This window comes from Cebus imitator, unplaced genomic scaffold (assembly GCF_001604975.1).
Source record: "Cebus imitator isolate Cc_AM_T3 unplaced genomic scaffold, Cebus_imitator-1.0 Scaffold557, whole genome shotgun sequence".
Taxonomy (NCBI): domain Eukaryota; kingdom Metazoa; phylum Chordata; class Mammalia; order Primates; family Cebidae; genus Cebus; species Cebus imitator.
The window spans coordinates 721,319-793,407 of NW_016107872.1; positions in this window are offsets into that span (position 1 = coordinate 721,319).

Consider the following 72,089-nt stretch of genomic DNA (forward strand, 5'->3'; position numbering starts at 1 on the left):
TAAGCACATTAATTTTGTTATTCATTTAGTTCATTTGCTAATATTTTTGAACAGTATTCCAATACAATGAAAAAAAAAAGCCAAATACATATGCATTAGAGTGAAATAGTAAATAGTCTGTTCAGTACTGTGAATTGAATATAACTATGGCAGAATGCTCTCTCTGTGAAGTTTTTAAGGTCTAAATCTGGATTTTTGCCTACTCATTGCTAAAAAAAGAAATGATAAGATTTTAAATGAAATAGGATTAACCACAGAATGAATGTGTAGCAGAAGAAGAGATTGGAACTAAACTACAGGACAATTAAAAGTGTCTAGTTGGAAAGGGTAGCAGTAAAGAGTGTCGTGTGTGTGTGTGTGTGTGTGTGTGTGTGTGTGTGTGTATGCACATGTGTGCACTTGAAGTCCCAAAGGGAAGGAGAGAGTAAAATCAATGTTTAAAAGGAGGAGGAAAGTATTTCTTGAAAATGAGAAAAGCTTATGCACATAGTCATGAATCACTGTGAAGAAAAACTAGGCACAACACATAGTAAAACTTCAGAAAGTAATAATAAAAACAAAATTTTGAAAGTGACTGGCAAAAAAAGACTTTTTAATCATAAAAAGAAAAATGATAAGGACAACAACTGACAACAGAAAATAATGGAAGCTAAAAGCAATGAAATATGATTTTTAAACTGCTAAAATAAGTGCTAACCTTTGATTCTATTCTCACAGAGCTTCCTCCATAATAAAGGCAATATAAACATAATACATGGCAAACAAAAGCTGAAAGATTTGATTGGCAGAATAATTGTATTAAGAGCATTAGTTAGGAAGTTCTCCAGGAAGAAGAAATTTGTAGGCAGAAACAAAGAAGTTTAAGAACTAATACATACCCTAAGTAAGATAAGGAAAACTACTGTTTACTTTATAAAACAATAATGTGTTTTGTGGCATGTAAATTTTATGAATCACTAAAATACAAGTAAATAACACAAAAAGCAGAAGGTGACTTAGTTAAGTCTATTAAGGTCAAAAGTTTTGCCTAGATGATGATAAATAATTAATTTATATTAGAATTTAATGAGTGGAAAATACATGTTTTCAAATCCAGGGTATCCACTAAAAACTAGTAAATAATGTAAAACTATTGAAGTACTAGAAGAAAAATAATAAAATATTTACACAACTGAAAATGAAACAGGTACAATTAATAAAAAAATAGTAATATGGGTATATTTAATGTGTAGGTAGTAGTAATAGTAATGATAGTAAATTGTACTAAATACCCTAATTAAATGTAAAGGATGCATTACAGGACCAAAAGAAATTGTAAGTAACATCAAAAGCACAAAACTTAAATATAAAATTGTAGAATGGTTGATAGTAAATTGATGAAAAAACATAAATACAGAAGTTAACCAAAGAAAGCAAAAGTAGTTATACAATATCCAAAAAAAGCTGACTATAAACAAGAAGAATTAGAAGAGACAGTGTAAGCAATATCCTAGCCAATGTAAATAATTTTTTTAATTCTAAATTTTATAACCTTTATTTTTTCAAAATATATAAAAATGACATTTAAAGAGAAATAGACAAATCCTCAATTATAAACTATTTAACACAAAGTTTTCAATAGTATATAGAATAGTCAGCAAAAACAATACAGAAGATCCAAGTAAAATTAGAAAACATATTTATTCTAATGACATATATAGAGCAATATATTCACAATTATAGAATACTCATTTTTAATAATGCAAATATATAACAACCTAAAAGTGACAATTATTTAGAGAATGATTTCTGATGAGTTTAATTAAGCAACAAAATTATAATAATTATTTGTATTTTAAAAATTCCCATATATAAGGGCCTTTTAAAAATGTATTTATAAATAACTCATACCTCATGAGTAAAATAAGATGTCACAGTGAAAATTAAAAAATACTTGAAGTGGCGTATTATAAAAATATAACAGCTCTATACCTTTGGAAAGTAACCAAAGTTGTATTTACAAGATAATGTATGACTTTAAATACCTGCATAAGAAAATAATAAAGGTGAAAAATCAATGAACTAAGTAAACATTTAAGAACTAGAAAATCATTAACAAATTAAACATATACCAAATAGAAATGTGAAAACAATAAATCCCAAACAGAAATAAATGTTAGAAATCAAATACACACCATAATTAATAATAACAAATATTAATATTAAAGTGCTTAATGAGATGAATACAACCTTGACAAGATGGGTGGTAGAGAGGAAAGAGAGAGAGAGTGAAGAAGGAAAACACTATTAAAATAAAAGATAGCAAACTACAGATCCCCAGAATTTAAAAGAAAATAAAAGGGTAGTCTAAAATCTTTGTGCCAAAAAATTAATTTTTTCAATGAGCATGAATCGTGAAAAACATAACAAGAAGAAATAGATCTATATAACCAATATCTATAGAAAGATTAAATAGACAAATATTAAAGTTTACATAAAGGAATAACTCCAAACCCAGCTGACTTTACCAATAAATTATTTTAAATCATCTTAATAGAAATAAGGCTAATCATAAAAATGTTTTCAGAAGATAGAAAAAGTAAGAATGTTTCCCAATGTATTGTATGAAAGTAACTTAAAATGACCTTTTTTTTAAAAAAAAAAAAAANTTTTTTTTAAAAAAAAAAAAAAGCAAAAAATAAAAAAATAAAAAAAACCTAAATCTTTTCAAAGATACTATAAAAAAGAGAAGATACAGGCCACTCTTTCAAAAACATTCATGAAAAAAATCTAAACAGAAAGATAATAAAAATGTCAAATGCGATGTAAAAGAATAATAGAAAACATATTTGAGTTTGTTCTAGAAATGTTAGGTTGTATTAGTATTGAAAATTAATAAATGTATCCAAATTTAAGTAAAAATATGATAATCTTTATAGATGCAAAAACAAAGCTTGATAAAATTCAACCTAAATTCACAATCAAAACTTTAAGTTAGCAATGAACTGAAGGAAAACTTGCTTAATTCAGAGTATCTGCAAAATACCTAAGTAAATATTACAGTTAATACAGAAATATTAATATAATTCCCTCAAATATCAAATATGAGGCAAGGATGTCTGCTATCATTACTTCCATTTCACTTCATACTGAAAGTCTTAGCCATATCAATAAGATAAGAAATAAAACATATGTTATAAGGTTTGAGGAAAAAAATAAAACTGTCATTATATTTAGTTGACATTATTGTGTATGTACAGTATGTAAAATAATCACAAAGTACTAAAAATAATAAATGAATCTAGCCAACTCACTGGGTACAATACCACTGTGAAAATTAATTTTATTTCTATATGAATTGTCTAGCAACATTCACCAGAAAAACAAATTTTTAAAATGATAGCATTTACCATACCTCTTAAGAACATCTAGAAACAAGTTTTTTAAAAATGTATTCTACAATATGCTTCTTTTGATTATGTTTCATAATTCTATATTTATAATTATAGAATTTCATTGTAGACTCAAAGGAATCACAATCAGAATCCCAGTGTATGCTTTTTATAAAAATTGACAAGATTCTAGAATTTATATACAAATTCAAAATGGCTATGTCTAGTTAAGATAAACTTGGGAAAAAAAAAAAACATTTAGGAGAGTTATATTTATCTTGGAGTTTAGGATCTAGAGCAAAGGCTGGTAAATTATAAGGAATCTTTCTGGGGGAGTGAGAGGGAGGATCTCACTCCCTAGATCCTTTTCCTGAGTATTGGGCTCTGCTGGTGAGTTTAAAGGAAGGCATCTGAGTAAATGACAGTTTCCTAATTTAATCAGCTTTATATCTTGACTGGAGAAAGAAGTAAATAAACACCGTAATAGTGGAATGGATAACTTGAGTGGATGTAGTGCTGGAAGGTATCAGACATATCATCTATAGAGTAAAAAGATTTTTGTATTCTTCTAAGAAAGCCAGGTTAGGGAATAGGGATAAAGTTTTTGCTAAGTGGGATATTTTAGTAATTTGAAATTGATAATTTTTCTCACTGAAGATATTTTAAGATTTTCTAAGCTTATGGCAAGATTCTGTTATATAGCAATATTCAACTATAAACCACTTATTATCATTTCTGAACTCCTTCCTAGAATGAATAAGGGGATAATCATGAATTGATTTCTAGCTCTAGATTTAAAAGTGACTGGAGAAAAACAAGAAAGGAAACATTTTATCCTCCTGAGGAGGCAGTAGAAAGAGCCTGTCGAACATTCAATCAGAGCTAGGCATAAATGAGCCTTACAATAGGACATAGTACTTTAAATGACAAGATATATATTAACTGCATCATAATCTAAGTTCGAGATGCAAATTTACATACCAAAGACAAGGCCTACATAAAATGAATATACTGTAAGATATGACACACATAAAATTCTCTTTTGCTTTTTCAGGATTTTCTTGGTTTTATTTTTATGATTTCTTAACTTCCAGCTACAACTGGATGCCTACTGGCTAGTCATGTACCAAATAATTAGAAACTAGTTAATATAACTTCAAAGACACATACACTAAAGGATAGTTTTCAGGTATTTCTTTGTATTTGCCACAGGCATTCTTGAAGACACACTTACTAAGCCATCATTGACTGTTCTTTTATTATTATTATTATTATTTCTTTTTTTATTGCATTTTAGGTTTTGGGGTACATTTGAAGGACATGCAAGATTGTTGCATAGGTACACACATGGCAGTGTGATTTACTGCCTTCCTCCCCTTCACCTATATCAGGTATTTCTCTCCATGCTATCTCTCCCCAACTCCCCACCCCCCACTGTCCCTCACCTATTTCCCCCAAACAGACCCCAGTGTTTCCCCTCCCTGTGTCCATGTGTTCTCATTGTTCAACACCCACCTATGAGTGAGAACATGTGGTGTTTGATTTTCTGCTCTTGTGTCAGTTTGCTTAGAATGTTCTTTTATCTGGATGACTCTGATACTAAGCTAGCACAGGATCAAGTTCATAAATGTGTTCACCTACAGAACCATGTCTCTAAATCCACTACTAACTGGAGGTGAGGCATCAACAAAAACAAGTAGGTATGCCATGCCTGTTATCCTCTAAGTGCTGAATTTTGTTATTAGGATAGTAGATGAATCATGTAGTTTTTTTCTTACTAAAATACACATTCTAGTGGCAGACAGTAAGTTACTTCATGTAGTTTCTATTTCCTAATAATATTTGTGTAGGAATTCTGGGAGGTTTAAATAAATGTATACATTTGAGAGGAGAAATTTAAGATCCTATAAATATAATTAAACCTCAATGGTAAAATTATCTGTATAGCAGGGTATCAATCAACTTTAATTGAATCTGTTAAAAATTACATACAAAAACATTAAAGGCTTTTAACTTTATATTCAGAGATTTTAACCTTAGCTGTAGAGTTATAAATGACTGTAAGATGATTTCATTTGTTAATTTTATTTTAAAGTCTATCAGCAGGCAGGGAATATACTTGTTAACCAACATTAAAGTTCTCTACATGAAAATGATAATGGTAAAAAATGTTAATAACAATTAGCATTTATTTATTAGCTGGCAGAAACTTTTACTTTTAAGAGCTTACAAATCTTTATATACTTCTTATTGCCTAGAAAAGTAGTACTACATATATAATGTGGCATATAGTATTTTCAAAAAATGGCCACACCAATATTCCAGTGTTCACATGCTCTTCCAGAAATTTGCCACCTTTCCATCGAGAGTAAAGACACTTTTTACTCTCTTTGAAATTGGACTGACCTTTATGACTGACTTAATGAATAGAATGCAGTGGGTGTGATGTTATGACTTCTGAACTGTGAGAAAAAGTGATATCACTTCTACCTGGATTACTCTTGCCTTTGGGACACTTATCCTTAGATCTCATTCTTCATGTTTTTAGGAAGCTCAGACCACATGGAAAGGCCAGTTGTAGATCCTTTGGCTAAAGCCTCAACTGACACTTTTTGTTCACTGACAGAAGTGTGAAAATAAGAGACATCAAAGTGTTCTTGTCCCAGCCTTGCAGCCACCCAGCTGATGCTGAGTGGGCTGGAGAGGATCTATCCCTGGACAAATGGCAAATTTATGAAAAAACAAGTCCTTATTTCAAGCTATTAATTTTGAGGGTAATTTGTTACCCTGTGATCAATAGCCAAAACAAATATCTATACAAGTTCACTTCTCACAAAATGCATTTGAGCTGAGTACTTACAAGTACCATATTAGTATTCTTATTTTACATAAGGGGTAATGTTAAGTAACTTTTCAAATGTCACGTAGTTAGTGAATGCATGTAGTAAATACATTAGTAAATCTAACTTGCACAGTCTCTAATTACTAAAGATCTATTTTTTAAAAAATAATAAATATGAGCGATTTCCCTCAGCTAGGCTGTTACGATGAAACCTTCTTACCTCTCACTTACATTTCCACATGCAGGCCTTGGGAGGATTTCAACCCACGATTTTAGTCTGCACTGAAGCTTTATTGTTGGTGCAAGAAGAGATACGGACTCAAACAGCAGTAATGTAATCTATCCCTCGGCTCACACTCAGTTCTCAGTGTGTTCAGTTCTTTCTTTCCTTGATCTACTTTGCAATCTCTGATATCTTGTGTCTTCCAGGTACTGCTTTACGTCACCGGCTCTGCTATGATGACTGCTCTTCCAGTAACTCCTAAGGTGCTGCCTGCTCTGTGCCTGCCAAAGCTCTCCTGGGAATAGTGAGGTGTTGCTAGTCACGGGTACATATTCCCCAACAATAACATCAGCTCTACAACCATTGATTAATATAATGTGTATTTCTTAATCTGTCCATTTTATGTATTCTCCAATGATGTGAACACAGAAACTTCTTAACTTGTAAATGTAGCTTAATCTTTCTTCCAGCTTCTTCTACACCCTTCTTACTTAGTTAAGTCCAATTAATATGCATACACATAACTCACATTTCAAGTTATTCATGAAGGATGGCATTTTGTGGGTGAAAAAATTAGAATACATAGCCCTTCAAAAGTGAACTAAAGGACATGAAATAGAACTTATGAAATTATAAAACACTTTAAACAATATAGGATTATGATAGAAAGATCAGAACAAATGTTGATCATAATAATACACTTTATGATGATGTTAGGCAAATTAACATGTATAATTATATTTCAAAGCTCTCTATGCAGCTGTAAGCATTGAGTTTATATCAAAATATGTTAACCAATATACTAACAAATTTCCTTCAGAAATTCCTTTTTTTTTTTTGCCAATTAAACATTTTTACCTGTTTAGAAAAAGTGGGAAAGAGAAATTTTGTTCTATGTAGAAAATGGAAAGTTGGACTGACTCTTGTACAGGTATTGATCGATTTATGACCTATGCAACTTACGACCATTCTACTTTATGACCACAATCGCTAGCCATGACTGCTCCACGTCTGGCAGCGCAAATGCCCAGCTGGGCGTACGACAGTGCGGACCAGCTTCCGGCAGCACTACCATCTCCGCGTGCACCATTTCAACTGTTATCCCAGACTCAGTATAGCAATTTGTGTTTTGTGTCTTGCATATATTTCATCAAACCCCTCCCAATAAACTTCTTATACATTTCGAAGCAATGGACCCAAACATCGAATAATTTGCAAGGATTGAACGGATGGCGCACGATGTGTTTCGTCCGTATCGTGAAATTTATGAAGAAAAAAAGAAACATACAATTCAGACAAAGCTCACCATGTTTATGAAAAAACCAACTCTGGTAACCCCAACTGCTGCCTCAGATGATGACATCAACGATCCGCAGCCAAGCACCAGCGGCCAATAAAATGTTTCGTACATGTTTATATATTTTGATATGTTTTGCGATTGGGAAAATGTTTCCTATGGTATTTTTTACACCTGTATTTTGTATTTTTGTATGCACCTGTATTTTGTAATTTTGTATGTTTTGCAAATATTAAACCAGTTGTACTGGTAAATGCAGTGTTTTACTTAAACCTCACGAATGTAAAAATAGGAAACAAAATGGTGTAGAGATGATACAAATGGCATAAAATGAACAAAGAAAATTATGATATATAACAATAATGAAAGAAAATTATGATAAAATATGACTTAAAGATTTTTATAACATCATTTCACAGTACTGTACATATAGCCTACTCAACTTACAACCAAATTGTGTTACGACCAGTCTGTCGGAACCAATCGTGGTCATAAGTCGAGCACTAGCTGTACTGTTAATTTAATATAATGCCCATGTCATTGGATTTTTATTTGAATTTTCCCTAGTTTGGTAAGAGACAGAAATGACCACAATCCTTCACTCATTTCTGTTCCTAATCTCGTTTGCAACGTGACTTTATATCTTCTCAGACCATGAGGAGCAATATGGTGACCTTCACTTTAGTGCATTCCCCACCCCCCAAACAAAAGTCTGACCTAGCCCTGTAACTTGGTTTGGCCAATTTGAATGCAGTGGAAGTAATGATGTCTTCATTCCTGGCCTGGAACTCAAAGCTTGCATGCTTCTGCTCACTGTCTTGAAATGTCAACGAGTAAAACATTATTTTCTTACCTTCTGCCTCTGTGTAGTTTAACCTTAGTGATATTGCCATTTGTTCTCTCTTCATCGTCTATAAGTTGGTGCAAAAGTAATTGTAATTTTTGCCATTACTTTCAATATTTGTCTGATTAAATGTTAACTTCAAAGGATGAAAAGAATAATTCTAATTATGCTTTTTAGTGGATTGTCAGTTGATCATTTGGAAACTGGACTTTATTTTGATTTAATTGAAAATGTAACAAAAGTGACATCTTAGTTACAAATTGTGCTGACCAATGTCTAATCATGTGCAGCCTAAGACATAATGAAATAGTAGAGAGCACTGAACTATGGCCCATAATGAAATAGTAGGTAGCACTAAACAAGTAACAATGAAATATCTTTTAATCAGATTTTAAACCTTAATAATGTGGTATCAAGTCTGATTTTTCAAGGGAGGTTAGCCGACATAAATCCTGTAGGTTTTTTAAGATTTAACTTTTTTTTTCCCTGAAAAGTGAAACAGAAAAGACTCATAATTTTAGACCTAAACCTAAATTACAGCATTATAAAAGTTTCTCAAACCAGGGTTCCCTCTGTTTATTGGCTCAAATCATGCAGCTCTAATTCTTGTTTGTTTTTAGAAACAATGAGATTGCTTTTGCAACTCATGCACTGATTGGAGAAAAAGAAAAAAAATGAGGAGTCATGAAAGACAGTATACTCATTCCCTTCCCTGACCCTGACGCCTTTTAAAATATTTTTTACTTTATTTTATTTATATCTTCATTTTGAGAAAAGTTTTTGCTGTGTCATCCAGACTGGCGTGCAGTGGCACAATCTCAGCTCACTGCAACCCCCACCTCACCCATCCAAGAAGCTAGGATTACAGGTGTACGCCACCATACCCAGCTAATTTTTGTAATTTTGTAGAGACAGGGCTTGACCATGTTCCCCAGGCTGGTCTCAAACTGCTGGATGCAAGTGATTTGCCCACCTCGACCTCCTAAATTGCTGGCATTACAGGCATGAGGCACTACACCGGCCTGAACTACACCGTTCTTGTTTTTGTTTGTTTGTTTTTCCAAAAGTCCTCTATGTTATACCTTTTCTGGAGCAATTAGCAGCCACACACTTCAGCAATATGCAAGACTCAGTTTATCATCTTTGTGTAGCACAAAATTAAGAAGAAACTATTTTAAATAGGAGATGTTAATAAGTGTTTACTAGTGACTTTAGTGATGGCTCTTAATCTGGTATGAGTTTACCAAAGATGAATTGACATACCATTAGAAACAGAGGCCACAATAGCTAAACCACAGCCATCTTTTCTCAGATCCCCACCTCAGTTACCATTCTCCCAGATTTTCCCCTTTGTCTCCTTGCCTCACATTCCTTTTTTCCAAGAATACCGTTTGCAAACATGTCAACAAGTTTCAGTTTTTCAAAGCACTCATGACACTTCATAGACATACTCACATGAAGCTTTCATTTAAAGACAGAAAAATATGATGCAGCAAGAGAAAGAGAGTTTGGGCCTGAACTGCAGGTCTAAGAAAGAAACCTTACTCTCACAGAGACCTGTTCTGTCTCCAAGTTGAACTACCAAGATGTGTGTGACACATCTTGGCTTTGGAAGAGTTCAAAGTAGAAGTTCTTAGTGGCATTTTTATGTTTCTACTGTCACTTGGTCAAGACAGACTATTTAACGTGTTATGCCAGATAAAAAATATTCATATACAAATTGGAATTTGGAATTACCAGGGGAGTTCCATATTTTAAATAGCACATCATAAATCCCACTGCTCTCAGCTATTCCAGGAGTTGAAGCCAGACATTCAAGCTTTCACGTAGTTAAGGCTATGGTTGTCTTTGTCCAGACATAAATCAACTGTATCCAATAAACACTCCATTCAAGCACATGTTAAAATCTTTTTTTCTCTCCTTCCATAGGAGAAATATTTGATGTATATGTAATTTATGTCTTCTTTCCCCACTCTATTCTTTGTTCTGTGTACCTTTTTCTACATGTCAACTAACTTAACTGCTTGCTTCCATCTTTTCTTCCTTGGACACTTACCAATTGCTAGTAGATACCTAGGTTACTGAAATAAATAAAACATATTTCTATCCTTAATCAGCTCATTGTATACTGTCTGTCTTTCAGAGTTTCACCTAAGGGTAACATATGTTAACATATTTGGGAGTCAGGATGTCAGGAAGGTTTAGGATGCAGAGTTTTTCTCGGTGTTAATATGAAGATTGCTGTCATTCTAATGCTACTGGTAAGGTTTAGTCCTAAACCTCTTAGAAAAACACCCTTCACCTGAGACAGTGCAGCATCCCTATAATACTTTTATTAATAGAGACACTAAAATAGCAGTTTGACCCTGACAATACCTGGTGATGAAATTTGTCCTCTATCAAGCACATCATTACAGGGATGAAGGAGATAGTAAATTAGTGCTTATCATACTCTTAACTCCTTGCAGTCTTTTCAGACATTTCTTTAGAATGACCTGAATTTTTCCTAAAATCACTCAAGATAGCCACCCTTCAGCAAGGGTAATTGATTTATTTCTTTTCTAAATTGAAGGAAGAAGTAATTTGTTGGATGTAGCCTTGAGCAAAAGCAAATGTTGAATTGACCTCATTCTCCATCTATTTTCAGCATCCAGCAGACAAGAAGGGTAAATAAAAAATAAAAATAAAAATTAGACACACGCAGCACATACATTCCTGGTTAAGTTCATTAAAGGAAAAATTTCTGTTTTAGTAATTCTAGCTAATTATACCTTTTATCATGAGGATTTTTAATAAACATACATCAATTCATCTGACTCCTCTCCCACATTCAGTTATGCCACTTTGATGCTTCTAAATCTCCAGTTTCTCTCATACCAATTGGCTTCCTTCAATCTCACTTTATATAAGTTCATTCACTCATATTGTGTTATCTGGAATAATATTCTAACATGCTAATTTCTCTGTCAGCAATATTTTACCTCTTAATTCATATTTTTCACTTTGTCAACAGAAATGTATTTCTAAAACACAGAAATATTTAAATCTATTTCTCAAAAAAATTCTGTGGCTACTAAGTGTATAAATAAAGTCAAAGTCCCTAAAGATATCTGTCCCTACTCTATCTTTAACCCACTCAAATCACAGGCGGCTTGGAGCTACCCAATGTGACAGGCACAAAGGTGAACGTCTTGATGTTTCTGTTTACTCCGTCCCTCCAGGTGCTTTTATACTATCCCTGCTGCTCAGAGAATGCAGTGTTGTCCCTATACTACATCCATCCAGACAGGCAAAATCAGTATCTTTCCCCCAAATCCCTCACTCTTTCTTTTGTTTATGAGTTCTTTTGACATTTTAAACATTTTATCACAGAAATGTTAAAGCAGACACAAAAAAATGGAAAACACTGTAATACAGACTCACATATACCCATCTCCCAATTTCAACTAAATTCTAAGTGATGGCCAAAATTCACCTCATCATGTCCCTCACCCACTTTCCCATTTTCACTGTTGGATTATTTTAAAGAAAATGTGAATTCTTCCATAGGAATTATTTTCTAAGAGAAACTGTCAATCAACAATTTCATCGACTTGAAAAGCAGTAGAACTAGGGTAGGCAGGACAGGTTTTTGATTTGTTGTCTTCATTTACTAGTTTTTCGAATGATAAGAAAATGACATGATAGTAAAATTTTTAAATGGCTAATATAGTTGTTTTATTCTCATTTTTGAAATTATGGATTTGAACATATTTGCTGAGCTTCAATTCATTGCAGTCATCATTCTTTGTGATCCTCATATTGTCCCATCTTAGTCAGAGGCACCCTTTCAACTTGGCTTTCATTTATTTTTAGTACAACACCAGGAGTATTTGACATATCCTTTGCCTTCTGGTATTATAATACCTTGTATATTTTCTGCCCTAGCCAAATCTATAATCAGCCATTTATCTGAGAAGCTCTGCTTGCTTTCTGTGAAAAATGGAATTAAAAGTCCTTATCTGATGAAGGGTGACAATTATTGTTGGGCTGGAATATTGGTCCTTTTTAGCCATCAAGGCAGGAAAATCTTTTTTTTAAGATAACATGTTTTGTAAATTGATACTGATATTTCCAATCTACATTTAAAAATAGAAAGGTTTTGAATAATTTTTGCTTAAAAATTTATTATACTTTATTTTCTTGTATGCTTTCTTTTATTTCTTGGTTCTACATACTATTAACATAATTACTTATTTGCCTCATCCTACAATGTGTATATATATATATATATATATATATATATAGTTTCATAACAGCATTATCAATATTGACAATACAAATATTGTTAGTGAATATTGGTAAAAATGTCATTGCAGTTATTTTTGTCTTTAGGTACAACAGGAAGGAACGGTGAAATTACTCCTTTTAAAGCTTATTAAAGGTAATTTTCTTTTGTGTGAGTAAGCTAGTCAATCTATACACACACACATATATATGATAGTAACTCCCCTAGATAAGGCAGCACCAGGTCCAATCAGTTGGTTGACAAGTGCAACTAATATAATTTTGATATATTGAACAAAAATGACTGAGGTACATGGACTGGCTGAAGTTGAGATAAAAAATCTCAATAACTACAGATGAACACTGAGAGAAAGGCAGGTCCAATTAAAGCTTGATGGTAAGCATTTCAGTTGGGGAAAGAATGAATGTTAGTCTGACTGATAGCTTGATATAAATTTGGTTTTGGTACATCCTTAAAATCGTATTTTGTCAGAGAAGGCCTATTTGGCTTTTGGTTATCTTCTAATGTCAATATTTTCTACAGACACTGTAACCTATAATTTCAGTTTATTCTTTGATGACCTTTGTAGAACATTTGGCATAATTTGGCAAAATTGATCTACACTTTGCGAATTCAAATACACAGATCAATTTGCATCTGACAGGTAGGAAGGAAGGGGCATAAATGTGGCTCTGGTTTTTGAGGCAAGATCCTGAGACTCAAAGTAAATGGTTGAATTTCCTTTATCCTAAAGGCATCTTTTAATAACCTTTAGCTATTCCCTTATAAATTAGACAGTTTGTATAAATAAATATAAAGTCTTTCTCTTTTCACTGTGTTTAGTGTCAGGCCTCACACATTGGGTGCTTAGATTGATTTAGACACAAGCAGCCAGATACAGCGCTCATTCCCTATGAAGAGAAGTTGATATAAATGAGGTGACACTCTGTGCTGCAAGTCACTAGCGTTCTTATCCAAGGTGAATAGCATGGGGAGCCGAGTGGAGGAAACATTCATATATTAATAAGATAAAAGACTAATACATGAATTATATAAACAGCTGTAATCCATGTATAACCGAACTAAAGTCTAAGTCCTCAAATGACACATCTTATTGATAAATTAAAAAACAAAATCTTTTGAGAATTTAAACAAGGTCCAAAGAATTTTAGAGGACATTCTAACATTACTCAGGACTACTGGGGGAAAGAGCAAAGTGCTATTTTTGGTAAAAATTAATAAAAGAGAGAATTGGCTTCAATAAATATCTTGGGACAGTACTTATTCTGGGTGCCTTCATAAATTAAAATGACATTTGGACAGTTTTTAAGCTGGAGGAGTAAGCCCTGGTTTTTCACAAAGGAGAGCCTATATAACTCTGGCATACAGCTGTGTAATTTACTGTCATTTATATATGCAAAATCAGTTCTGCCCTTCTACTATGATACTGAAAAACAAAATTGCTACTTGGACCCAAAATGTTTAGAAAGGGAAAAAAGAGAACAGAAAGTGGAGGCTGGGAATGTACATTGAAAGACATGGTAAAACAAGACTTTAAAACAAGCAGGTGACATAAAGGTTATCACTGCAGCAATGTAGCGTTGTTTGTTTGTTTGTTTGTTTTTTAGTCTTCAAAATTCCTCCTGAAAGACCAAACCTAAGCAGAATTTGGACAAAAAAAGAAAGAAAAAACAAACAGGAAAAACAACAACAAATACACAAGTAATATCATCAATATATCTAGATAACAGTAAGTCTCACTAACCATCCTATAATATTCTAAGCAAGGTCAAATCACAAATGTGCAGGAAAGACAAAATTAGAAAAATCTCCATTTTGACACCCCAATGGAGCTATTGATCCTGATATCAATCATCAGTAAGAAAATTATTAGAGAAAAGTTGGATGAGGAATTCTAAGAGTAACCAGGCTGCCCACACCTGAATCTAGCTTTCACTTAGCATCAGGGATAATTTTGTGCCTCTTGGTGAGATGCAATTTGAACTATGTAGTATAATATAGAGCACTCTTGTCAAAATTGGAACCTAATTTTAACCAACTTTTAGAAATTATATCCATCTTGACATATAGAAGGGGTAAAACAAGTTAAATAATGTCAAGAAAGAAAACAACAGAAGGTAGGATACAATACAGGACCATTGATATCACTGATGTACTAAATCAATGGCAGGAAAAATATATGAGTCAGTGTATTAATTTAAGTTTAAAGAGACTGTAGATGATGATGACGATAGATAGATAGACAGAGGGAATAGATAGATATATGAAAGCAGTGTCAAGTCTGGGCTTTGTTTAAATACTTAAACGAAGACACGGTAAAACAGTATTTAAAAGACAATTGAGAAAATATGGCTTTGGACCAGATATGATGTACTACTAAAAGACTGTTTTCTTTTTTATTAGTTGTGATCATGGCATTGGGATTATGTAAAAAAGAGTACGTGTTTCAGAGTAATTTCTGGCAACTGAACAATACAAACAACCACAATCCAGCTGTAATTGAACCACAAATCTAATTCTACAGATACAAAAGATTATTTGACAAAACCATCTCCCAAGAATTTGAGTTCAGTGCTCATACCCTAGGAGGAGAACTTGAATAATTACAGGTATGTTTTAGTCAGTGAGTAATTACAGGTATGTTTTAGTATAGTTGAGCAATCATGGGTATGTTTAGTATGTTCAGTAATTACAGGCATGTTTATGTATATGAAAATGACATGGTGTCCAAAATTTCCTTTAACCTATTTTATCAAAGGAAAATGACAAGAAGAATAAAAGAGTGCAAATGAAAGCAAATATGGCAAAAATTTCAGAGGTTTTTAATCTGGAGAATGTGTATTGCACTATTCTTTCAAAATTGTGCATTTAAAAAAGAAATTTAAAACATTAAATGCATAAAGATAAATTTCAGTTATTTTCTTCAACAAATATTTGTTTAGCATCATATTTGTACCAAGCCTTGGGATGCAATGCTGATCATCCAGACATAGCCTATATACACATGGAATTTACATTTTACTTTAGGAGAAAAAACAAAACCCAGTCAATAAAATATTGCAAAAAGCTATTTGTTTCATGAAGGAAATAAACAAGATGCTGAAATAGAGAATAATGAGGAGTACTATCTTTAAAAATAAATGAAAGAAAAATTAAAGACGGCAGACATGTAAGATAGTATCAGCACTCTTAGAGGAAAGACATTAGACTGAAACCAAAAGACTTCAGACATTTTTTTTTTTTTTTTTTTTTTTTTTTTTTTTTTTTTTTTTGAGACGGAGTTTCACTCATGTTATCCAGGCTGGAGTGCAATGGCGCGATCTTGGCTCACCGCAACATCTGCCTCCTGGGTTCAGGCAATTCTCCTGCCTCAGCCTCCTGAGTAGCTGGGATTACACGCACGCGCCACCATGCCCAGCCAATTTTTTGTATTTTTAGTAGAGACGGGGTTTCACCATGTTGAACAGGATGGTCTCGATCTCTTGACCTCGTGATCCACCCGCCTCGGCCTCCCAAAGTGCTGGGATTACAGGCTTGAGCCACTGTGCCCGGCCCATTTTTTTTTTTTTTTAAGTGATAAAAGGGTATCCTAGGTAGAGGAAATGCCATTTATAAAATCTCCGTGCTGGGAAAGAATTTGGCTGAGCAAATAATTGAAAGGCCACTACTGGTTTTAGATCTTAGTGATGAACCAAATGAGGTGGAAGAAGGAAACAGAATCTCATCGTTCAAGTAGTTCTCTTAAGCTTTGGAAAACGACAAATTTTTATTTTAGTTTATGTACAATCGGATGCTACAGTAAGGTCTTAAGAGAATGTCATTTTTCTTTTTACATTTTAAGATCACCAGAACTGCTGCATATGAAATAGTTTGGAAAATATAATATATTTATCTATGACTTCAGTCAACTACTGAATAGCTATGGAGCCTGTCTCATGCAGTAAATGCTAGTTAAGGGTGCTATGGATATACAAAAACCTTATGTTCTTACGAATTTCAGGACAGGAAAGAGAAGAATAGGAGAAAATTATTGAAAGCAAATGCTCTCCAAATTCAAATTACAGCTTAAATTTTTAACCAAGTCTATTTTTAGCACAAGAATATCACTAAGAGGAATGAATGAAAGAAATAGTTTGATTTTGGACAGTTTTATACAGTATCTGTCTCCTGATAAAGGAGTACAACTACACACATCAAGGGTCTTCTGAATTGCAGATGAATGATTTTAGAAAATGAATTTTAAGATACATAAAAACCCTTGGAAGAAAAAGCCAAACAAAAATAACAAAGCCAAATAAAAAATCAAAGCCAAACAAAAATAACAAAGCAAAGCAAAAAAACTGTTTCTGGTCCTTTTATTATGCTGAAGTAAAGTGGATGACTACTTTTGTTGTAGTTTGTGCTAAATGACACCAAGAGTAATATATCTACCTGTATTGTTTTCTAATCAAAGTTCTTCACATTATTTTAGTTCTATTTTTAAAGCATTTTGAGGCTCACATTTGGAATATAACCAAGAGACAGATTTGCCTAGTGAAGTAGCTGTTTTAGACAAGTGTGACTTATTTCTGACATATGCTGTACAAGCAATTGTGTTAGGATGACATCCATCAGAGATAATGGTGAGCTAAAAATGGCACTATCATATTTCATTCTGATAATCATAAAAGCATACACAGAAAGCCCTAATATTTCAGTCCACAGGAGCAAAACTCTCCAGTTGGCTTTCACAGGATAGATGTGTTTTAGCCAAAATAGTAGAAAAGAAGCAATGCTCAGAACTAATCTAGTCACATTGTTTATAATTGCACTTTGGTTGGTAGAAATTAATTTCAAGTCAATCTCTGCTTCTAGTTTCTGGATCAATAAGACTATTACTATAATTTACAAAATGTGTTTTCTGAAGATCTAATAACATAGCATGCCTTTCTGTGCCTGATGTTCTCACAATACATTGGTTATTGAGTTAATTCTGACCATTTTAATCTGCATAAAAATATAACTATCCAAGCTAATAGAAATGACTTTGACAATTAATTCTAATGAGAAACTCCATCTTTTAATTTTATTCTAAACTTAATCTTTTTGCTTTCTTTCTCCTAAAAAAGTAGGAGAAGTCAGCACCACCTGGAAAATGTCATTGATATGAATCAGAAGATTTTCAAACATATAGAAACAAGGCAGAATGTTTATGATAGGCTTATCTGCCACCAAACTACCCAAATATTCTGGATATAATATGTCCAATTATTTATTATTGACATTTTTTCTCATCAGGATAAAATTATTACAAGACATAATCTTACTTTATAAATCACATTATAGCAGTTTAGCATTCACTCATCAAAGTCAGATTTTCTACAAAGAGATCATTTGAGCACAAACAAGGATAAAGTATTGAAGTGAGACCTAGAGATACTGGGAAGTGTTCCAGGCAGAGGGGAGAGCCATTGCATGCATTGATGGTGAAGGTACAAGTTTAGAACAGTGAGAGGGTAGGGGGTTGGCAGATAAGGCTTGAGCAGAATAAGCACAGGGGAGAATAAAAGATGAGGTCAGAGAGTAACTGTGAGTTAGATGAGGCAGGACACTGTAAAAATTAGTAAGCATCCTGGCTTTTCCTCCAAGAGAAATGGGGAGCCATTAGAGGACTGTGGGCAGAGGAGTGATGTGATTGGACTTAGGTTTTAAGCAATGTCTTCCACAATAAGAAGAGAATTCAGAGGTGAGGGTGAGGAAGCAGGGACACCAGTAAACAAGACCAGTAATGATATAGTTTAGATGTAGGGAGAGGATATAGCTATGAAGCTGAGAAGTGGTAAGATAGTGAACAGATTTAGTAGCACTCCTTGTGTTAGGTGCCCTTGTGGGAAAAACAAATAGATGTGGCTGAAATGAGTTAACTTATGTGATTTACAGAAAGCAGATAAATAGATCACCTTGACCTAATGTAATGGCTTTTATCTCAGGGTTCTGACTTTGAACTTGAACTATCAAGTTGTGTTACTAGTGACATACAATAGCAGAAAAAGCATGCTTAGAAATTTTCATGTAAAAAATAAAGACAAATATGCTAATATATCGAATTAAAACCCAATACATTTCTACAATCATAAAATTGTAGTCCTGTACTATTTAAATAAAATAACAGAAAAGCAACAAAACAAATAAATCTCACCAAATATAAGAATATCTTGAATAAAGAAACTGAGGTGTTTTCTTTAACTTTAAACATACCATTACTTAAAGTGTGATACCTCACTAAAAAGTCAAATATAATCTTAGATCATTTTAATATATAAAATGTATAGTTATATTAACTAAAAGCAATAACAGTGAAGCATGCTGTTCCAAATAAAGGTTTCATTTCTAAATAGTCTGGTTCAAAACTCAGTACTAACTATGATGCTATAATGCATTTTTTTTGGAAAGATTTTCTTGGCCAGAAAATGATCAGCAAGCTACCTACTAAGTATATATTTTTATTTGTTTTTTTTTTTAAGTAAGCCAATATAATAAAAAATAAAGTTTTTAACGTAATTACTTATATTGTCATGTCTGAGAAGTTATGCCCTTCTAATGATGTTACATTTTGTAAAAGTTTATAACAAAATAGAGCATTTTAAGTAAGAAAATTCTACATAATCTTCTGGATCCCAGAATCTTCTACACTTATGCTGCTTAAATTTATGCTCTTTAGTCTGGTAAAATAAAAACCAATCCAGGAAAATCACAGGAGAAAAACTCTGGTCATGATAGTGAACCTAGCTGTGGAGCTGTTCAAGAATTGAACACAAAGAAGTGAAATTTTTGTTACCAGAAGTGATTAAGCAATCACTGAATTATTCATCTGACATGTGGGGGCTGGGACTGGAAGGCAGATGAGGTCTAGGTGATGGGCAGAGGTTGAAGCCAGGAATGGGCACTCCCAGGATGTTGAAGTTGTGTCGTCTGCATCTTCTGTATGAAAAAGAAAGACTCTGGTTAAAAAAAAAAAAAAATCAGCAGTTTAATGTGTTTACTTGTATAAAGATAAGGCTGGGAGAAACTCAAGGTCTGATTCTGATTGCTTTTCCCCAAGTAAGCAGGGCTCTTTCTGTAAGAGGGGTACCACAGGGAGACTCTCCCAGCAGGCACAAGAGTGAAAATAGAAGACTGGAAACACTCTGGTTTGGTTTGGTTTGGCTCAAGATCTCAATCTCGGTCTATACTGTGGGGCTTGAGAGAATCTTCTACCTTTTCCACAAAGAGATGAGGGTTAAGCTGAAACATGGGCACTTCCAAGCCAATGCAGATTAATGATATTACTACCCTAAAAACGATTTCAGAGTCAAAAGATTAGAAACGTCAGACTGTGAGGTCAGAATGGAAGGGCCAGGTGAAAGTGTAAAGAAAGGAGCAGGAAGACTTTTTCTCTTAACAGAGAAAAAGTAGTCAGGAGTAGAGTGAGTGAAGGAGGAGAATTAAATGTTTAAGCTTTCAAACGGTGGACACTCAACCACATATTTTTATTATTGGAGGTGGCTCATTTTCATTGCCTGGCTCAAAATAGGCACAAGGAAATATGGGGAGGCAGGAGGAGTAAGTTTGGAAGCACTAAGCTTATTAACAACTAATGAGTCTTTATCCACAAGGATCTCAAACTAGACATAGAAATATCTGTATACCTGCTTAAAGAGTTGCAGCCACAAAGAGATACAGGGTTAATTGGAAAAAATAATCTCTACAAAATCCTGAAGATAATATGTTAAATAAATAGGAATTGATTCTTAAATATTTAGCAAAATATCTAGTTATGTGAGAGTATTTTCTCTTTTATTACTTATATGCCATGTAAAACAGTAGTAATAGTAAAAATATTCATGTTTTATTACACTTTATATGTGCATTTTCAAATATAGAAAGAAAAGCTGTATAAAATTGCATCCCAATTTCCTATTATTTTAGGAAAGCCCTCTCCTAGGCCAGAATGTCATTGGTGCAGCACTTAATTGCTGAATATTATTGTTGAGCTAAAATATGTAATAACAAGTGAAAGACTCCTGAATTTTGATCTTGAATCAGAACATGCAGTATGAATAATAAAAAACAAATAGACAAAATATTAATTGATGGCTAACAATGTTATTATATAGATATGTTCCTAGTTACTATCTTCTTGTTGAGATATACTCCTGGAGTTAGGAATTTATTACAAATAGTTACTTATGTTACAACTTAGATAGTAATAGAGATTAGAAGTTTTTAGGATTATTATTATAATTTAGATATCTATAATTATCACTCTATAGATATATAATAGTCAATATTTTTGCTATAATAAATTTTGTTTACTTTGTAATTTTTAAATATTAGAGTAGTTGAATGATAAATAAAAAAATTTTTAACAAAATTTATGAATAAGAGCTTGAAACTTTAATTATGAAGACAATATGAATCCTTTTCATTCCTTGAAAGGCTTTTCTTTTTTTTTGAGACGGAGTTTCACTCTTGTTACCCAGGCTGGAGTGCAATGGCGCGATCTCGGCTCACTGCAACCTCCGCCTCCTGGGTTCAGGCAATTCTCCTGCCTCAGCCTCCTGAGTAGCTGGGATTACAGGCACGCGCCACCATGCCCAGCTAATGTTTTTGTGTTTTTAGTAGAGATGGGGTTTCACCATGTTGACCAGGATGGTCTCGATCTCTTGACCTCGTGATCCACCCACCTCGGCCTCCCAAAGTGCTGGGATTACAGGCTTGAGCAACCGCGCCTGGCCTTGAAAGGCTTTTCATGCCTAAATTAAAAGATTCAATATGATTTCAGAAAAAATTCAGACATAAGCCATTAATTAGAGTTAATTAAAATCAAACAATTAGCATAAGCATTTGTCATTAAGTTCATTATATTACAGAGAAAGTTCTAATTCAATCAACATAACCAGAGATTTGGAATAATGCCTCCACAGCAAGAACAGTTATTTTGAAGAAAGATGTTTGCCATTTAGATCATGCCTTTCCACTAGGGATTCACATATTAAAGGTTGATGGAAGGGAGAATGTGGGCCTGTTTCTAGTTAGATAATCTATGGCTTTATCATTATTTCTTTCTTCTCTGAAGAAGAAATTGAATTTTTCAGCTAGGCACCAAAAAATTCTGGGGAAGAATCTGTCTGCATCTACACAGATGTTTGTAGAATTGCCAGTCTCAATCAAGACATAAATCAAATGCAAAGACAGGGCTCTCCACATTCTCTTCATGCATACATACAGGCTACCTGAGAGCAAGTGGCTAGGAACACGATGGGAGTCAGCACAGTTTATTTGGATAAAATTATGAGCAGGTTTGACCATTATGAAATTATGATAAAGATAAAATTATGAATTGAGGAAAAGAATGAGGGGATCACGCACAGCAAGGACTCATTTGCTGCTACGTAATAGAGCAGCTCTGGGGCACAGTGATATTTCTGTGACAAATAATCCAGACTTAGATAGAGTTAATTTGTTATGCTGAAAAGCTGAATGATGGTATTACATCTGGTACAAAATTGTTTCTGACATGGTCTTTGAGGGAGAATAAACCATAACAATAATGAAACTCCTTGTTTCAGACTTCCTTTGATTCATCTGGATTCCTCAGCACTCATGGCCCCCGACCACCTTCCCTCTAGCTTGAATTGATTTTCCTTGGCCCATGCAAAAGAAGAGAGTTAGGAAGCCTGGTGGGCTCAGATGTATCTTTTGTTTATGGTATTCTCATGTGCTGCTGGTGCTCATCACAGTTTGTGAATAGAACTGATGGCCTTCAAGGACTATTTCTTCTGTTTTCTGATGCTATTATGATATTTTTAGAACACTGGCCATATCTCAATTTTTGATGTGAATATTGTGGCTATTGATTATAAAAGCTATGTGCTGTGATTCTTAATGACCCAATAGTCTTCATGAAATACACATCCAATATATTGGATGTGTGGTTTATGTTCTCAGGACTTACACAGTTATATATTCTTATAGCTGTAACCTTTTATAAACCTGCCTACAAAGTGCACATTATTCCTTTTTCCTGAGTGGCAGGCAATTTTTTTTAAATTGTACTTTAGGTTCTGGTGTACATAATGCAGATTATGCAGATTGTTGCATAGGTACATACATGGCAATGAGGTTTGCTGCCTCCATCCCCTTATTACCTATATCTGGCATTTCTCCCCATGTTATCCCTCCTCAACCTCCCTAGCACCTGCTGTACCTCCCCTAGCCCACACAACAGACCCCAGTGTGTGATGCTCCCCTCCCTGTGTTCTCATTGTTCAACACCCACCTATGAGTGAGAACATGCAGTGTTTGATTTTCTGTTCTTGTGTCAGTTTGCTGAGAATGATGGTTTCCAGATTCATCCATGTCCCTGCAAAGGACGCGAACTCATCACTTTTTATGGCTGCATAGTATTCCATTGTGTATATGTGTCACATTTTCCTTGTCCAGTCTATCATTGATGGACATTTGGGTTGCTTCCAGGTCTTTGCTATTGTAAACAGTGCCACAGTGAACATACATGTGCATGTATCTTTATAATAGAATGATTTATAATCCTTTGGATATATACACAGTAATGGGTTTGCTGAGTCAAATGGAATTTCTATTTCTGGGTCCTTGAGGAATCACCACACTATCTTCCACAATGGCTGAACTAATTTACATTCCCACCAACGGTGCAAAAGTGTCCCTATTTCTCCACATCCTCTCCAGCATCTGTTGTCTCCAGAATTTTTAATGATGGCCATTCTAACTGGTATCTCAATGTAGTTTTGATTTGCATTTCTCTAATGACTAGTGGTGGTGAGCATTTTTTCCTATGTTTGTTGGCCTCATGTCAACAAAATGTCTTATTTTGAAAAGTATCTGTTCATATCCTTTACCCACTTTTGAATGGGTTTTTTTTTTTTTTTCTTGTAAATCTGTTTTAGTTCTTTGTAGATTCTGGATATTAGCTCTTTGTCAGATGGGTAGATTGTGGAAATTTTTTTCTCATTCTGTTGATTGCCAGTTCACTCTAATGATTGTTTCTTTTTCTGTACAGAAGCTCTGGAGTTTAATTAGATCCCATTTGTCTATTCTGGCTTTTGTTGCCAGTGTTTTTGGTGTTTTAGTCATGAAGTCCTTGCTTTTGCTTATGACCTGAATGGTTTTGCCTAGGTTTTCTTCTAGAGTTTTTATGGTGTTAGGTCTTATGTTTAAGTCTTTAATACATCAGGAGTTAATTTTAGTGTAAGGTGACAGAAACAATCTAATCAAGACAGTTCACACTCTTTGAAAAATTTATAGGCATTTACTATTATGCCAGTGTCTACCAAGTAAGAGAGATAGACATTGTTTTGGAAATAAGATTCAGTATAATCTCTATTTTTATAGATTTCTGTAATGTTGTCATAGTTAAAATGAGACCAGCTCAAGGTTAGCCAAAAATTAAAGAATCTAATCAGTTTAAACTTCCTAATCCTACCATGCAACAGGTTAGTAGATATAATATATAGAAAATTCCTTTATATCTCTTAAACTTAATACCCTAGGAGCTGAGGAAGAGATTGAAAAAATAATAAATTTTGAATATAGTTTACATTATCTCCTCTGCATCTGATTTTAATAAGTGGGTCCCAGACTAGTCCTATATTTAATAAAAGCAGTCAATACTATATTACTTAATATCTGTTATTAGATATGTATGAAAAATATTTCCCTGCCAAACAACAATAACAAAAGCAACAAAAACTGTTTTCTGATTGACTACCTTAGGCACAGATATTTCTTATGTTTTTTAAATAATTTAAGTTATTGGATACATGTGCAGAACATGCAGGTTTGTTACATAAGTATACAATGTGCCATGGCAGTTTGCTGCACCCATCAACCCATTATCTACATTAAATATTTCTCCTAATGCTATCCCTACCCTAGCACCTCACCCCCTGACATGCTCTGGTATGTGATATTCCCCTCCCTGTGTCCATGTGCTCTCATTGTTCAACTCGCACTTATGAGTGAAAACATATCGTATTTGGTTTTCCATTACTGTGTTGGTTTGCTGAGAATGATGGTTTCCAGCGTCATCCATGTCCCTCCAAAGGGCATAATTCATCCTTTTTCATGGCTGCATAGTATTCTATGGTGTATATGTGCCACATTTTCTTTACCAGTATATCATTGATGGGCATTTGGGTTAGTTGCAAGTCTTTGCTATTGTGCATAGTGCTGTAATAAACCTACGCATGCATGTGTCTTTATAATAGAGTGATTTGTAATCCTTTGGGTATATATTTCAGTAACGGGATTGCTAGGTCAAATGGTATTTCTGGTTCTCTATCCTTGAGGAATCAACACACTGTCTTCCACAATGTTTGAATTAATTTACACTGCCACCAACTGTGTAAAAGCATTTCTATTTTTCCACATTATCTCCAGCATCTGTTGTTTCTGGATTTTTTAATGATTGCCATTCTAACTGTTGTGAGATGGTATCTCATTGTGGTTTTGATTTGCATTTATCTAAAGACCAGCGATGATGAGCTTTTTTTCACGGTTGTTGACTGCATAAATGTCTTCTTTTGAGAAGTGTCTGTTCATATCTTTCATCCGTTTTACGATGGGGCTGTTGTAAATTTGTTTAAGTTCCTTGTAGAATCTGGATATTAGCTTTTTGTCAGATGGATGGATTTCAAAATTTTTCTCCATGTCTGTAGGTTGCCTGTTCACTTTGATGATATTTTCTCTTGCTGTGCAGAAGCTCTTTAGTTTAATTAGATCCCATTTGTCAATTTGGCTTTTGTTGCCATTGTTTTTTGTGTTTTAGTCATGAACTCTTTGCCCATGCTTATGTCCTGAAAGGTATTGCTTAGGTTTTCTTATACAGTTTTCATGGTTGTAGGATGTACATTTAAGTCTTTAAACTATCTTGAGTTAATTTTTGTGTGAGGTCTAAGGAAGAGGTCCAGTTTCAGTTTTCTGTATACGGCTATCCAGTTTTCCCAACACCATTTCTTAAATAGGAATGCTTTCCTCATTGCTTGTTTTTGTCAGGTTTGTCAAAGATTAGGTGGTTGTCCCCTCTCACCACTCCTATTCAACATAGTATTGGAAGTTCTGGCCAGGGCAATCATGCAAGAGAAAGAAATAAAGGGCATTCAAATAGAAAGAGAGAAAGTCAAATTGCCTCTGTTAGCAGATGGCATGATTTTATATTTAGAAAATATCAGCTCTTAAGCTGATAAAGAACTTCAGCAAAGTCTTAGAATACAAAATCAATGTGCAAAAATCACAAGCATTGTTTGTGTATTATTTGTCTATTATACCCTAATAATAGACAAACAGAGCCAAATCATGAGTGAACTCCCATTTACAATTGCTACAAAGAGAATAAAATACCTAGGAATACAACTGACAAGGGATGCAAAGGACCTCTGCAAGGAGAACTACAAACCACTACTCAAGGAAATAAGAGAGGACATAAACAAATGGACAAACATTTCATGCTAATGGATAGGAAGAATCAGTATAATGAAAATGGCTATTTTGCCCAAAGCAATTTTTAGATTCAATGCTATTCCCATCAAGCTACTATTGTCTTTCTTTGCAGAATTAGAAAAAAGCTACTTGACATTTTATATGGAACCAAAAATGAGCCTGTAGAGCCAAGACAATCCTAAGCAAAAAGAACAAAGCTAGAAGTATCATACTACCTGATTTCAAACTATATTACAAGGCTACACTAATCAAAACAGCATGGTACTGGTACAAAAACAGATATATAGACCACTGAAACAGAACAGAGGCCTCAGAAATAATGCCACACATCTGAGGCACAAATATTTCACTATTATTTGTGTTCATTGAATAAATACAAAAAAATAGCTTTTATAGCAAACTATTGTTTTGCTTTTTTTGTTTGGAAAGTTTGAATTCATACTGCTTTCATTAGCTGGAATTACTTTACTAGGTAATTTTTTAATTAAAAATATCGAGACTAGATAAAGCTCAGAACTAAACTTTAATAAAAACTGGAGAACAGAGAAAAATATTTGAATTCCAGTTGAGCTAGGGGTACTTGCCATCAGTGCTTGGAGGTAATCTCTGGTTAGATACAGTGGCAGGGATGGAGGATGTGAGAATTACCTTATCTAGAATCATGATACTCATAGAGTTGCCGTTGTCTGCTATCATCTAGAGGCTTGATAGAAATGCAAAACCACAAGCCTCACACAAGATTTACTGAAATCTAATCTGTATTTTAACAGGATCCCAAATTCACAGGAAAATTAATGTCTGAAAATGCTGATCTACATGACAATTTGATCCAGAGCTAGCAGCTAGCCTGGTTCTATTGCAATTGAATAATGAGTTTTGACTTTCCTTGGTGTGCAAATTCTAATACAGTGAAATGGTTTTGATAGGATGATTGGCCAAAGCTCATGAACAGTGCCATGAGCAACACAGACAGGAATTTACAGATTTTCTGCCATTGCAATTTGTGCTGAATAACATCAATTAGATAATTTTTGCAATTATTTTGACTGCAAAGAGAGGCAGATTAGCATAAAAACATGGGAACAAGAACTATTTAGTTCAGAATCAAATCTTTTATGACTTTAGTAAGGTATGTAAGCATTTTGTACTTCAATTCCTGTTTTTATAATTCAGGGAGCATAATGCCTATTTTGTGGGGTTGGGTGAAAATTTAGATAAATTATGAAAAATTTATTTGTATACATGCAAAAGCATATTTGAGTTTTATACATTTATACAAACATGTTGGTACGTTTGTATCCTGTATAGTTATACATATTTTTATATAGTTATATGTGTGTGTGTACACACAAACACACACACACACACACACCCCTTATATGCAAATCCTATATAGTTAGAATATGTATATGCACATAAATGTATATATATTTATAAAAATTTTACATAGATATTCTATATAGTTGGGATATCTACCTATATGTTTGTATGTATACATGTATATATTAGTATCTGCATAAATACATATTCTACATATTTGGGATAGGATATGTGTATGTGTGTCTGTGTGTGTGTGTGTGTGTGTGTGTGTGTGTGCGCGTTAATTTTCTCTGTCTTAGAGGTTCAAAAAAATCACAAATCCTCTCTTAATTTTTTATATTAATTATAAACACTGACCTTCTAATATTTTATGTCCTCTACTTCATAGTGACTTTAAATTATATTGTTTTGTATTGATTTATATGATAAGATTATGACACTTTCCTAAAATATCATCAGCTTTAGATATTTTAACAGAAACTACTACTGTTTTGTTACTTTTGGATGTAAAATAAACCATATTAAAATTTAGTGGCATAAAACAATGACTTTTTTGGTTGTCTACCTATCTGTGGGTCAGGAATTTCAGCTGGGCTACCCTCAATATTTTTTTTTTTTTAATTTTGATCAGACTTTGATTGGATAGAAACACCTAACATAGCTACCATCAGAATGGACTCAGTTCAAGTATGGCCTAGACTGAGTTCCAAGAGGCCTCTCTCATGTCTGGGGCCTTGTTATCATTAGCTGGAGCATCTCGTTTCTCTTGCACATGGTCTCTATCCAAATGTTATCTCATCCACCAGGGACTATCCACACATCCTCTATCAGGACAGTCTTGGCATCCTTATAGCATGACTCCTGGCTTTATAGGCTAGGCTTTTAAAAGCAAAAAACAAACAAACAAACATTAAAAACAGAAATTGCCCAGTCTTCTTAATGTTTAGAGCTGAAACTGGATGGCATAATTTCATTCATATTTCATTGGTAAAATCATATCACAGGGCCAGGAGCGATTCAAAATGAGGAAACTGCAGGGCATCCTGGAAAGTGTGGTTAATTGCGGGTTACAAATACAGCACACTACACAAATATCTTTATGTCCTTAGAAGTTTAATGCTTTCAGACATAAAGAATATTTACATAGGAAATGTGGATTAAATAGAAAGGAGGAAACAACAGCAACCTAAATATTTAGTTGAAATTATTCCAATACACATAGCAGAGGTACACTGGAGATAATATCAGTTGGTACAAAGTTCATTGGAGTTACAGGATAATATAGAAGAAATGATATGTCAAGTTTATGAAAATTTAGAAGTCCCTTTCCATCTCAAGTTGTCCATTATTGAATAGATAATGTTTTCCCTAAGTATCATCTGTATAACTATAGTTCTCTAAAATTCTGGTTTTGTGTAAGTCTGTTGGAATAAATAAGTGGCCAAAAAGGCATGAAAACATACGTATCATATTTATTTAACATCATCATATAAAAATTATATCAATGAGGGAAACTCATTAACCTTGATTTCACCAGAATTCCCAAGACATTTTCCTTCATATAACTGAATAACAATCTAAAGAAAATAATTCAGGAAATGTCACGATAGGTTTTATACCAAAATAAAGTTGGAAGGTAAATTTTCACCAAAAGCCCTAGGGTTTATTCCAATGCTAAGATTTTAGAAATTTTTTTCCTTGTGCTAGCTAGAGAATTTTGTAACGTACAATATTATAATTTTTTCCATTTTTCACTTTTCCTTTTCCCCGTTTTCTTGTGAAAATTCCATTAGTAATTTTATTTTTCCTTAGGAGAAGTCAAAGTAGATACAAAATTTTCTGCAAATTATCCTCCTTTCGGCATCAACAAATGGTCCCATTTCTTGCAGAGCTAACCTGTTCCTCTGTATCCTATGGTGTTTCCTCAACAGGGAAGTTCCTCTTGGCCCCTGAAATTGGCTATCCTCAATAGCCAGAATGAATGTGGAGTACTACTAGAAATATTTTACACTTTAATGTGCCAAAACTGTATCGTTGGCCTGCATGCCAGATCTTAGTTTATGTCCTCCTGCTGCCGGTGTGCACTTCCCAGTGATGACTTCATGAGAGCAGAAGCAGGTGAGGTGGGGCAAGAGAAGGAAATCACACCAGGGCGCCTCAACAGCTTTCTTGGACCTAGTGCAAGCTTGCTGCACTCCCTTAGTGTTGGCTTCTGCTACTGCTGGTGATTAAAAGGGAAACAGATAGATGATTGTTCCCAGCTTCCTATTCCTTACTATAATAGGATTGAGTATGCATCTCTCCCTGTTGCATGAATCTTGCCTATAGGAGAAGCATTCATGCTCACTTCATTGAGTGTGGCTGTGATCATGTGACAGGCTTTGGCCAGTGGGAAGTAAGTAGATATTGACTTACTGAATCCAAGCCAAAGCTGTCCATGTAGTTTTATGGGTTGATTGAAGATCCCCTGTTCCTGCTCCACGCCATGGAGAAAACATGTCCCAAATGATGAATTTTCCTTCAGCTTGGGATAAGAATACCAGTAAGACACATGAAACCAATCCCAGATGAGCTCATCAGAGTTGAGGCAACGTGCAGCCAACCCATAACAGATGCACAGCCCACATATAATTAAACAAGTTACAGAGACACTTTACCAAAGGATAACTAATTTGAGAAACATGAAAGTTAGGCATCAACTCATTTAACAAGACTTTATTAATATATTGAAGCTCATACACATATTCAAATAAACAAAAGTTCATATGACCCTAAGGACATTTGTACCAAAGAGGAGCAAGATTGCATAGAAGAGATATCTAGCACCTGGGCAAGCCACTCTCAAAGCTATGTGGTGGGATGGAGAGCAAGGCCACATGACAAAATTTGATTTGGTTGTTTATTCACATATCACTCCTCCATTCACGCCTTCTCACTTCTAATTCACTTCAGATATTTCCAATCCAATTCCAAAGGGTTGAGCTACTCACTTGAATTAGGACTGTTGTTTCTGTTGGATAAACTTAATTAAAAAGAAAAAGGTAGTCGCTTTTCAACAATGAAGATGTATTGTGAATAAGTTTTTCAGTCATGGTACTGATAATGATTCCGTTCATCTCATATAACTTGTAAATGCACCTACTACATGTGAATTGATGAGTGCCTTGAATTCTTTGAGAAAAGCAATCTTTATTTCGAATAGAGACAGAGGTAACAATCCAGTTTCAAAAGAATACAAATTGTGACTATTTATGAAAAATAATAGTATAAAATGCTGTGAAATGATAAATTCCTATGGGGTAACGATGTTTCAACCCTCTGCTTGAAACTCATGAAGAAAATTGTTCACAACTTCACTGGCTGAATTTCTCTCACACTGTCTCAAATCAAAGGTTGGGCTTTTACTGAAGAGTGATGTCTTCTCAACATATAAAATGTTAATAACCCCTGCAGTAGGGGACTAACATTTCTAGAGAAAACACTAAAAGTTTCTCAATATTCTCCTCTTTCAGTATATAGAAAGAATGACTTTGATCTCAAGGAACATAGGATTGAAAACACAGTGTATGATCCTAACAGACTCCCTAAAAACGTAACCATTTTAAACACTCAGATGTACAGGTTATTTATTGCTGTACATACTACATCTGACTAAAATTATCAAAATCAGGAGGGATTATCTTAGAACAATACAACTTTTTGGAAAATAAAAAATATGTTGATTTTGACACTTTGAAAATGATAACATCAAAGCAAATTCTGAATGGGGGCAAACTCGGAGATGGTTACGTGAAGGTTATGCAAAATTAGTTATGTTAGTGAGGTTATGTGAAGCCCAATAATTTGCTTACCAAATATTATAAATCACATAGTATTCAATATGGAATATGAATTATATATCTACTTCAACTGTATAGGCACCATTAAAAATGGAATGACGTATTTCTCTACAGCCAGTTATTTTTAGCCCTATTATCATTATCATTGTCATCATCACCATTATTTTCTTCTTGAGTCGAAGTGTTGCTCTCTGGAGTGCAGGCCGGAGTGCAATGGTGTGATCTTGGCTCACGTGCAAACTCCTGGGTTCAAGCTATTCTCCTGCCTCAGCCTCCTGAGTATCTGGGATTAAAGGCATGTACCATCGCACTGGTTAGTTTTTTGCATATTTAGTAGAAACAGGGTTTCACCATGTTGGCCAGGCTGGTCTGGAACTCCTGACCTCGTGATCTGCCCACCTTGGCCTCCCAAAGTTCTGGGGTTATAGGCATGAGCCACCATGCCGGGCCTATTTTCTTTATTTTTATCACAATGGCAATGGATGTCTATTATGTCATAAAAAAAACTATGCAATGCTATAAATATGTAACATATTCTAGCATAAAATTTTCCAACACAGACATACATATATATGTGTGTGTCTATATATATTTATTTATTTATTTGAGAATTATATATATCTAAATGTACTTATATTCAAATATTGATTTTATACTGAAAACATTTGAAATAAAAAAAATTCTGAACCAGTATTAATTTTGTTTGGAATTTTTTAACTATTTATCTAATTGATTGTCTTGATTTCAATATGATGCTTGCATGCCCTATCAAACTCATGTGAAATAATAAGTTTAGCCAATATTAAATCATAATACATAATCCATGTACTTGAAAGGAATACAGTAAAATGTCTGAAACACAAAGAAACAAGGGTAAGACTAGTAAATAAATTCAGACAAGAAACAACTCCACAGCTATAATTATTAACGAAGTTTCATGAGAAGCTTAAGCTAGACATTGGAGATGGAAAATTATATAAATAGGTAAAGAGAGGAGGGGAATGTTCCAGGCTATGGTTGCAGTTTCATCAAGGGTATATAAAAGTAACAAATAGGACGGAGAACAATGCGTAAGCATCCGTCTAGCTAAATCAGAGAAATCAGGAAATAGAACAGTGGAAAATGTAGAACATGACAGATGTGGTGGTACTGAATTTAACGGTGAAGGTAATAGTGAGGGGGCCAACATTTTTGACAGGTGAATAATAATTTTTATCACTGAGAGAAGAGACTGAAGTTGGACAATGTAGGCCTGGTCTGTAAAGGTATTCATGGACATCTCTGATTATATTTGCTAGTTGCCTGGGCACAAAGAATTCTGGGACTGAGCCAGTAAAAGTAGCAGAAAGGGGGAGCTGACTGGACATATGAGAGTGTGAACACTGAGGTTCATGCCCAGAGTATAGCCATGGGTATGGCCCAGAGTGTGGCCATGTCAAAGGCAAAGGAGATTTAAGATATGGCATTCCTAGAGTAAAGCAAGCTTAGGGTATGGTGAGATTGCAAATGAACCTGCTGGTTATATCATTTCATCTCAGCAACATAAGTGGACCTGATTCTGCATTTTCTGCATGCGTGGTCTCTTAAAGAAGCAGCTATAGGGAACTAGAGAAAACAAAGGCAAGCTAAAAAGGTCATGGTTGACGTATGGCAAAGGCGGTGGAAGAATTGAAGAAGATTCATTAAAGGCACAGAGATAAGTGTGTGTCTATTATTCAGAGGCACTCTATGTGGGTAGCATTAACAATGACAGATAAAATTCATTGAGATGTTGCTTTTGCCAAGCACTGAGCTAAGCATCTTAACTTAATTTCCCTATAAAATTCCTTTTGCTAGGTAGTTTACTAAGGTTTAGAGAAGGTAGGTTATTAAAGGTCATAAAGCTACTAATGATAGAGCCAAAAAAAGCCATGCTGTGTCTGTTCCCAAAGCCCTTCTCTTAAGGGCTATCACATTTCTCCCTACAGTTTTGAATGTATGGGAATCAGAGTATTAAGATAATAATAAAAGAATCTCAGAGTTTGTGGAGAAATATGACTTTCAGTTTAGGCATGCTGACACTGAGGTGACTGCACATCAATCAAGTAGACAATTAGCGATGATATTAGAGTTTGATAGAGACAGAGTTCTTGCCTGCAGATGGTATCTAGAAATCTTATAAAAAAGAGGTTTTCACTGAAGCCATAAGAGTGATTAAAATCTCCAATCCAAAGAACATACAGACAAAGGACAGAGCGTCAATAGATGAAGTGGGAACTAGGACAGCATAAAGAAGCATAAAGAAAGTGAAATTCTGGCAGAGATATGGGAGACATATTGTTGAAAAGTCAAAGAAAATAATACATGAAGAAAGTCTACTTGGTCTATTAATTAAATTTTCATTGATATAAAAAAGAATATTGGCTCCATTTCTATATAAATACTTGACATATTTAGAAATAAAAAATCAAATATTTTTAAACACACAATTTTATGTGAGAAAACATATAGCAGACATTTGTATGTTAAGTTGTTGAAAGTATCTAAGGTGATCTGTGCAGTTACAGGCTGAGCTAATATTATATATTTTCAAAGAAACTTTTTGACTGATACAGTTAGCCAAAGAATTATATAACACATAACATGGTTATTATATTAGAATGAGACTTCTGTGGTTAGAAAGTTCCCTTGCAAAATGAATTAGAGGCTTAATGGAACACATTTATTTTTTGTCTTAAATGCCTGTCTTCTGAACTTGCTTTAGAAACAAGCCTTTTTTTCTACAATATGTTGATGATGATGATGTTGATGGTGGTGGTGTGATTGTGGTGGCTAACGTACACTAAGCATATTCAGTCTGCCAGATCGCTAATCATTTTTAGATAATGTCCATTTAACCCTCAGAAAACTTTAAGAGAGAAACTGTTAACTTCATTTTTAAGATGAGGAAATGAAGGCATAAAGAGGTTAAGTAACTTTCCTTGGGCGTGCAGCTAGTCAGGATTCCAAATCAGGGCAGTCTGATTCAACAACATTCTTTCACACAGACCTTTTGTTTGCTTGATTGATTCTTAATTTTGTTCATAATTTACACATAATGGTCACACATGTTTATGGGCTACAGTGTGATGTTTCAATACATGTATACCTCATATAATGATCAAATCAGGGCAGTTAGAATGTCCGTTACCTCAAGCCTTTATCATTTCTTCCTGATGATACCTTTCAAAATTCTCTTTTCTAGCTATCCTGCAATATATAATACATTGTTATTAGCTATAGTCATCCTACTATGGAACAAAATACCAGAACTTATTCTTTCAAACTGTAATTTTGCTACCCATCAACCAACCTCTTCCAATCTTTTCTTCCATGTTCCTGCCACCTCTGGCTACCACTTTTCTAAATTCTACTTTGATGAGATCGGTTTTTGTAGATTCCACATATGAGTAAGGTATGCAGTTTTTGTCATTCTGTGCTTAATTCATTTAACATTATGTTCTCCAGGTTCATCATGTTGCCACAAAAAAAGCATTTCATTCTTTTCTTATGGCTGAATAGTATTCAACCAGGTGTATATACCACATTTTCTTTATCCATTCATTCATTGATTGACACTTAGTTTGTTTTCATATCTTGGCTGTAGTGAATAATGTTGCTGTAAACTTGACAGCGCAAATATCATTTTGACATACTGATTTCAATTCCTTTGTGTATCTATCAAGTAGTGGGAATGCTGGATCTTATGGTAGTTCTATTTTAAATTTGTAAAGGAATACCCATGCTGTTTTCCATAACATCTGCATTGATCTGCATTCCCATCAACAGTGTACAAGCATTCCCTTTTCTCTGCATGTTCACCAACATTTCTTATTGTTTTGTCTTTTTGAAGAATTTATCCATTTACATTTAACGTTATGGTTGAAAGCTAAAGTTTACTACTGCCATTTTTTTTACTTATTTCCTAGATCATTTATTTCTTTTTTCCTCTTTCACTGTCTTCCTTTGTAGTTACCTGATTTTCTCTGTATTGTGTTTTGATTTTACACTATTAATTTTTAGTATATCTATTATAGGTTTTTGCTTTGTAGTTACCAGAGGTCTTAAAAAATAACTTATAATAATTTTAAATTTGTTACAACTTAGCTTGGATTGCAAAGAAAAAATAAAATAACAAAAACCAACCAACACCATTGTCCACCTCCCCATTTTGACTTTTCAATATTTCAGTTTACATCTTTTTATACTTCCTATTTCTTAACCAATCATTATCGTTATTAATATCTTTAATAGTTTTGTCATTTAGTCTTCATCTTAGCATATAAGTGGTTTATATACCATAGTTACAGTGTTACAGTATTCTGATTTTGTCCGTATTCTTACTTTTAACATTGAGTTTTATATCCTCAAATGTTTTACTACATATTAGCTTTTGTCTTTAAGACTGAAACATTTCTTGGAAGACACATCTGGTGTAGATTCTTTCCCTCAGCTTTTGTCTGGAAGAGTTGTTGTTGGATTTTTTTGTTTCTGTTTTTTTCCTCTCCTTGCTTGAATGATAGCCTTGCTGGGTATTTTATTCTTGTGTGGTGATTTTTTTTTTCTTTAACACTTTGAATATATCATCTCTCTCTCTCTCCTTGGCTGCAGGGTTTCTGCTCAGAAATCTGCTAAAAGTTGTGTTGGGGCTCATTTAAATCTGCTATAATTCTTTTCTCTTGTTGCTTTGAGTATTCTTTCTTTGTCTTTGATTTTTCAAATAATTTGATTATGATATGCCTGGGGAATTCCTCTTTGAGTTAAATTTGGTTGGTAACCACTGAGCTTTCTGTACCTGAATGTGGTCATCTTTTTCCCTCTTTGGGAATTTTTTAGCTGTTTTTTTATTCAATATACTTTCTAGGGCTTTTTCTCTCTCATCTCCTTCAGTAACTGCTATTATGTGAGGTTAGTTTGCCTGAAAATATCTCATTATTTTCCTTAGTCTTTAACTTTTTAAATTCTTTTATCTTTTTGCCCCTTTGATTGGGTAGTTTTATATGTCCCATCTTCAAGCTCCCTGATTTTTTCCCTCTGTTTGATTGAGTCTGTCTTTGAAAATTTCTAGTAGATATTTTCATTTTAGTTATTGTATTCTGTATTTCTAGGTTTCTAATTTGACTTTACATTGTTCCTATTTCTTTGTCAAAAGCCTCATATTGTTCCTGATTGTTTACCAAATTTTATTTAACTTTTTACCTGAATTTTCTTGTGATTCCTTGAACTTCTTTAAGAAATTATTCTGAATTTTTTGTCAGACATTTTATAGATCTTCAGTTCTTCTGAGTCCTTTATTGGTTTCTTTTGGTGGTTTCATATTTTCCTGAGTTTTTACAATCATTGCATCTTTACATTGATATCTGTACATTTGAGAACCTCTTAGACCTTTTGCTAGTGTTCTTTGGTTGTGTTAAGCTTTTACTGCTTAGAAAAGGAACTTAGTCACTGGGCTACTGTTTCTTCCCATTCTGGGGAGGACATATATTGAAAATTGGAATTTAAACACTACACTAGAACTAAACTGCTGTCTTGTTGTTTCACATTCTAGGAAAGTGAGCTTTGAAAATTAGTGAGCAGTCTTTCAGTTTTTTTCTGAAACAGGGGAAGGCTCCATGCAAGCCTCTTAGTTTTGTAGAAAATCTGACCAGGATTTTGGGCATTCCCATGAATCATGCCCCCTATGGCCCTATGGCATCAGCTAATCTTCTTATCACAGCATCCTCACTGTTTGTAGTGGTTAGCAGTCACCAATATCTGCACACTAGTTGCTGTGATCATCACACCTGCTTTTTGTCCACAGTTCATCCCAGGTGATTCGGCCCTCTTGGCACTCCTAATGTTTCTGTGGGATGGACTAGAGTGAGCTTCCTGTGAAGATTCTCAGACCAGTAGGGAGATCAAACATCCACCTCCAATTCCCTCCTCCAATCTTGGAAACTGTGGGTGGAGGGAAATTCTATATGGGTAGTATTATGCTGGCTTGCAAGAGGAGGTGGCACAGTCTGATATGAATATCCCCGTTACCAGTTAAAAATTCGTTAAATTATGTGGCCCCAGGACTTTCTGTACTTTACTTCTATATCCTGATGAATTCAGAGTGAAATTCTAGTCTTTAAATGGCTTCTGGTAGTACTCTTGTGGGAAGAGTGATGTTAGGGGATTTTCTATTCTGCCATCTTGCTGACATCACTTCTGCACTCTCCAATTAAATCAAGAATATTATCTTTGCAGTGGGAAAAAGATTTCCACAGTAATACCTAAGCTTCGTTGTATTCACAGTATTTGCTCCCTTAAAATCATTTTTTAGATAACTAAAAATAGTATTGAAGCCTTAATTCTTAAAGTCTGGGATGACTATGTAAGGGAAATGTTATAAATAGAAAAAAAAATAGAAAATTTTGGATAGGAAGTTAATCACCCTGAAAAAAATACCACTTATATGAAAATCTTTCAGAAGTGGATGTCATAACTCACAAAGGAACACAGAATGGCAACCTGGTATTAACAACCAGGAATGGGCTCCCACAGAAAGCATTCACTTCCATACCTTCTTGTCACTTTTTTTCTGGCTTCCTTTTCCTGCATCCAGTCTGTCCTACTTCAACTATTTATACACTCTGCCTCAAAGGTGACTTTTCTAACAAATTGAATCACATGCCTCCTCTTCTTTAACATGTTTTCTAATTGATGCTTTATAATTCCTCTACCATGATGATTACAGTTCCAAAAACTGTTTCCATGTCCTCCTTTCTCTTTTCTTTTTATTTTTTACCCACATAGAAAGTGTCCCAACTTACTATTATATAAACAAAACCAACACTCAACTTACTGAGCCTTTAAAAATCTATTTCTATGTCCAAAATGGCTTTATTCTTCTCTATTAAAACACTTATTTTTGGGGGAGATATAATATAAATTTATTGTGAAGCTTCATCCAACATTGCCTCCTTTTTAAAGTTTCTCTCTTCTCAGGCCATTAAAACACTGGTACATCATTTTATCATAAAACCCCTTCTGCTGCATTACACACATAGAACTCCTACCAAATTGAGGACTTCTCAAAGGAGGAAGCCTTTTTAGTTTTTTAGATACTTCTTTGGATTTCAAATACATAAGCAGAATGCTTACTTTATGTAGAATGAAGTTGATTTTCAGTAAATGAATGTTTATGTATTTGAATTAATGGAAAAATTAATGAACTTTCATACAAAAAAAGAGATTAATTTTTAATGATTCCTCTTAATCCACTTGTATGGTTAAGTATTAAGCACTCACAATTATATATTGTGTGGAAATCTCTTGATTAGGAGAAATAAATAACTGTGTTTTAATTCTAGCTTCACAACATTTATTTACATATCCAAATGAAAATTTAATTTTTAGAGACTCAATTTCCTAATCTGTGAAATACAGATTGTACTCCTTGTGTTCTTAGCTCATGGAGCTCTCATGAAGATGAAATGGGATAACGAACTTCAAAAGCCAAAAAACGCCATATTTGTGTGAACATGAGAAGATTCATTTACGACGCCTAGTCAGAGATAAATCCACACAGGGATACATTGAAAGACTGGCATTTGAGTGTATTTGTGAAACCAGTTACTGAACTGTGGCAGAGAATTCTGGGCTGTACAGCTGGAAGAAATGTAGAAATGTACTGCTCTTGGGAGCTGGAGGCAAGCATTGGCTAGAGAGTGGGAGAAAAGAATAGAGAGATGCATATTTCCCTAAAAAACAATTTCTCTGAAGGCTCAACTGAAATTTTTGCCCTCACCAAAGGTGAATCTATATCACTTGCATACATTTAGAAAGAAAAACAATTTCTTTTCTAAAAACATAGGAAAAAAATGAGTAATCCAATGAGAATTTCCTGTTAAAAGCATGAAAAGCATCACTTTTACATGACTCAGTGGTTGGAAATTAGTTTATTTCCATAATAGATATGTTTAAGGTTTATTTTATGTGCGTTTTCAGTGTTTTATAACAATATCAATTTTCAAAGTAAAATGTAGAGGAAAGACAGTTTTGAAAGGCTCACTTATTTAAAAATTCTTTTTAGCCAGAATGTTACAGCATAAAATCTGAAGTTGTATACCAGGTGTAATGGGCGTTAGGTTGCAATCTGACCTAGATTTACTTCCCAAAGCTAAATCATTTATATTTTGGAAAGACATATACATGTTAAGCTGATTTGAATAACTCCATTAAAGGGCGTAAATTGGCTTATGCAAAATGGACTTTAATGATTTCCCTTATAATATTTTGTTAGGCTGCCAGGATTTATTTAACTAATTTGTAAATCATATTAAAACCTTTGACTTAAAATTGCAATGAAACCACAGACTATTTTAGTTTTATGATTTTTAAAAAGCTTCTACATGACTCTAGGGGCAAAATGTATGTGAGAAGTTGCAGTAGGTCACCATTTTGAAGTTAATAAGATTTGCTTATTATGCTTTCTTCTCTATTTAACTTAATTTTATTGTTTTAATGTGGTTGCATTTTAGTATCTATGTGACTCTAATAATATCAAGGGTAGTTCTGCTCTAGACCTGTAGACCATTGATTTTATTTTATTTTCTATTGATTTTACAGATAAAAGTGTTTCAGAAAAGAATCTCCTGGAGTCTGAAGATAAAAAATTAAAATTCCCTTTAGACTTTATTGAAAATCACGGGGGGAGGATCCAAGATGGCTGAATAGGAACAGCTCTGTAGTGCCATTCCCAGCAAGAAAGCAGAGAGTAAGTGATCGCTGCATTTCCAAATGAGTTTTTACTGCCCACAGACCAGGAGATTCCTGAGTAGAAAAGCATCACGAGTTTCCAGCACAACTGTTTCAGCTGGTGGAATGGGTCTCTGCACAAAAACTCACACAAATCTGGGCAGCCATTTCAACTGGCACCTGGAATGCATGGGAGACAGAGTAGCCCATTCAACTGAAAAAAAGGGGACCAGGTGATCTGGCCCAGTGGGTCCCACCCACACAAAGACCAGCAATATGAAACACTGGATTGAGAGTTTCACAGCAAGCACAGCTGGACCTGGGACGGTCCAGGTTTGTGGGGAGAAGGGTGTCCACCATTAGTGAGTCAGTCCACCACTACCAAGGCAGTTCACCACTACTGAGGTGGTCCACCATTACCAAGGCAGTCCACCTTTACTGAGGCAGTCTGCCATTACCGAGGCAGTTCTAACTGTACCTCTGTAAACAAAACCACAAGGAAGTTCACACAGCAGCTGGGCAGAACCCACGGCAGCTCAGCAATGCCTCTACTGGCAGACTGTGACTAGACTACCTCCTTGCTGGGCAGGATGTAGTCTAGTTCAGGATGTAATCTTGCATGTGACAGAGAGAATGAATCCAAGCTGGAAAACACTCTTCAGGATATTATCTAGGAGAACTTCCCCAACCTAGCAAGGCAGGCCAATATTCAAGTCCAGGAAATACAGAGAATACCACAAAGATATTCCTCAAGAAGAGCAACCCCAAGGCACATAATCGTCAGATTCACCAGGGTTGAAATGAAGGGAAAAATGCTAAGTGTAGCCAGAGAGAAAGATCGGGTTACCCACAAAGGGAAGCCCATCAGACTCATAGCAGATCTCTCAGCAGAAACCCTGCAAGCCAGAAGAGAGTGGGGGGCAATATTCAGCATCCTTAAAGAAAAGAACTTGCAACCTAGAATTTCATATGCAGCTAAACTAAGCTTCATAAAAGAAGGAGAAAGAAAATCCTTTACAAAGAAGCAGTTGCTCAGAGATTTCATCACCACCAGGCCTGCCTTACAAGAGCTCCTGAAAGAAGCACTAAACATTGAAAGGAGCAACCAGTACCAGCCACTCCAAAAAAGTATCAAATGGTAAAGGACATCGACACAATGAAGAAACTGCATCAACTTACAGGCAAAACAGCCAGCTAGCATCACAATGGCAGAATCAAATTCACACATAACAATATTAACATTAAATGTAAATGGGCTAAATGCCACAATCAAAAGACACAGACACAAATTGGATAAAAAGTCAAAACCCGTCAGTGTGCTGTATCTAGGAAACCCATCTCATGTGCAAGAACACACATGGGCTCAAAATAAAGGGATGGAGGAAGATTTACCAAGAGGATGGAGAGCAAAAAAAAAAGCAGGAGTTGCAATCCTAGTCTCTGATAAAATTGACTTTAAACCAACAAAGATCGAAAGAGACAAAGAAGGATATTACATAATGGTAAAAGGATCAATGCAACAAGAAGAAGAGCTAAAGATCCTAAATATATAAGCACCCAATACAGCAGCACCCAGATACATAAAGCAAGTTCTTAATGACATACAGAGACCATACAGAGACTTAGACTCCCACACAATAGTAGTGGTAGACTTTAACACTCCACTATCAATATTAGACAGATTAATGAAACAGAAAATTAACAAGCATATCTAGGGTTTGAACTCACATCTGGACCAAGCAAACCTAATAGACATTTACAGAGCTCTCCACCTCAAATGCACAGACTATACATTCTTCTCAGCACCACATCACACCTATTCTAATATTGACCACATAATTGGAAGTAAATCACTCCTTGGCAAATGCAAAAGAATGGAAATCATAACAGTCTCTCAGATGACAGTGCAATCAAATTAGAACTCAGGATTAAGAAACTAACTCAGAACCACACAACTTCATGGAAACTACACAACTGGTTCTTGAATGCTGACTGGATAAACAATGAAATGAAGGCAGAAATAAAGATGTTCTTTGAAATCAAGGAGAACAAAGACACAACATACCAGAATCTCTGCGATACATTTAAAGCAGTGTCTACAGGAAAATTTATAACAATAAATGCCCACATGAGAAGCAAGGAAAGATCTAAAATTGACACCCTATCATCAAAATTGAAAGAGCTAGAGGTGAAAGATCAAAAAGCTCAAAAGCTAGCAGAAGACAAGAAATAACTAAGATCAGAGCAAAAGTGAAGGAGATAGAGACACAAAATATCCTTGAAAAAAATCAAAAAAATCCAGGAGCTGGTTTTTTGAAAAGATCAACAAAATAGACCACTAGCTATATTAATAAAAAGGAGAAGAGAGAAGAATTAAATAGATGCAATAAAATACAATAAAGGGGATATCACCACAGATTCCACAGAAATACAAACAAACAACTCTATGCACATAAACAAGTAAACCTGGAAGAAATGGATAAATTCCTGGACACTTGACCCCTCCCAAGCTTAAACCAGGAAGAAGTTGAAACCCTGAATACACCAATAATAAGGGCTAATGTTGAGGCTGAAATTAATATTCTACCAACCAAAAAAAGCCCAGGTCCAGATGGGTTCACACCCGAATTCTACCTGACATACAAAGAGGAGCTGGTACCACTCCTTCTGAAACTATTCCAAACAATACAAAAAGAGGGAATTCTTCCCAAATCATTTTATGAGCTCAACATCAACCTGATACCAAAACCTGGCAAAGACTCAACAAGAAAAGAAAACTTCAGCCCAGTATCCATAATGAACATGGATGCAAAAATCTTCAATTAAATACTGGCAAACTGATTGCAACAGCACATCAGAAAGCCTATCCAACATGATGAAGAAGGCTTCATCCCGGGGATGCAAGGCTGATTTAACCTACACAAGTTTATAAACATAATTCACCACATAAGCAGAACCAAAGACAAAAACCACATGATTGTCTCAATAGGTGCAGAGAAGGCCTTCGACAAAATTCAACAGCACTTTATGCTAAAATCTCTCAATAAACTGGGTATCGACGGAACTTATCTCAAAATAATAAAAGCAATTTACGACAAACACACAGCCAATATCATACTGAATGGGCAAAAACTGGAAGCATTTCGTTTGCAATCTGGCACTAGACAAGAATGCCCTCTCTCACCACTCCTATTCAATATAGTATTGGAAGTTCTAGCCAGAGTAATCAGGCAAGAAAAAAAAATCCAATTATACACTTTTAGTTATTTTTAAATGCACAATTAAATTATTATGGACTATAGTCACCCTGTTGTGCTATCAAATACTGAATCTTATTCATTATTTTTAACTATTTTTTGTACTCATTAGACATCCCAATCCTCCTCCAATCCCCGCTACACTGGCCAGTCTCTGGTAACCATCATTTTTCTATCTTCAATTGTTTTAATTTTTAGCTCCCACAAATAAATGAGAACATGCAGTTTTTCTGTCCATGTCTGGCTTATTTCACTTAAATTATTGACCTTCAGTTCCGTTGTTGCAAATGACAAGATCTCATTATTTTTAAAGGCTGAATAGTATTCCATTGTGTATATACATCACATTTTTATTCCATTCTTCTGTTAATGGACACTTGGGTTGCCTCCAAATCTTGGCTATTGTGAATAGTACTGCAATAAATATGGGTATACAGATATGTCTTCAATATCTTGGTATCTTTCCTTTGGGGCAGGGTTCCCTAATGCCCGGGCTGTGGATGAGTGCCAGTCTGTTGCCTGTTAGGAACCAAGCCACCCAACAGGATGTGAGTGGCTGGCAAGTTAGCATTAAAGCCTGAACTCCACCTCCTGTCAGATCAGTGGTGGCACTAGATTTTTATAGGAGCTGGAACCCTCTTGAGAACTGCATGTGAAGGGAACTAGGTTATGTAATCTGTATGAGAATCTAATGCTAATGCCTGAGGTGGAACAGAGTCATCCCAAAACCATACCATGCCCCCACCTTCACCCTCAATTTGTGGAAAAATTGTCTTCCACAAAAACAGTTCCTGGTGCCAAAAAGGTTGGAGACCACTGCCTTTGAGTGTATACCTAGCAATGGGATTATGGCATCATATTGTATTTCTATATTAAGTTATGTAAGGAACCTCCAAACTGTTCTTCCTAGTGTTTGTAATAAATTACATTCACATCTGCAGTATACCAGTGTTCCCCTCCCCACATTCTCACATTCTTATATCATGTCTTATTGATAAACACCATTTTAATTGGGGCAAGATAATATTTCCTTGTGGTTTTGAGTTGCTTTCATCTCATGGTCAATGATATTGAGCACTTTTTCATATACCTGTTTGCATTTGTATGTCTTCTGATAAATGTGTATTCAGATCTTTTTCCCATTTTTTAATCATATTATCAAAGTTTTCCCTGTAGAGTTGTTTGGGCTCCTGATATATTCTGGTTACTAATCCTTTGTCAGATGGATAGTTTGAAAATTTTTTCTCTCCTTCTGTGAGTTATATCTTAGTTGATTTTTCCCTTTGCCATGCAGAAGCTTTTTAATGTCATGTGATCTCATTTGTCCATTTTTGCCTTAGTTCCCTATGTTTGTGGGTATTACTCAAGAAATTTTTGTCCAGTCCAATATCCTGAAGATGAGTTTCCCCAATGTTTTCTTGTCTGAGGTCTTAAATACAAGTCTTTTATCCATTTTTCTTTTGAGGTCTCAGATGTAAGCCTTTTATCCATTTTTGATTTTCTTTTTGTATGTGGCAAAACATAGGGGTCCAGTTTCATTCTTCTGCATATGAATATCTAGTCTTCCCAGCGTCGCGTATTGTAGAGATTGTCCTGTCCCCAAAGTATATGAGATTAGAGTATCTATCTCCTCAAGCATTTATCCTTTGAGGTAAAAACTATCCCATTCCAGTCTTTCTTCCCTCCTTTCTTTCTCTCTTTCTTTCTTCTTTCTTTCTTTCTTTCTTTCTTTCTTTCTTTCTTTCTTTCTTTCTTTCTTTCTTTCTTTCTTTTTCTTTCTTTCTTTCCTTCTTTCTCTCTCTCTCTCTCTTTCTTTCTCTTTCTTTCTTTCTTTCTTTCTTTCTTTCTTTCTTTCTTTCAGATCAGGTCTTACTCTGTCACTCAGGCTGGAGTGCAATGGTGCAATCGTGGCTCACTTCAGCCTCAACTTCCTGGGCTTAGATGATTCTCACACCTCAGTCTCCTGAGTAGATGAGACTACAGGTATGTGCCAACATTCCCAGGTTGTTGTTTTTGTATTTGTTGTAGAGAGAGGGTTTTACCAGGTTGCCCAGGCTGGTCTCAAACTCCTGGGCTCAAGTGAGCCACCTGCCTCAGTCTCCCACAGTGCTAGAATTACTGGTGTAAGCCACCTTGCTGACCCAATTATACTCTTAAAATTATTTTAAAATGTGCAATTAAGTTATTATTGACTACTGTCACCTATTCCATTGGTCTACGTGTCTGTGTTCATACCAGTACCATGCTGATTTCATTATTATACCTCTGTAGTATAATTTGAAGTCAGGTAATGTAATGCCTCCAGTTTTGTTCTTTTTGCTCAGCATAGCTTTAGCTATTTTGGAGCTTTTCTGATCTCATCTAAATTTTAGAATTTTTTTTTCTGTTTCTGTAAAGAATGTCATTGATATTTTGATATGAATTACATTAAATCTGTAGATTGCTTTGGGTACTATGGACATTTTACCAATATTGATTCTTCCAGTCTGTGAACACAGAATATAATGCCAATATTTTTGTGTCCTCTTTAATCTCTCATCAGTGTTTTATAGTTTTCATTGTAGAGAACTTTCACTTCTTTGGTTTGTTAATTTCTAGGTACACAATTTTATTTGTAGCTATTGTAAATGGGATTATTTTCTTGATCTTTTTCAGAATGTTTGCTGTTGGCATATAAAAATGCTACTTATTATTGTATATTGATTTTGTATTCTGTGACATTTCTGAATTTGTTCATCAATTCTAACAGTTTTTTGGAGGAGTCTTTAAGTTTTCCAAATATGAGATTATATAACCTGCAAAAGAGGATAATTTGATTTCTTTTCCAATTTTAATTCCCTTTCTCGCTCTTGTCTGATTGTTCTAGATAGGACTTCCAGTACTATGTTAAAAAATAGTGTTGAAAGTGGGCATCCTTATTGTGTTCCACATTTTAGAGCAAAGGTTTTCAGTTTTTCCCCATTCAGTATGATACTGACTGTGGGTTTGTCATCTATGGCTTTTATTCTGTTAATGTATGTTTCTTATATAGCAAGTATTTTGAGGGTTTTTATCATGAAAAAAATGTTGAATTTCATCAAATGCTTTTACAGCATTAATTGAAATGATCATATGACTTTTGTCCTTCATTCTGTTGATAAAATGTATCACATTGATTAATTTACTTATACTGAACCATCCTTACATCCTTGGGATAAATCCCATTTGGTCATGAATGGTCATCTTTTTAATGCATTGTTGAATTCAGTTTGCTGATACTTTGCTGAGGATTTTTGCATCAATATTCATCAGAGATAATTGGCTTGTAGTTTCTCTCTCTCTCTCTCTCTCTCTCTCTCTCTCTCTCTCTCTCTCTCTTTCTTTTTTTTTGTCTTTGCTTTTGGTAACAGAATCTTATTGACCTTGTACAATGAGTTTGGAAGTTTTCCCTTTGTCTCTACTTTTGGAATAGTTTTAATAGGATTGGTAGTAGTTCTTTACATGTTTACTTAAATATATTAGTGAAGCCATTAGGTGCTGTGCTATTCTTTGCTGGGACATATTTGATTATGGCTTGGATCTTGTTACTTGTTATAAGGTTTTGAATTTTTTTCATGATTCGATTTTTGTAGGTTGTATGTGTCTAGGAATTTATTCATTTCCTCTAGATCGTCTAATTTATTGGTATATAATTGCTCATAGTAGCCTATAACGATTCTTTGAATTTCTGCTGTATTGATTGTAATGTCTTCTTGTTCATCTCTGATATTATTTATTTGAGTATTCTCTCTATTCCTTAGTTAATCTGGCTAAGTTTTGTCAATTTTGTTTATCTTTTCAAAAGAACAATTTTTTGCTTGTTGATCTTTGGTATTTTTTTAAATTTCAATTTCATTTATTTCTTTTCTCATTTTTATTATTTATTTTCTGCTGATTTTGGTTTGGTTTGCTCTTGATTTTCTAATTTTTTAAGATGTATCATTAGGTTGCTTATTTGAAGTTTATATTCTTTTTTATGTAGGCACTTACAGATATAAACTTCCCTCTTAGGACTGCTTTTGCTGTATCCTATGGATCTTAGTAGGTTGTGTTTTCATGATTATTTGTTTCATGAAAACTTTCCATTTTCTTCTTACTTTCTTCATTGACCCCATTGGTCATTCAGTAGCATTTGTTTTCTTTCCATTTGTTGTTTGGTCTCCAAAACTCCCTTAGTTATTGAAGTCTAGTTTTCTTCCATTGTTGTCATAGAAGATGCTTTGCATTCTTTTTTTTTTTTCCAAATGTTTTAAGACTTGTTTTGTGCTCTAACATATGCTCTATCCTTGATAATGATCCATGTTCTAAGCAGAAGAATATTTATTCTGTAGCTATTGGGTGAAATGTTTCATAAACATCTATTAAGTTCATTTGGTCTAAAGTGCAGATTAACTGTAATGTTTCTTTGTTGATTTATTTCTGGATGTTTTATCTAATGTTGAAAGTGGGGTGTTGAAGTCCGAAGTCTTCAGTTATTATTGTATTGACTTCTCTCTCTCTCTCTCTTTCTCTCTCTGTCTCTCTCTCTCTCTCTCGCTTTAATAACATTTGCTTTTTATATCTGGGTGCTCCAGTGGTAGGTGTACATATATTTACAACTGTTAAATTGTCTTGCTGATTTGACCCCTTTATCATTACATAATGGCCTTCTTTGTCTCTTTTTGTTGTTTTTGTCTGAAATCTCTTTTGTCTTATGTAAGTATAGCTACTCCTGCTCTTTTTTTTGGTTTCCAGTGGCATGAAGTATCTTTCCTCTCCCTTTATATTCAGTCTATGTGGGTCTTTATAAAGTGAAGTCTGTTTCTTGCAGGCAACAGATCATTTGGTGTTTTTAAATCCATTCAGCCAATCTACATGTTAGAGTTTAGTCCATTTATATTCAATGTTATTACTGATAAGGACTCTCTTACCATTCTGTTGTTATCTAGATACTTGCAGTCTTCTTTTTATTTTTCTTTTCTTTTCTTTCTTTGTCTTCCTTTTAGTGAAGATGATCTTCTCTGTTAGCATGTTTTAATTTTTTACTTTTTATTTTTTGGTATCCATTGTATGTTTTTAGATTAGAGGTTACTATGATGTTTGCAAATACTATCTGATAACCCATTATTTTAAATTGATGGCAACTTAACACAGATTACATAAACAAACAAATAATAGACAAGCAAGAGAAAACTAATAAAAATGACACTTTTACTTCATATCCCTATTTTTTAACTTTGCTGTTTCTGTTTATGTCTTGTTGTAGTTTCTGTCTTGAAAAGTTTTTGCAGTTATTATTTCTGATCAGTTCATCCTTTCATCTTCGTTCTTAATATATGAGTTTATACATCACAATTACCATATTATAATATTCTGTAATTTTTCTGCACACTTACTATTACCAGTGAGTTTTGTATCTTCAGATGATTTCTTATTGTTCATTTACATTATTTTCTTTCTGATTAAAATACTCCATCATTCCTTGTGGTACAGGTCTGGTGTTGATTAAAAAACCCTCAGCTTTCCTTTGTCTGAGAAAGTCTTCATTTCTTCTTCATGGTTGAAAGATATTTTCACCAGATGTATGATTTTAGGGTAAAAATTTTATTCCTTCATACTTTAAATGTGACATACCACTCTCCCCTAGCCTGTAAGGTGTCTGTTGTCAGATGTATTGGAGCTCCATTGTATTTGTTTTTTTTTTTTTTTTTTTTTTTTTTTTTTTTTGCTCTTAAGGCCTTTAGGCTCCTTTCTTTTTCCTTAATTTTTGGGAATTTAAATATTAAATAGCTTGAGGTAGGCTACTCTGGGTTAAATCTGCTTGGTGTTGTATAACCTGCTTGTACTTGGATATTAGTATTTTTCTCTAGGTCTGGGAAGTTGTCTGCTATTATTCAATTGAGTAGACTTTCTATGCCATCTTCATCACTACCTCCTCTTTAAGGCCATTAACTCTTTGAGGCTATATAATAACTCTTTTAGGGCTATTTTCTAGATCTGGTAAGCACACTTTGTTCTTTTTTTTTTTTTTCCTTTTTCTTATTTCTCCCTGGAGTCTGTTTTCAACTTGCCTGTCTTCAAGTTCACTAACCATTTTTCTGCTTAATTACTTCTGCTATTAAGAGAACCTGATGTATTCTTAATTATGTCAATTGCATTTTCAACTCCATAATTTCTTCTGGATTCTTGTAAAACATTTCCATGTCTTTGTTCAATTTATTTGATAGAGTTGTTCATTCCCTCTCTGTGGTATCTTAAATTTCTTTGAGTTTTCTTAAGCAGCCACTTTGCATTCTCTGTCTCACAGGTCACATATCTCTGTTTTTCCAGGAGTTGTTCCTGGTGACTTATTTAGTTCATGTGATGAGGTCACATTTCCCTGCATGTTTAGGATGTTTGTGTGTGTTAGTGTCTGGGTATTAAAAAGCTAGGTATTGCACACCTCAATCTGGGCTTGTCTTTACCCATTCTTGTTGGGATAGTTTTCCAGCTATTCAAAGGCACTTGGGTGTTGTGATCTAAGGTTTTAGTCACTGCAGCTATATCTGCATTAGGGGGCACTCCAACCCCAGTAACACTGTAGTTCTCACAGCATCGAGGAGGTATCGCCTTCATGGTCTGCGATAAGATCCAGAAGAATTATCTGGATTAACAGGTAGAGACACTTGTTATCTTTCCTTACTTTCTCCCAAAAACTGAAATCTCTCTCTTTTTCTGTACTGAGCTGTCGGGAGCTGGGAGGGGGTGACAGAAGCACCTCTGTGTCCATCACTCCTGGGACTGCACTAGGTCTGACCTAAAGCTTGCACAGCAATGGGTCTTGCCCAGGGTTCACTGAAACCACTACTTGGATACCACCTATGTTCATTGAAGACTCTAAGACTCTACAGTCATCAGGTGGCAGTGCCAACCTGGTTTGTGTCTTTTCCTTCAGGGCAGCAAGTTCCCCCACACCCAGGTGAGTCCAGAGATCCTGTCTAGGAGCTAGGACCTAGGGTGAGAAATCTTAGATATCTACCTGGTTCTTTATTCTACTGCAGCTATGCTGACACCAAAACCACAGGATGAAGTCCTTCTCACGCTTCTCTCCCCTTTCTCCAAGCAGAGAAGTCTCTCTCCACATTCAGGCCCATGGTGAGTACTGCCAGCCTACCACTGATGTTCACTTAAGGCCCAAGGGCTCGTCAGTCAGTTTGTGGTGAAAACTTTCAGGCCTAGGATTCATCCATCAGGTCAGTGGACTCCCCTACAGTTCAAGGTAAGCATAAAAATGCCATTCAAGAACCAAGAACTAGAATCAGGGTCCCCAAGTACCTGCTTGGTGCTCTTCTGCACTTTGGCAGAGCTGATACCTTAGATGCAAGAAAAAGTCTCCATGATATTCCTTCCCCTTTTTATAGGCAAAAGGATTCACTTCCATATCCAACACAGCAGTGAATATGCTGGGTCACACCTGAATCCAGCACACCTCAGAGTTCTATCCAAGGCACATGCATGTTCTACCTAGTTACTGCTGCTAATTATTCAGAGCCCAAGGGCTCCTTAATCACCATGTGGGAAATCCTGCTGGGATTGGGTCCTTGCCTTCAGGGCAGTAGGTTCCCTTCTGGACCAAGGTGTGTCTAAATATGTTGTCCAGGTCCTAGAGACTGGACTAGGGGACTCACAACTCTGCCCTGTCCCCTATCTTACTGTCGTTGAGTTGGTATCCAAATTTCCTCCTTACTCTTCCCTCTCCTGTCTCAAGTGGAAGGAAGGGGTCTGCTTCGGAAGCTGCGAACTGTGCTTCCTGGGATTGGAAAAGAGTGATGCAAGTACTCCTTTAGCCACCTCAGCTGGTGTCTCACTAAGTTGGATGCCTCTCGATCCTACTGACACTGTGCCCAGAGCAGCACTAGGACTTGCCTAGGAGTTAGAGTCCTTGTTGCCTAGACTGCCTTTCAAGTCTATGCAGCACCCCAGAGCACTTTAGCCCACAGTGGGAAGACTTGATAATGCTCCGGTTCTGAATGCTGGGATGGGCAATTGCCCTCTCACTGGATTTAGTCTAAATAGTCCCTGAATACATGTTGTCTGAGTTCTGCTCAGTTTTGGCAGCACTGAGTTCCAATGCAAAGTCCCGCAATTGCTGCATTCTTCCTCCCCTGAGTATACAGATTCTTTCTCTGTGCCTCCTTGCCACTGCCGCATGCAGGGGAGCTGGGTGGGGGAAGAGTGACTGTTGGCAACTCAAGACTCTTTCCTGCTCTCTTTTGTGCCTCTTTCAGTGATATGAAATTTTAAAAAGGCACTGTTATCACTTACCTGATATGTGGCTCTTATGAATGTATTTTTTGTGTGTGGAGATATAAATTTGGTGTTTCTATAGGGAGGAAAATTAATGGAAGCTTTTATTTGGTTGTCTTCCTCTATTTCCTCCCTTCCCCACTTAATATGTCCAAAAGAGAGGCAGCAAAAATTTACTTGAGTCCAGATGGAAATCCCCAGAAGTTTTTCTTTTTCTGAAGTTCCCTGAGATTGTCCCATTTGTCACATGGTAATTCTTCCTCTCTTTCTCTCTATCTGTATGTATGTGTGCGTGCATACACCTTACATTAACGAAACCCTTCCCAGAGGTATCCCAGCTATTCTCAATCACTTTGTTGTGAGTTTATTAAGTTTGGAAATGTCCTAATATTTCAACATTTGAAAAAAAGCGATGTGTTTGTTGTATAAACGACTTAATAAACAATCTGCTGATTTTCCTGTGTTGACAAATTTAAACACAATCATGAAGGACTAGGAGGTAGACTCCCTAACACATTTAAATGTAAACCTCAAGATGCGTAAAAGCATAAAAAAAACTAAATAATTTTAAGACATATTAGATGAGCTTCCTGAGTCTTACTTTCTATTAGACAAAATGAAAGACAAGATCTATTCAGAAAAAAACTGACAATATATAGAAAAAACAAAGCATAAAAGTGTGTTAAAAACAATTAGACCAATTAAGATCAGTCTTTTTAACCAATCAGAGATGGTTCAAATAAACCTTCAAATAAATTTATCTGTGACATGTAACTATTTGGGTGGACACAGATAAATTTACAGGATCATTTGTGGTATTTTATTTTTCTCCATTGTAGAATGAATGGACAACAGGAAGGAATAAGAAGCAGGCTTTTTTTGTCCAGCATTTAGCAGAAAAAAATTCTCTATCCTTAGCTCACTGGCACCCTAGAAAATCCTCATGGTGTGAAGAGGAAAGGCAGTTTCCACTGTCACTCACTTTTTATAAACCAGAGATCCTTATGTGTTTGGAAATTTTCCTACTGTAACTTCAAGAATAAGATATACATATTTTTAAATGTTAGGTTGGGGATTTTTTACTGACTAGTCTTCCATCACAATTGGACTCTCAGAATACATGTGAAATATGAAAATACCTACACACACGCATATGTACTCACATATACTCAAACTCTTAAATGTCTTAATATTACAACATAGCACAATTTTAAATCTTGAAGAAATTTTAAATACTTTTTTCAACTTTAAATATTCTCCCACAAAGGAACAAAATCATATCTTTTGTAAGCAACATGGATGTAGCTGGAGGTCTTTATCCTAAGCAAACTAATGCAGGAAGAGAAAGCCAAAAACCACATGTTTTCACTTATAAGCAGGAGCTAAACATTGAAAACATGTGTACACAAAGATGGAAACAATAGGCACTGTGGACTAATTGACAGGAGAGTGTGGGAGTTAACCATTGGTTGACAAACTATTCAGTACTATGCCTTCATTTGTACACCAAACTTTAGTGACACAAAATTAACCCATGTAACAAATCTGCATATGTACTCTCTGAACCTAGAATAAAGGCTCAGAAAATTTTAAAAATAAGATTATTTGGCAAGGCATGGGGGCTCATGCCTATAATCCTAGCACTTTTAGAGGTGGAAGCAGGCAGATCACAAGGTCAGGATTTCGAGACCAGCTTGGCCAACATGGTGAAACGCTGTCTCTACTAAAAATACAAAAATTACCTGGCCATGGTGGCAGGCACCTGTAATCCCAGCTACTCAGGAGGCTGAGGCAGGAGAATCATTTGAACTCTGGAGGTGGAGATTGCAGTGAGCCAAGCTGAGATTGTGCCATTGCACTTCAGTCTGAGTGACAGGGAGAGACTCTGTCTCAAAAAAAAAAAAAAGATTCTTCACTAACTGCAACAGCTATGAGATACTACCCCAGATACTAGTGTCCTTACTAACAAATTAATAGAGATCTCAGTTAGGGAAGTTTGAATAAATGAGTGATAGTTTCTCAATTAGTAACAGCAGGGTTTTAATTAAGCAGATTATAGGGTTGAGCAAGGAAAACCACAAAAACATCAATTATTTACGTTACTACATTACTGTACAAAACTGAAAATTGACTTTCAGAATTGCCACTGGGTTTCCTAATGTTTTAGTGACTGGTCTTGGGCAATCATTTTGTACCCAAGGGAAAATAAAGAGTACATCTTCTACATGAAAAAAAAGTCCTGCCATTAAAATTTTAAAAACTATAATATGAATAACAGGGTAAGAGAAAGGATTAGTATAACAAACTATGCGTGATGTTGATAAAGCACTGATAAAGAAAAAACAAGTCTGAGACTTAAATCTCTCTTAAATTTGATTGTAGACTCAGATTATTTTAAGGCAACTTTAAATAGCTTCTGTGGTTTACTTATATTTGACTGTGAATTGCTGATTACTTTTCCTTATTACTGATTTTTTACTTTAAAATATGAGCCATAGTTTTTTTTATGCATGGGAGTATACAGTTCTAGCTTATCACTACAACATTTTTGTTTTATCTCCCTAAATCACAATGTCACTTTTGGTGCCAAGATTATTAGGATATTGGTTTTTCTTAATTTAGAGTGAGCTGAAATATTGCTATGACCGGTAATGACAGATGATCCTAAAAACAGCAGCTTAATAAAGGCCTAGTGTGCCCTTCTCAGGAAACAAAACCAATTCAGATAATTCAGAGCATCTATTTATATGTGCTCTTGGGAGTAAAGAAACATGTAATTTGTGCTTCAAGTCTTACATCTTTTATTTTTGTAAGGAATATACAAGTCTAAAATGTCACCAATGGTTTTTCAGAAGGGTGGTGGCTAAGGTTAATTACTCATAGTGCATAGAAATGTCCAGCAAACACAGCTTGAAAATGACAAATGTGATTCAAGGATAAGAAATAATAAATTAAAAAATAAGAAGAAATTTTCTAAAATTGCTCACTTTAAGTTTAAAAACTTGTCATATACTACTTATAGGATTATTATATTGCTTTTTTTGTTTTTTATTTGTTTTGATTTTCAAAAGCATGAATATCTGCAAAATTCTTCCTCCTGAACTATACCAGTTGATGAAAAGAAAGAGACTCTTCATGGTCTTTCAGCTCCCTCTACCCCACGTAACAGAGAAGCCTTTATTATGGAAGTCCAAAAATGTCTCCAAATGTTTTTCAAATGTGTGTTCAGTAGAGGAATAACCGCCAGCCATTTCTAGACAAGGAGAAATGTTGGCCACTGATCCCCTTCTCCACAGAGTGTAAGTTGCATTTGCAGCAGAGTCTCAAGCAGGAACGTCAAAAAGAAAGCCTTTTTTAATTTTGCAGGTCCTCGATTATTCCCTGTGGCCCTAGAAGGATAGTCTATGCAGAAGGCTAAATGAGATCTTTGCCCTTTTGACATTTTATACCCAGCATGGTTTTAGTCCTGCTTAGCAACTGCTTGTAGCAGAATCCAGGATATCATCTGCTACTGCTGGCTATCAAATCTCAAGCTGCTCTCCTACAGGGTAGATGATCAGTGACATGCAGGACGCAGTCATCAACAGCCATCCTTGGAATCTAGGATTCCATGGACTGTAAGGAGCATGCCACTCAGGTAATGAAAATTAAAAAAAGATTTAAAAAGAAAAGAAAAAATGTTATAAATTGCATTGCACAATGTACTCAGCATTATTTCAGTGAAGTTAAAATATGAAAACATATGTCTTTGAATTCATAAATATGATAAATTGCTCCTGTTAAATCCTTAGTGAGTTTATATCTGAAGATCATATAAAAGAATCAAACTGGCAAGAAGGAAAAGAATATTTTAAAAGCAAATAATTATCTTCTATTTTTAAGTTATCTTCTATACAAATGAAAATGAAAAATTGTAAAGCTATTTAAATAAATAAAACCTCTTCCATTTTTAGTCCTTCTTCACTAACTTCCTAACCATCTCTCCTACCACCAGTGGATATTTACCTTTTACCAAGATTCCCCAGGAGATTCTTGCGCATATTAAAATTTGAGATGTACTGAGCTAGAATATACAATGCATTGTTCCTGTGTGGGCTGGTTAAGATGTATGAAGGTCCCTAACAGATTGTGAAGAATTGTGTATCTGCTTCATTTTGTGAAATGATAAAATTAAGTTATAACCTATCACCTCATAATATTTCAAGCACTAACAGGAGAATATGTTTAAATATAAATCTTAATGGAATAAAAGGTCCTGTTTACATCTCTCAGAAAATGTTTTAAGTTTCACATGTTACATATTTGTAAAAAGTAAAAATGCCATTTTTGAAGAGAGCTTTACTTAAAGCATAAGAATATTTTAGTAAAGTGTTGTATTCAAGTGTATATAAAAATTATGTATGTATTCTCGTAGTAAAAATATGTACACATAAATCTCCATACATTAAATTATTCACTGTATTTGTAGCACAAATAGTCTTACACTTTAAGGCTACCTAAAAGAAAAAAAAATGTCAGCAGCAAAACCGTCTTTGGATCTCTGGGTAATTATCAAAAAAAAAAGTGAAATTTGAATTGTGATAAGATATTAACCTTATCATGTTCCCTGCAGCACTATTCACAATAGCCATAATTTAGAAGCAACCTAGATGTCCATTAATTGATGATTGGATAAGGAAAATGTGATATATATATATATATATATATGTAATTATTCCGCCTTTAAAAAAGAAGGAAATTTTATAATATGGGACCACATAAATGAATCTCGAGGGCATTATGCTAAGTGAAATGTCAGTCACAAAAGGACAAATACTAAATGCGTTCACTTAGCTGAGGTACCTAGAATAATCAGACTTAGAGAGAGGAAAGTACAATATTGGTTGCCAGTGGCTGGAGGGGAGGAAGAAGTCAGTAGTTGCAATAAATGGACATAAAGTTTCAGTTCTGCAAGATGAACAAGTTCAAGAGATCTGCTGCACAGTGTGATGCCTAACAGTAACAAGACTGCATTGTACATTTTAAAACTTGGTAAGAAGGCAGATTTCATGTTAAATGTTCTAACCACAATACGATTTTTTTCTTTTTAAAAAAAAGAAAGAATCACTATTTTGCCCATTTTAATTTCTGAGGCAATCAAAATAGTGAAATTGCTGCCTGGTTTCTTTTCTCTGAGAATATTTTGAAGAGCAGGGATACACACATGGAATTTTCATCTAGTGAAATACAAGTTATTTAAAACCTCTTCTATCTCTTTCATCGTCTTTACTTCTTAGCCGTCTTTCTCATAATCAGTGAAATGGAGACAGTCAAAACGAAATTGAGAAAATTGCCTATGTAATGCAATTAATTTATAAATCTGGTATAATACATATTCGAAAGAAGAAAAAAGCCTCAAAACTGACAACAAAATAAAAATAAAATAAAATAAGTGTTTTCTAAATTCATCATATTAAATTATAAATGAATGCCACAAGATTTCTCCAAATTTCAAAAGTAATTAGAATATTATCTTAATCACTAAAATTATCAAAATCAGTTGGTGCCGATAAGAAAAGAGGCTTCTCAGGCAGCAATATTGTAGCATGCTACCTCCCTACGTCATGGACTCCACAGGAATTCATTTACTGTCTTGTTGGGCACCATTGATATCTTTTTGAGACCCAGTTTTCTCATCTACTGTATTAGTGTGATGAGGCTGCTAACCTGAGGTTTCTGTGAGAAAACTCCTTGGCAATGCATAGGCCCTTCAATAAATGTGAGTTACTTTATCATTATTTAGAACAACTAGGTGATTTAACAGGCTTGGAAAATCTGGCTATATTTTACTTAAACTAGAGGAAGAAACATGATTTTTGAAGAATCAACCAAGGAACATATATGAATTGCCTGGAATAACACTGAGCACTCAAAATATGTTTATTATAACTTTGTCCTTTTAATGTTTCAAATTAGAACAGATAGTGTCTTTCCATTATAGTGAATCCAACAGGCATACTCTCCTAACTCCCTTCCCCTAGCTGTAAGGAGTTGAGATTAACATTTAAATATCTTTCATATTCTCATTATATGAGAGTCTGTGTGAAGTTTTTGTTTGTGGGACACAAAGCGTTGGTGGCTGGAAGTGTCTGTGCGTCTTGGACATTTTTATCTTCAGGTAGTCATGTGATAGAACATAATTCCTTTCCATATTCCTCCAAATGAAATCAGTGTCAATAAAGTACATGCCAGGCTACAAAAGAAAATTAATGGTAAATTAGAAAATTTTTTGCTGGTAAAAGTCCTTTGTGTTATTTTTCAATTTTGATTTTCTTTTGAAAATTTTTAAATTTTTTTGTGGATCTATAATAGATGTATATATTTATGGGATACATGAGATATTTTGATATAGTCATATAATACGTAATAATCACATCATGGTAAATGGGGTATCCATCACCTCAAGCATTTATCTTTTCTTTGTGTTAAAAACAATCCAATTACAATCTTTTAGTTATTTTAGAATATATGATAAATTATTGTTGACTGTAGTCACCCTGTTGTGCAACAAAATACTAGACCTTATTCGTTCTAACTATATTTTTTTACCCATTAGCCATTCCCACTTCTCCTCCATCCCCATACCAGTACCCTTCCCAGCCTCTGGTAACCATCATTTTACTCTCTACCTTCAAGAGTTAAATTGTTTTCTATTTATTTATTTATTTATTTATTTATTTTTAGCTTTCACAGTTAAATGACAACGTGAAGTTTGTCTTTCTGAAAGAGGCTTATTTAACTTAACATAATGATCTCTCCAGTTTCATCCATGTTGTTGCAATGGCAGGTTCTCTTTCCTTTTTAAGACTGAATAGTGCTTTTTTTATTAGCTGTCACCCAGCTAAGAATTCAGTGGTGTGATCATGGCTTACTGCAATCCTAACATCACAGTCTTCTGTACTCTTCCTATGTTAGCCTCTGAAATTTTGAGGACCAGAGGCACATGCTGCTGCTCCTGGCTAATATTTTTACTTTTGTAGTGATTGGGTCTCACCACGTTGCCTAGGCTGGTCTTGAACTCCTGAGCTCAAGCTATCCTCCCATCTCTACCTCCCAAAGAGCTGAGATTACAGACTTGAGTCACCATGCCTGTCCCACATTTTCTTATTCCATTTATGTATTAATGGACACAGACTTCTTCCAAATCTTAGCTATTGTAAACAGTGTTGCAATTAACATGTGAGTGCAATATATATGTTCAATATATTGATTTCCTTTCTTTTTGGGTGCATACCTAGCAGTGGGATTGTAAAACCATATGATAGTTCTATTTTGGGTTATATGAGGAATCTCCAAATTGTTCTCCATAGGGGTTGTACTAATTTACATTACCACCAACAGTGTGTGAGTGTTTCCTCTTCTCCATACCCTTGCCACCATTTGTCATTGCCTCTCTTTTGGATATAAACCATTTTAGCTGTGGTGAGCTGATATCTCATTGCAGTTTTGATTTACATTTCTCTGATGATCAATGATATTGAGCATCTTTTCATATGCCTATTTGTCATTTGTTATCACACCTTTTGAGAAATGGCTATTCAGGTGCTTTCCCCATTTGTAAATTAGATTATTAGAGTTTTTTTCTGATTGATTTGTTTGAGCTCTTGATATATTCTGTTTACTAATTCATTGTCACGTGGATAGTTTGCAAATATTTCTCCCATTTGGAAGGTTGTCTCTTCACTTTGTTGATTGTTTCCTTTGCCTTCAAGAAGCTTTTTAGCTTCATTTGATCCCATTTGTCTATTTTTGCTTTGGTCGTCTGTGTTTGTGGGGTATTACTCAAATCTTTGCCCAGTCAAATGTCCTGGAGAATTTCCCCAAAGTTTTCTTCTAGTAGCTTCATAGTTTAAGATGCTAGATTTAAGCCTTTAATTCATTTTGATTTGATTTTTGTAAATAGCAAGAGATACGGGTCTAGTTTCATTCTTCTGCATATGGATATCCAGTTTTCAAAAGTGTCAGTACAGTGTTTCCCACTGTATATCCTTGGTACTTTGTTGAAAATAGGTTCATTGTAGATGTGTAAATTCACTTCTGGTTCTCTATTCTGTTCCATTAATCTATGTGTCTGTTTTGTGTTAGTAGCATGCTGTTTTGGTTACTATAGTTCTGCAGCATGATTTGAAGTCAGGTAATGTAATTCCCTCAGTTTTGTTCTTACTCAGAATAGCTTTGGCCATTCTGGGTCTTCTGTGCTTCTATTTAAATTTTAGGAATTTTTTTTTCTATTTCTGTGAAGAATGCCATTGGTATTTTGATAGAGTATTTAGATTTTCACCACTTGCTTTTGTGAAGATAAAATGTACTTACAATTCCTTTCAGCTCAGGCACATAAAGGAGCTGAAAACATTGAGTGTCTCACTTTCATAGAAGCGCCCATTAGATGCAGGTGTTTGGAGTGCTAATGGGGCCTGACTACATCCAGAATCTGTACATCACCTAAACTTGTGGAAAAGAGAAGGCAAAGATCAACAACTTTCATGACTGTGCCTGAGATTCCTGACAAGGCAGAGCAACTAAGGGCAACTTCAACTCAGCCATCGAGAATAAGATGAAATCAAGTAAGGAGGATCATCAAGCACTTAAGAGCTGTGATGAAATGCTCTATCTGGATGCATTTTTAAAATAAAGCCAGTTATAAATCATTCTTACAATGCTTCTGAACAGCTTCAAAATAGAATCACTGTGAATAGGTTTTATGTAAATGAGAAGTGACCAATTAGAGTTTAGGTCATAAGTTCTCAAGACAATATTCTTAACACTCCCATGAGTCCATATCCTTTATTTGTTTGGTCATTTGTCCTACTCCATGCTGCTTAGGAAAAGAAAATAGGAGGTCTTTTTAAGGAACTCCTTGCTAAACCAAATATCTATCCTCTACTTTCCATTCCAGAGTAAGTACCTGAGCACAGAGATGCATCATTTTTTTCTCCTATTGTTTAGAAAGAACCAGGAATCATAATGAGAATTATATGGCTTGCATGATAATCAAGATTTCTAATAATGAAAAATCTCTTAAAGGCTTCTGATAATTTCATCTACTATTTATTACAAAAAATAAACACATAGACAAACAAAATTTGACCATTTGTAAAAATCATAACCAGCACTTATTTGAATGTTTACAATGTATTAGTCATTGTGCAAAGTATTATTGATTTTAATTAGCAACCATATTATGAAGTTCCTGTAACGTGAGTATGTTATCATCCACATTTTATAGATGAGGGAACTGGTTTATACAAATAGCAAATATTACATTGAAGATTACACAATCCATTTATTAAGTGATCATGACTTACAGCCTCAAACTTCAATAGTTTTTAGTTGTGAAAGTATCATCCCCTAGGGGTCATTTTGGAAAATAGTGTGATGGTATTCTCTTTTATTTTGTTTATTTGGTTGGTTGGTTTGGTTTGATATTTTGGTTTTCAATCAATATTTGGGTAGGGCACTGCTGTCTTTAGATGATGAAGGAAATAATATTAAACATCTTGCAAAGTGTGGGACCACTGAAACCAGGAAAAAAATTGTCCCATGTCTCAGCAGATATTCATGGACATAAGTTTTTTAGAACTACATATAAATGATTGGAGCACAGACGAAACTACTTAAAGTTACTTTTGTATGGATTTAAACAACATCAAATTTTCCAGGTATGGAACTGGTACTCTGGTCCTTTTTTGAAATATTCACAAAGTCGTTCACCATTTCATTATACTAAAAATACCATGTCTTAATTTTGTTTAGATTGTGTTTAATATACATCAGTTTAGAAAGAACTGATATTTGGCAATATCCCATCATCCAAATGTTGAAAAGTCTATACCTCTCCACTTACTTAGGTTTTTATTTATTTTTCTTAACAATTATTTTGTTAAGAAAATAATTGTTAACAGATAAATATAGCAAATAAATTGTCAATAATAAATGTTCTAGAGCCTGTTTTAAAATGTCAATTTCCCATCATTTGTTAGTAGTTTAAAGAAAGAAAAGTGATTTTTCTATTTTGGTGTTATATTTTACAATCTTGCTAAATTCACTAATTTTGTCTAGAAGCACTTTGTAGATTCTCTGGTATTTCTTATGTAGATGTCTATGTCTTCTCTAAATAAAGGCAGCTTATATTTTTCCTTTTAAATCTATATTCTTTTCTATTTTAGATATTTTAAATTATTTGTTTGCTTTATTTACACAACTGCTAAAATCCTAGCAAATTGTTCCATGGAAGCTTGGAGTTGAAATTTTTACTTTTTTTTTCAAATTTCATCTTGAAAGCATTACTCTTCTACCATTGCAAATGATATTCACTGTTGGTTTTATGAAAGCTCCTCCTTTTCCAGGATGAGAATGTTTGCTTCTGTTTTTGTTTATGGGCATTTTTTATCATGATTGATGATTAATCATGTAGTATAATTCTCTGATACAGAAAGAAAAACTATTTCTTAAAAATACTAAATAATTTTTCTCTATTTTAAATGTTTTTCTTGTGATATTACTATTATTTTATTCCTACTTTCTTTGGATTTTATTTTCTGTCTTCTCTCTATAGATTTAAAGTTTGAATCTTACATAATTGATTTAAAAATGCTTCTTCTTCACTACTATGAGCATTTAATATGCATGACTCCAGTCCCACTATGGTGATGTAAACCCAGTAGAGTTTACCTCTTCCACTAATTACATCTAAAAACTCTGGAAAACATATTCGGGTATTGACAGACTTACGACCTATGCAACTTACAACCATTCGACTTTAGCATCGCTAGCCACGACTGCTCCGTGTCTGGCAGTGCAAACGTTGCCCAGCTGGGCATAAGACAGTGTGGACCAGCTTCCAGCAGCACTACCATCTCTGCGTGCACCATTTCAACTGTTATCCCAGACTCGGTACAGCAATTTGTTTTGTGTCTTGGATATTTTTTATCAACCCCCTCCCAATAAACTTATTATACATTTCGAAGCAATGGATCCAAACATCGAACGATTTGCAATGATTGAACAGATGGCGCACGATGTGTTTTGTCTGTATCACGAAATTTATGAAGAAAAAAAGAAACATACAATTCAGACAAAGCTCACCGTGTTTATGAAAAAACCAACTCCGGTAACCCCAACTGCTGCCTCAGTTGATGACATCAACGATCCGCAGCCAAGCACAAGTGGCCAATAAAATGTTTCGTACATGTTATATATTTTGATATGTTTTGCAACTGGGAATATGTTTCCTATGGTGTTTTTTACACCTGTATTTTGTATTTTTGTATGCACATGTATTTTGTAATTTTGTATGTTTTGCAAATATTAAACCAGTTGTACTGGTAATGCAGTGTTTTACTTAAATCTGACGAATGTAAAAATAAGAAACAAAATGGTGTAGAGATGATAAAAATGGCATAAAATGAACAAACAAAATTATGATATATAACAATAATGAAAGAAAATTATGATAAAATATGACTTGAAGATTTTTATAATATCATTTCACAGTACTGTACATATAGCCTACTCAACTTACGACCAAATAGTGTTATGATTGGTCTGTCGGAACCAATTGTGGTCATAAGTTGAGCACTAGCTGTAAACAGCATTGTTCCTTTACCTAAGACCAGTGACAGCAAGGTTTCCTGTCCCTCCTAGGGACAGAATGTAGGCTGCTATTCCTTGCTACTCAGTATGAGGCTCATGGTGGAGCAAGGGGATTTGATACTCCACCTATCAAAGCAAAAGCTAGGACAATAGCTTTTGCTTCTACTCCTTCCCACAGCCTGTGGATATTTGCTTATGCCCGTAGGATGGAAACATTTTCTTCTTTACCCCAGTGACCCTTCATTCTCTCAGTTAAGGGTCTACAAACAGGCAGGTTTGCCCGCCTGTGCATTACTAACAGGGACTATTTTAGGTATCCTGCCATGCTTTCAATTTTAATGTCCTTTGTATCTGAAAGTCTCAGATATTCTAAATTTTCATGATAGTCCACACATGGTCCTTAAGAAATCCATACATTTTCAGCTGTTTCCTTCTTCTCCACTTTTATAGCAGCTGCTCCTTCCTGCTGTGTTCTGACAAAGGAGAAAAGGCTTGCGCAAACTATTTATGCTAGGAGAGAGCTGTCACCCTTGGAATTCATTCTACATATTCACCTTGCAATTTCATATATTTTATGGGTTGAACAAAACCTGCAACCTTGCAGACTATTAAGCCTTTTTATTAAGGAGTAAGTTCTTCTGAGGATTTCTACATACAAAATGGAACCAGAACTACCTTACTGATTTATTTAAAAATCATGTGGATAGGCTGGGTGCAGTGGCTCACACCTGTAATCCCAGCACTTTGGGAGGCTGAGGTGGCCACCTGAGGGCAGGAGTTCAAGACCACCCTGGCCAACATGGTGAAAGCCCATCTCTACAATAAATACATAAATGAGCTGAACATAGTGGCACACACCTGTAATCCCAGCTCTACTTGGGGGGCTCAGGAGAATTGCTTGAACTCAGGAGGCAAAGTTTGCAGTGAGCAGAGGTTGCTCCACTGCACTCCAGCCTGCATGACAGAGAGACTCCGTCTCAAAAAATAAAAATAAATTAAAATATAAAATAAATTTAAAAAATTATGTGTATAGGTAGATCAGCTTCAGAAAGTCATTTCAACTTAGTAAAATGGGCCAAAGTCTGTTTTATAAACTTCATTGTCATGTTTGATGAAACTATGAACACTAATCTGTAAGAAACTCCTGAAAAACCTCCGTGAGTCATTGCTGCATATAATCCATGTTATCCATTATCTTTTTAAAGGGGAAACCTGGATTCAAATTCCTATTTCTTGGCTACAAAGGAAATCACCAGAACAAGTGTGAATAGTCCATTTCTCAACCTTAGCACTATGTTAACTTCCAGTTTGTTATTTATTTAACCCAAATAGTGTAAACACTATTGGATTCTTCCAATCACATGCTCCAGGACAAAATGAAAACATTGATAGTTTTTTCACCTCTCATGGAACTGTCCAAAAAGAATCAGAAAGACCCTGTTGATTTACTTGAGTCTTTTAGTCCCTTTCCCTAAGGGAAAAATGCAGTCAACCTTTATATGCTGAAAATCTCACCCTTCCTACAGTCCTTGAGAACATTTATCTACACAATACTTTTATTTTTGTGAGGGCTGGTGACTTTAAAGACTTAGGTGAGGCCACACATTAAGTAAGACAATTAAAAGCATCAGGTCTCCTCTTTTATACTTACTGAGCCACAGTAACATGTCAGAGGTATATATAAAGTTTATTACCTACAAGTAACAATTCTTAATTAAATGCATATTTATAAGACAAATGACCACTTATAAAGCTGTGAGATTTAGCAACTGATCTAGAAAGGCCACAAATAATTCATTTTTATAAAATAGAAGAAGTATTTTAATTGATTATCATGTAGTTAAAACAATGACCCATGAGAAATTGATGAGTAATTCCAAATGACCAAGAAATATCCAGCTAATGTCTCTTAATGTGGAATCAGAACCATAACCCAGAAGATTAGAATCAACCTAATTGAATTAAAAGATAACAGCAAATCTCTTTTTAATTATTCATACAAATTTATCATAGATTCACACATTCATCTATAAGTAACATCTTAAAAGTAGATTCTCCATCCATTTTATTGCTATTACAAAGAAGGCATTCTAAAAGCAAGAATTACAGAGTCTGATTATTTCCACAGAGGCAACGGGAATGGCTATTTAAAAAATATACAAGGCCACCTCCTGCATCTTAATGTTTGATATTGTTTGGCTCTGTGTCTCCACCCAAATACCACCTTGAATTGTAATTCCATAATCCCCTCATGTCAAGGGTGGGACCAGGTAGAGGTAATTGAATCATAGGGCAGTTTCCCCCATGCTGTTCTCATGATAATGAGTATCATTAGATCTGATGGTTTGTAAGCATCTGGCGTTTCCTCTACTTGCACTTCTCCTTCCTGCTGCCCTGTGAAGAAGGTGTCTTGCTTCCCTTTTGTCTTCTGCCATTATTGTGAATTACCTGAGCCCTGCCAGCCATGATGAATCCTGAGTCAATTAAACTTCTTTCCTTTACAAATTACCCAGTCTCAGGTATGTCTTTATTAGCAGTATGAAAATGGACTAATACAATGTCTGAATAGGAAATATGAGTAGTTGTACTATTTTTACCAGGCCAATGTGAATAAGAAGATGTATTGGTGGATATTTACCTAGGCCCTGGGGTGGAACATGGCTGCTGCAACAAATTACTACACCTTTGGTGCTTTAAAAAAGCAGAAAATTCTTCTTTTACAGCTGTGGAAACCATAAGCTGGAAGCCTGAAATTAGCACCACCGGGCCCTAATCAACCAAAGTGTCGGCAGTGATGTGCTCTCTCCAGAGACTCTGGAGAAGAATTTGTTCCTTACTTCTTCCAGCTTCTGGGAGCTGCCACCATTTTTTATTTTATGGCCACATCACTTCAATCTCTGCCTCTTTTCACATTGCCTTTTCTTCTGTGTATATCAGATGTCCCTCTGCTTCTCTTTTTTAAAGACATATGTGATAACATTTTGAGCCTGTTCAGATAATTCAGGATAACCTCCCCATCTTAAAATCATTAATTTAATCACACCTGAAAATGCATTTTTTTTTCTAAATAAGGTAATATTTTCAAGTTCCAGGGAATGGGAACTAATGTATTTAGGGGTGATTATCAGCCCACCACAGAAGACAAGACATAGATCTGACAGCATAGTTCCTGTGCATAGCAATGAATAGCCTATTTCCTAATTTCTCAGTAATGAAACAGTTTTGCACGGGGCAACTCCGAATTAACATTTCTTACAAAGTAGCTATCTAATACAGGTTAAAAATTGACATGAGTTTGCCTATTTTCCACAACTATAATATTATGATGATGTGAATTGATATGTTTAGAGTGGGCACAAAGGCAGTCATAATTTATCCCTTGTTTCCTTAAAAATTCTGTCTTCCCACATTATATAGAGTAAATAAAAACAAATAATCATAATTTGGAAATTTAGACTTGAATATCAGACTATAACTACTGCATTTATTTTATATAGAAAGAATTCCATTATGTTTAATTTATTGGACCTCACTCATCAGAGAAATAATAATATACCTTCAACTTTTGTTGACTGGGAATTTTTAGATTTGCATTGTGTCTCAGGCTCATCTAATGGAAAACCTTGGTTTATATAGGTTAAAATGAAAGTCTGGTAAGTGTGGTGGACTAGTCAACCTCAAATAAATAGATAGATGCCAAGCCTCAATGCCCAGAGCACTACCATTTTCACTATTCTACTTTTTGTCTCCCACTTATTCAAGGAAACTTCCCTTGGAATTCCTTGAAGTCTCCTTACCAAAACTTTTTGGTGGAGTCTTTAAAAAAACTAGGAGGAAAGAACGAACTGTGTTATAAGGATCTAAAATTCTGGAAGTTTTGTAAACTGAGAAATCTCTGCAACCACAGACCAGTTAATTGAAAATAAAATAATTAGTAGCATATGAAACATCTACTAATTATACATATGACACAATGTATAACCCGAATCAATTATAAAGTTAAAAGATTAGATATATTTTGTTTCAATACAAGCATTTACACAAGCAAGTTGTGTTAAACTGAACAGGACATTTAATTCCTCTCAATGTTAGAACACTCATTTGCAAAATGTATATATTGATGCTTATTTCTTAAGTCAACACAAAGAGCTCACTAAGATAATGCTTGAGAAAATATTTTGTTAGCTATAAACTGTTAGCAAATGTAAACTATAAATTGTGGTCTACAGAAGAATACAACATCTAAATTTCAAAAACTAAATTGTGGCTTTTGACTTTTTAACTTAAAACTTCATAACTTTACTTCCCTCACCTTCAACTTTCCAATCTTTAGAAGAAGATATGACTGACGCAGGAACAGAAAACCAAGGATTGCATATTGTAGTAGCTAAATGACGAGAACACATGAGCACATAGAGGGGAACAGCAGACACTGGGGTCTACTGGAGAGTGTAGGGTAGAAGGAGAGGAGAGGATCAGGAAAAATAACTAATGGTTACCAGGCTTAATACCTAGGTGACAAAATAATCTGTAAAACAGAACTCCATGACACAAGTTTACCTATATAACAAACCTGCACATGAACCCCTGAACTTAAAATAAGTTACAAAAAAGATGTGATTTCCCCATCAGCTTCAGAACTTTTACTAAGTCAATGAGGCCGTATTTCTAAAAGTACATTGTAAATTGAAACATTTCCTATAAATACTTCATGATAATGTTGATGAAAATGACATAATGACTGATGTTCATCATGTAGGGTAATTCTCTGATATAGAAAAAGAAAATATTTCTTAATAAAACCAGCATTTTATAATATAGAAATATGTAAATGAATAAAAGTCAATCAGAAGATCCTTACTCACATTTGTCCTTTAGTAACATTTAATGGATGAAGTATAGGGATAAATTCACTACTGATAACTATTGATAACTACTGATAAAATTATCAATAGTTCAGATATCTATGCTTTAATATGATATCCACCAAACATTATGTAGTTTTCCTGAATTACATTGTCAATTAAATAAAATTTTCTTTATATGACTTCTTGATTTGTGTTTGTTCCTTGGCTTTTTAAAGACATTGGGATGAGCAAACATTTTTAACCATTATTCCACATCAGTTGGTGGCCAACTATTTCTTTTTCTGTGCACAAATTTAATATTTACTTTAAAGCATTTAGCTGACTTGTCTTAAACATCTCACTATTAAAGAAGTGGAACATTAGTTCTATCAATAATCACTTTGTTCTCCATCTCAGAATTTTACTTTAGGAAAGAGAAAAGCAGTTTGGCTAAATTTGTTAGTAAAGATTCAATTGGATAAATAAGATCTGCTAGCATATTGGAAAACACACAGACCCATTGGGATATAAATACATTTTAAATTGTATTTGCTGTGTTAAAAAGCATGACTCTTTAAATTAATGTGGCAGATTTGAAATACAGTAGCTGCAAGCAAGCATTTTTGTATATCCAGTAAAATATAATTTGGGAATTTATTTCCTGAAATACAATAAATCCTTATTTCTCTGTGAAGTCACGATATGTGTACTGTTTTTTTTGACATTGCATCCAACTTAATTTGACTCTGTAGAAATCCCCAAAATTATTTGTTTATATTTTTAAACTTCATCTAAGCAATAAACCAGCCCATATGGCATCCCAAAAGGACCTTGAAGTGACAGTGAGACTATAAACGGAATAGATTAAATTTGCATTGTGCTTATTTGCAGTTTTAGTCTTTGCCAAAATAGAGAATTAATTTCATGGAACATTCTTCTATCATACCTAGCAAGTGAAAGATGAATTTGAATTTCTAGTACTTATATGCACCCTACTCTATGAAATATAAACGTATTTAAAATAGGAAATGGATCAAAAATTACACTTTGGTGAATTTACAAATTACAGCTAAACAAGTTAACATTCACTCTCCAAATTAGTTACTTTATCTATATGTGTTTTTCTTTTAGTCTGATAATCAATGTATCTATTACTTCCTTTTATCTTACAGAGGTCTAATTTGAGTGAAAGCCAATCATGAATTTGATCTATAACCTGCTTTCATATATGTTATCATATAGACTCATCTAAATATTCATATGAGTAAGGTAGGACATATACATTCCTATTTGCTGAAGCAAACACTGAAACTCAAATAGTTACTGATTTGTGCAAGGTGGGCAGCTAACTAGGCAGAGCCCACATACTATTCCATGTCTTCTGATTTCAAATCTTTTAAAATTCTTTTCTCTTTTCATTCTCACAGCTGCCTGTCAGTACTTCATTTTTTTCCAGTTAAGAATGAAGAGGGGAAGAGCAAGCAAAAGAAAAAAAAAAGAAAAAGAATTCTACCTTGGCTCTACCTACCAATTTATATTTCTCTTTTCTGTCAAATTGAAGTTTCAAGGCAGGAATTTTCTCAGTTGCTCCATTTATCTGTCTTCCGTGTACTCTTCAATATACTACACTCAGGTACCACTTTAGTGATTTCCTAATAATCAAATTTTTTTTTTTTGGCCTATTTTATGTGATTTATTGACAGCATTTCACACTTTATCACTCTCTTCCTCTTGAAACTTCTGTCTTTCTCTGGCACCTGGTTCAACACTGTTTCTGACTGTTGATTTCCATTTGACTCTCATCGATTTTCACATTTCATGTTCTCTCAATTATTTCTTGCATTTGTATGTCAACAACTACCACCCTACAAACCAATAACTCAATGGCAGAAATAATTAATTAAAATTCATGATCTCCCAATCTAAGGCAGAGTTGTCGCTAAGATACAGGTATGCCGCTGAATTATTATTTCCCAGCTCTGTGAGAAACACTACCAATATCACCTGAACACATACATAGTATGTTCCTGGCTTTTAAACTAGATGTGGCTTCTCCTGGTACTTGTTCCTCTTAGAATGACCTTTCCACACCTCTGACTCTCATCCAACTCCATGCTGTTGGCAATACCTATTTGACTATTTGACTTTTCTAACTTTTAAGACTCAGTTTAGAGCCACCTTTCCAAAGAAAATTTTATTGTCAGTAAAGCATTCTTGGGACCATCTATCTTGGTTCCTATTTCACTTTAGGTGTGTCTCATTCTATTAGACAGTAAGCTTTTCGAGTCAACAACCACATATTAATTAGTGTTTCATCCTCATCATCTAGAATAGTACTTGGTACATAATAAAAATTAAATACTTGTTTGTTATATCAATGAATACTTTCCTATAGCTTTTTCTGGCACATAGTATGGACTCCCTAATAGAACCTGAGTAAAAGTGTTACATGATTAATTTTGCTGTCTCATAATGTCTCATTCCCCAAATTGTCTATTCCATGTAAAATTATATGAGTACTTTTATTTATTAACAATATAGGGATGATTCCAGGAATTGACATTTTTTAAATTACATTTTCAAAATTATGTAATATCTGCTGATTAATGTGAATATACACTCAACATGCTGGGAAATGTAGTGCAGTAAAGAACTGAAATGTCACAAATGCAGCGTCTCTATTTACATAAGACAACTAAAATTATAGGGAACTAGGGGGGTTTTGATTTTTTTCCATCACTACTTAGCACAACTCACATTTATGTTTATGTGTCTTTGTCCACTTTCTTCTCATGACTTTTTCAAGAGTGATTTATGGAAGAGAGAAAGTTAAAATCAGGAAAAAATTTAGCCATCCCTAGTGGTCAAGGAAGACCCACAAAGGAAAAAGTTGATTTTTTTGATCTCTTCAACTTCAAATACATTTCTCAGTGGGCCAATTCTTACGAAGTTTTTCTTTTTCATATAATGTACCTCTTTGTTATCTTTTTATTATCTCTAAAGCATCATCATCAATTAAATTTTTTTAATAATTTGCAATAAATTTTTAACCAGTTGCTGCAATTAATAATTATGAAGAAAATCTACTCATTCTGTTTAGTACTAAATGTATCTATCTATATTAATTTATGCAAAAATATATAAGGATACTGTGCATATTAAGAATCTATTTCATAAATGCTATCGATAACTGCCTTGTTAGTAACCCATTTTTGATGAGATGACAAAGAATCCTGAGAGTAAAGTCAGATGCTTTCCTTATTGCAATGTGACTTTGACATACAACAGACACTGGGATTTATTGGAGCCTTGTGATGAGAAATGAGTTTAGATAGAACTGTTAACCTTATGTTTATCTCTTCACTACAAAGAGCTCTAGATCTTAGATGATTTATCTTGCAGCTCATTCTAATTCCAGGTGAATGAGAAAAAGTTCCTGCGCCTCAAAGTTCAGCAGTCCATTTGTTTCATCTTGTTGCTGATTTCCTAAATGGTTTTGCTGGATGTTATTGCTTTGGACACATAAATCTGTTATATAACAAGAGCTTCATGTATCTTGTGACATATATCTTCACTTTGTAGTGCTGCCTCTTTGAACACACTCTTCTCCATCTTGTTTTTAATCATATTTCTAACAACGTTCACTATTTGGTAGCTTTTCATTTGATGAATATTTGGTGTCCCCAGCAATACTGCTAAACTTATATAAACTATGCCTGAGGCAATCTGCTAGTATTCCTGTTTACATATGTTCATACTACCTATTTTATTTTTCAGGGGAGCAATACATTCGTATTTTAATCAGATA